This window comes from Leiobunum rupestre, chromosome 4 (assembly GCF_980474605.1).
Source record: "Leiobunum rupestre chromosome 4, qqLeiRupe1.1.hap1, whole genome shotgun sequence".
Classification (NCBI taxonomy): Eukaryota; Metazoa; Arthropoda; class Arachnida; order Opiliones; family Sclerosomatidae; genus Leiobunum; species Leiobunum rupestre.
Genome location: NC_143387.1, coordinates 21,036,382 through 21,108,470, shown reverse-complemented (window position 1 = coordinate 21,108,470; position 72,089 = coordinate 21,036,382). Strand labels below are relative to the sequence as shown.

At 38.5% G+C, this 72,089-nt stretch overlaps 1 protein-coding gene across 1 annotated transcript; it reads right to left on the bottom strand.

Annotated features, from left to right (window-relative positions):
• Nucleotides 1–56,487: 56,487 nt before the first annotated feature.
• LOC149946851 (uncharacterized protein F54H12.2-like) lies at nt 56,488–57,780 on the bottom strand. Its single transcript, XM_090170833.1, has one exon. The coding sequence runs from the start codon at nt 57,778–57,780 to the stop codon at nt 56,488–56,490; it is 1,293 nt and encodes a 430-aa protein (XP_090026959.1).
• Between the last annotated feature and the right edge of the window lie 14,309 nt (nt 57,781–72,089).

Here is a 72,089-nt window from a genome sequence, read left to right as displayed (position 1 = left end):
ACGTGACAACCCACCCAAAAAATAATCTAGAGCTACTTCGAAGCGCTAGATAAAAAAAGGAAGGCTCTGTGAAATTTGGATGGTTACAAAGGTGTTGTGTTTAAAGGGACTTTCACGAGACTCCTCTGGTCAATTTAAAATACGTCATTCGGTCGCTTCTCGTTGTGAAGTCAAAATAACGACCGAATGAGGGTTTTTAAATCGAGTAGGTCTCTCTTCAATGTCCCTTTTAATGAAAACAGAACTTTGTGGGAGACCAACGGTTTTCCAATTTAAATTCTAACAGCCGCAAATGTATTTTAAGACAATATGTTACTTCTAAGGGTGATTTTTGACATTCTTCATTCCAATTTTTCCCCATTTTTCTTCAAAATTTATGATAACTTAGCAATATAAAAAGCCGATTATGTAAATTAGCGTTGAAGCATAAGTAACATAATAACTGTTAAGTAACGATGTCGGCTATTGAAACTGTGTCGCCGGGGGTTTGGGCAATCGGAGAATCCAAAACCGGAAATCCGTTGATAATTTTTTTAATTCATGTCATTATATACGCGCCAAAGCGCGTTTAGTGTTCAAATAGGAACACAATTACCTCCAGAAACAAAAAAAAATAATGATTCAACTAACAAATAGCTGCTAGTTCTTAGGATGTAATGATTTATACGGTCATTGCCGAGACAGACTATCAATAATTAATTTAGCGGTGGGATAATACTGAGGGCCCTACTTACAATGATAGTGGGTGATGTTATAGTATATAAAATTTATTTTATGCCATGCTTAATTAGGATTAATTAAGTTCTTCGTAATTTTGTTTACATTTGATAACCATTTTTTTAAATATTATCAGTTTCATTTAACCATAAGTAACATACGATAGCTAACATGAACGTTATTACGTTAATAGATGTAAGTTTATGATAGTGTGCCGCTGAAAGGGCCACGTCATCGGAGCGTTCAAAAGTGACGTAGCTACGGGGAAGCAGATTCCGCAATGCGGGCGAGCCCATGGGCCTAGGGGACCCATTTGAATTTATGTCCATAGTTTACATATATTTCTAAACGGTAAATGGGTAAGGGTCCATGGAGTCTAGTTGCTGGCGGGCCCGAAATCTGAAGCTACGCCACTGGCATTCAAACCTGAAATTCTTTAAAAAAATATTATATTTATACGAGAACATTTATTGGTCGCATAAATTTGGGTTAATGTTGAACGAAAAAAGTATAGAATGCAGTGGCGTAACTATAGGAATTTGGGCCCGGGGTTAAACTTGAAAAAAAAGGGCCCTCAATCAACACATTTTTCATGAATTTAAAAAATAAATAATCACTTTCAAGAATAGCAGAAAACACGAAGTAAATAAATGTGTGGTGCTTGTGTGGATGAAAATAAACATATGATGAACTGTAGGGCTATGTTAAAACAAAACCTCCCCCCCTTTTATTTTTACTTTTAAATTTTTACTTTTTATAAATTTGATTTGTGAATCTAGATATATATATATATATATATATATATATATATATATATATATATATATATATATATATATATAAATGTATCACCCTTTACACGTTTGCGACAACAGCCTACACCTTGTATTTTACAAGCGTGCATTTTCCAACGCCGATTTTCGCGGGAACATTCTTCAGCCGACTGTGACGATCAGACCAAAGAGTATAAAAACTACGTAGTTTTTATACTCTTTGATCAGACGCTCGTTCCCCTTTACCAACCGGAGTGTTAGCTCAGTCGAGCTTCAGTCGCGTTCACTCCGGGTTGGGTTTTTTCCCCTTCGCTTTTCTTGAAAATATTGCCCCACCTTTTGTAAAGCATCTTTCAAGAGCTAGCTTTTGTTAAATTGGAGGGAAAAAGGCAGAATCACGCTAAAACAGCAACGGACCAACAGCGCCCAAAATTATCTCCCGTGAACTCGGAATGACAACTGCAACTACTATTATTGTTCGTTAATAAAACCAGTCGCGGCGAATATTAATTTGTAGACATCCTTTTGTAACATTTTACTTTTATCTTTTTGTAAATAAAGTTTGTATTAATTGTATCTCACATTCGTCATTACGCGTTGTTACATCAACCGAATTCAGTTAGAGATAGACCTTTAGATTTTTTCAGTTCAAAACATTCCCCTTAGTTATCACAGGCTACGTGTTATGGGATACGAATAAAAGACGATTGTCTTTATGTATTTATATTTAGAAGAAATTACTTTCTAACACTATAGATTTTTGGGTCCCTAATTTTGGGGGGCCCAGGGAAACGTGTCTGCCAAACCCGGTGGTATTTACGCAACTGATAAAGTGTGGCTCGTAAAATGATGGAATTCGAAATGACGTTTTGGCGCGCGAATCTACCGCTACATGTGTAAAGAAAACCGACTTATTTGGATTCGATTTGGGGGGGGGGGGGGGGAGGCGATGGAAACAAAATAAAATGGTACCTAAAACCATCGTTTCATGGAGGGGGACACGGTCGGAGCTTCCTCCGCCGCCTTGGTTACGGCGCTGCTTATTTGCATGATATTTCCTTCACAAAATGTAGCTGTGTTGTCACGCGCGAAATGAAATTGTAAAAGCTGCCATTAGCCTAATTTTGAGATTTACAGGTGGTCTACGTGTGCCTTGAAACTGCATATTCTACGTGGTACTTTGCTTATACGTAAATCGTTAGCCCCTAAGTTATGCTTAAATATTTTAAAATAAACGTTTTTTGTGAAGTGGCGTAGCCAGGGGGCACCATGCCCCCCCCCCCCACGAAACGTAAGGTCGTACGTACAAATATTTTTATTTTTTTACTTTTTTTTCAATGGCGCCCTCCGCCCGAATCAAAATCCTGGTTACGCCACTGAGTTTGTGTAACCATGAAAACGTGAAAAAATGAAAAGACACTAATCTTTATTAAAGAAAATACGCTTCATTAGGCCTTCTCGGCAAAAAATTACTTAAAGGCCGATTACATTATTGGTCAGTGTATTCCGTCTCTTTACTGGAAGTCGGCTGTCTGTAAAGCACGCGTGCCATGCAGGCAGCCAAATTCCCGTGAAAAGACAGAGTAAACCGTAAAAGGACATAGTCGGCCTTCAAAGTGTCACACTGGCCTTTGATTTTATCCTGTATTGGTTATCACGTGGCAATTTCGGGACGAATTCTTCTTGAAGACTATAACGGAAAATGTCACGATTTGAATATAGGAATTAAAACGCTTCATCCAAAACGACGAATAAATCACGCGATTTTTAGGTGTGTGCAAAATTTTTGGTAATACTAAATAATTCGATCGAAATACCAAATCGAATATTCGATTCGTCGACTCGAATAGCGCTTGGAAACGTTCGCGAATATTCGTTTTTCCTGACCAAATAGTCGAATATTCGAATAGCGAAGGAAAAAGTATTTGATATTTTCAAATAGTTTTGCAAACTGGTCGAATAACCGCGGGTCTTTTTCAAATTTGTTGAGTTTCAAGACCATCAAAGGAGAATGTAATGAAAATTTCGTACTACTCTTTATTTCTGACAACTCTTTAGGCCACAGCGGCAAGGATTATGTATAAAGAGTACCTTGCAAGTCCATAGTCTGTGTATTAACACTTCTTGGCGAAAGGAAGAAGCTATTTATTTTAGCACCTATAATTGGTTAGATTATTGGCGTGTTTTTTGTTTTCGAATTTTCTAGAATAACGAAGTAAAACTAAAACGAAACTGGGCGAAAGGTTAAAGTAACTTTGTGATTAAAAATTGCATTTTGTTTAAAATTTTGAACTTATTTGAATGGTAAAGTCAAGAATTTACAGTAGCGTTGCTTCCACGGGGCTAGGCGGATACTTTTTCCTGGGCCCCTCAAGGTAAAGACCCCGAAAATCTATGAACGATAATTAATCTACTGTATAAATTTCACTAAATAAAAATAACATAATTCTACAAATTCGAGGGCGTCAACAACCTTGTAATTTCTCGTTTTTCACCAATTGAAGTAACGATAGATACATATTTTCTATCTACCTGTGTGGATAAAACTAAATACATTGGATTACGTATAATACGTCATTTGGAGGAAAACGAATAAAATTGGGATCAGTTACAGAATCACTTTAGTACACCTAGTATACGTAATCAATTTAGTACAGACGAAGCTCTACTTGTACACTTATTACGGAGAATACTCAGCCCTCTGATTTTAGTTTGAAAAATGTTTGGATGAGGCACCTTTATCAAATTCCACCCTGGTCCTCAATATAGTTACGCTACTGAGCATTTAATAAATAAAATAAGAATTATACTTTTGGTTTAGTATTTTGCTATTTGCTAGTAAAACGTCCTGTGATTTCAATAACTTTTTATTTTTTTTTGACAAATGTGCAAACTATTTGGGTATTTGAAAACCCAATAAGACGAATTATTTGATATTCGAAATATTATTTGGTATTTGATCAGTTAACTGGCCTGGATTTGTGACCTAAAAATATTCGACCAAATCATTTGACGGTTTAAATATTCGATTTGGCATTTGACTGACCTCGGAAAAACATTTTTGATATTCGATTCGATCCCCAAAAAATGGTATTTGCACACCTCTTGCGATTTTATAAAATATTAAAACGGTCTAACATAAACGAGTCGGATAAGGTTTGATGAGAAGTTCGAGGGGGGGGGGGAACAAAGGAACAAACACAAAATACGAGATAAATAAACATCAATAGGCCCGACTGACGAAAAAACGTCTACCCGCGGCGAAAAAATCTCCCAGCCAGGTTGAACGCAGCCGGGAAACAAAAGGAACAGGAAACTCTACAAACGCCCAACTTCTAAATATTTTTCATATAAACCCGCCAGAAAACTTAGCTAAATTGAAAATTTGACGGTTTTCTTGGTTTTGACGGTCATCGCTTTACATCTCTTTCACTCGCTCTATAACGCGTCACCCTCGAACCCAGAATCAAGACTTTGCCCTCTGGTTGTTTCGGGCCGAAGCTTTTGAAGTTTAGATTTCTACCTTTCACCTATATTCGGCTCTCTATTCTACAGACAATGTTACACAATTCATTTTAGCCTACATTGAAATTTCGCCTGCAGTAAATATATTATTTATAGAAATAATTAGTTCGGTAGGTTAAAATATTAACAAGACGTGGCAATCCACCCTAAAGAATAATCTAGAGCTACTTCGAAGCGCTAGATAAAAAAAGGAAGGCTCTGTGAAATTTGGATGGTTACAAAGGTGTTGTGTTTAAAGGGACTTTCACGAGACTCCTCTGGTCAATTTAAAATACGTCATTCGGTCGCTTCTCGTTGTGAAGTCAAAATAACGACCGAATGAGGGTTTTTAAATCGAGTAGGTCTCTCTTCAATGTCCCTTTTAATGAAAACAGAACTTTGTGGGAGACCAACGGTTTTCCAATTTAAATTCTAACAGCCGCAAATGTATTTTAAGACAATATGTTACTTCTAAGGGTGATTTTTGACATTCTTCATTCCAATTTTTCCCCATTTTTCTTCAAAATTTATGATAACTTAGCAATATAAAAAGCCGATTATGTAAATTAGCGTTGAAGCATAAGTAACATAATAACTGTTAAGTAACGATGTCGGCTATTGAAACTGTGTCGCCGGGGGTTTGGGCAATCGGAGAATCCAAAACCGGAAATCCGTTGATAATTTTTTTAATTCATGTCATTATATACGCGCCAAAGCGCGTTTAGTGTTCAAATAGGAACACAATTACCTCCAGAAACAAAAAAAAATAATGATTCAACTAACAAATAGCTGCTAGTTCTTAGGATGTAATGATTTATACGGTCATTGCCGATACAGACTATCAATAATTAATTTAGCGGTGGGATAATACTGAGGGCCCTACTTTCAGTGATAGCACATGTAACATAGTTACTCATAAGTATGCCACAAGCTCTATTTCTTCACTAACGGTTTGTTTCCCAGATATTGCGTCATCCGTACTCTACGTAATATTTGACGTCATATTTGATGTAATATTTGACGTCATCGAATCTCAAATGCCGATAATGCCGTCGTATAATTAGCTCTACGTCTGATAAATCGACGGCCATTACTTTAGTTAACAACCTGTTTGAACAACCAAGGCTTAGGAGCTAAAATGAGATACAATATAGTGTTCGGTGCTGTTAATGCAATGAATTGCAAATTAATGACGTTTTCGGAGACTCACGTTCTAAAATAAATTTGCATTGTCAAATAAAAGAAGCAGGTTTATTGGAAAAAATAGTTGAAATTCAGGTTGAGCTTTTCTGGGGCATCTACAAGGTTGGAGTCTTTGCAGATTCTTTTGAGCCTAGGCTTAATCTTCTAGGCTCGGTATGGGTTTTAAAAACGCTGGTGCAATATCCCACTTCGACTACTTGTTCCATTTTGGAAAGCGATCACTGAACCGTATTGGTCATTTTCCCCACCCTTTTATTTTTCTAAACTACTCATTATTTAGCTTCATCCGCACAAACCGAGCGAGTTTATAAATTTCAATAAAGCTACATTGGGCTGACTAAAATTCCGACGCAAAAAATTCCTTCTCAATTTAGAGGTTTTCCATTGGCTGAAATAAATATGTTAGTAGCCAACAGTGTGACTTCCAAAATTACTAGGATGAATAAAAAGGTTAAAATCTAACGTAGTTCACCTTTTTACTGGTTCATAGTGAAACAAACCGTTAGTGAAGATTTTTGAATGTAATAAAGATACTGTGGCATACTTATGAGTAATTATGTTATATATGGTGATAGTATATAAAATTTATTTTGTGCAATGCTTTATTTGGATTAATTAAGTTCTTCGTAATTTTGTTTACATTTGATAACCATTTTTTTAAATATTAATAGTTTCATTTAACCATAAGAAACATACGATAAGTAACGTGAACGTTATTACGTTAATAGATGTAAGTTTATGATAGTGTGCCGCTGAAGTGGCCACGTCATCGGAGCGTTCAAAAGTGGCGTAGATACGGGGAAGCAGATTCCGCAATGCGGGCGAGCCCATGGGCCTAGGGGACCCATTTGAATTTATGTCCATAGTTTACATAGATTTCTAAACGGTAAATGGGTAAGGGCCCTAGGAGTCTAGTTGCTGGCGGGCCCAAAATCTGAAGCTACGCCACTGGCATTCAAAACTGAAATTCTTTAAAAAATTATTATATTTATACGAGAACATTTATTGGTCGCATAAATTTGGGTTAACGTTGAACGAAAAAAGTATAGAATGCAGTGGCGTAACTATAGGAATTTGGGCCCGGGGTTAAACTTGAAATAAATGGCCCTCAATCAACACCTTTTTAAGCTGAGCCTTTCCATGAATTTAAAAAATAAATAATCACTTTCAAGAATAGCAGAAAACACGAAGTAAATAAATGTGTGGTGCTTGTGTGGATGAAAATAAACATATGATGAACTGTAGGGCTATGTTAAAACAAAACCTCCCCCCCTTTTATTTTTACTATTTTTCTTTTATAAATTTGATTTGTGAATCTAGATATATATATATATATATATATATATATAAATGTATCACCCTTTACACGTTTGCGACAAAAGCCTACACCTTGTAGTTTACAAGCGTGCATTTTCCAACGCCGATTTTCGCGGGCACATTCTTCAGCCCACTGTGACGATCAGACGCTCGTTCCCCTTTACCAACCGGAGTGTTAGCTCAGTCGAGCTTCAGTCGCGCTCACTCCGGCTTGGGTTTTTTCCCCTTCGCTTTTTTGAAAATATTGCCCCACCTTTTGTAAAGCATCTTTCAAGAGCTAACTTTTGTTAAATTGGAGGGAAAAAGGCAGAATCACGCTAAAACAGCAACGGACCAACAGCACCCAAAATTATCTCCCGTGAACTCGGAATGACAACTGCAACTACTATTATTGTTCGTTAATAAAAACAGTCGCGGCGAATTATATTTGTAGACATCCTTTTGTAACATTTTACTTTTCTCTTTTTGTAAATAAAGTTTGTATTAATTGTATCTCACATTCGTCATTACGCGTTGTTACATCAACCGAATTCAGTTAGAGATAGACCTTTAGATTTTTTCAGTTCAAAACATTCCCCTTAGTTATCACAGGCTACGTGTTATGGGATACGAATAAAAGACGATTGTCTTTATGTATTTATATTTCGAAGAAATTACTTTCAAACACTATAGATTTTTGGGTCCCTAATTTTGGGGGGCCCAGGGAAACGTGTCTGCCAAACCCGGTGGTATTTACGCAACTGATAAAGTGTGGCTCGTAAAATGATGGAATTCGAAATGACGTTTTGGCGCGCGAATCTACCGCTACATGTGTAAAGAAAACCGACTTATTTGGATTCGATTTGGGGGGGGAGGCGATGGAAACAAAATAAAATGGTACCTAAAACCATCGTTTTAAAGGCCGATTACATTATTGGTCAGTGTACTCCGTCTCTTTACCGGAAGTCGGCTGTCTGTAAAGCACGCGTGCCATGCAGGCAGCCAAATTCCCGTGAAAAGACAGAGTAAACCGTAAAAGGACATAGTCGGCCTTCAAAGTGTCACACTGGCCTTTGAATTTATCCTGTTTATACTCCAGAACGTGACTGTTCGTATTGGTTATCACGTGGTAATTTCGGGCCGAATTCTTCTTGAAGACTATAACGGAAAAAGTCACTATTTGAAATAATGAATTAAAACGCTTCATCCCAAAACAACGAATAAAATACGCGATTTTATAAAATATTAAAACGGTCTAACATAAACTAGTCGGAAAAGGTTTATGAGAATTTCGAGGGGGGGGACAATGGAACAAACGCAAAATAGGAGATAATTAACATCAATAGGTCCGACTGTCGAAAAAACGTCTACCCGCGGGGGAAAAATCTCCCAGCCAGGTTGAACGCGGCCGGGAAACTACAGGAACAGAAAACTCTACAAACGCCCAACCTCGCTAAATATTTTCCATATAAACACGCCAGAAAACTTAGCTAAATTGAAAATTTTACGGTTTTCTTGGTTGTGACGGTCATCACTTTACATCCCTTTCACTCGCTGTATAACGCGTCACCCTCGAACCCAGAATCAAAACTTTGCCCTTTGGTTGTTTCGGGCCGGAGCTTTTGAAGTGTAGATTTCTACCTATCGCTTATATTCGGCTCTCTGTTCTACAGAAACATTTCCACAATTCATTTTAGCCTACATTGAAATTTCGCCCGCAGTAAATATATTATTTATCGACATAGTTCGGTAGCTTAAAATATGAAAAAGTAACATTCCACTCTAAAAAAAATTTAATTGCGCATCTCTACTAATGCATGTTTTATGGCTATAGCATGTAGTGGTACTTTTACCAAGGATTCTATACTTTCGCGCCGGGAAGAAAACGCGCGACTGCTCAGTAGCTCCTTCCAAATATTACCGACCCAAGGTCAAATATCTCTATTCGTGAAGGCGCCAAAGCCCATTTCGCGTTAGGGGAAATAAAAGCGTTAAAAGTTACGTCACTCTTTTGTAAAACTCCACGCTCTTCCCGCCAGGCCATTTAAACAGGGGAACCTAGTAACTTCCTATCCTTCTAAAATATAGAATCCTTGCTTTTACCCGAAAAAAAGCCGTTAATAGACAGATTCAGCCAACACAAACTTCTGCAACGTTCTAGAGATTGGTCGACGTTCGCGTAAACACCTAGAAATGGGTTTGCAGAATTTGTCTATTATTTTAACTTTTAGATTTTTAGTTTGTACCTTAAAAATTCGTGTGACTTCCAAAGTTACATATTAATTGTACGCGGTACTATAATTGTAAATAAATTAGTGTACATTCGCGAAGGTTTGCTTATTAAGTTAAAATATATTTAAAAATATGTAATAATAGAAACCAGTGGCGCACCCAGAAATATTTTCTGAGGGGTGGGGGGTGGGGGGTGACAACTTCGACGTCCACCCGTTAGTCGGAAATATGCTTTGTAAATTAATTTCTTCTCTCTGAAGGGGGCCCGGGCCCCTTGCACCCCTGGGTGCGAAGATGATATTTTATTGATTTAACTAAATAAATCAATATATTTATGTCAATATCAAAAATGGTGGGCTTTAATACAGGTGGTTAATTTTCAAACCGTAGTTACACTCATACTATTTTGAGTGTATGAAGCAGAGGCGTAGGAACCGGGAGGGGCAGAGGGTGGGCAATGCCCCTACCTAGAAATTTTTTGGGAAATTTTCAAAAGGCTCAAATTATCATTTTAAAAGCATATACAGTTAATAGAACCTCACTGTGTTTAAATTTCAGTCTTTTCCCGCCAATTTAAAAAGTAGTTAACAGTACACATGCATTCGGAGAAGCTACACCCCATTAAAAATTCAAAACCATTATCCAGACCACTTTTCGTTTCTCTTTGCCCCCTCAAACTTCTAGAACGTTCCTACGCCCCTGGTATGAAGACCCCTAAGTTTGAAATTATTGTTATTTTAGCGTTAAGCTAGTCACTGTTCAAACCAACAACACGAAACCACATGGTGGGAAAACTGATCAATCCGTACAAATCCGTTGATGTATGCCACCGGAAACAGCTTCGTAGAGAGGGGGAAGGCACAAAGCGATTGGTTCTTTTTCTTTACCAGGTAGCGTCGATTATAACTTTGATTCCTCACTAACTACACATATGAGGTTCTTAAATTTGATTTTCATATAGTGTGTGTATTAATCTTTAATCGACGTTGTGAGTACCTTTCGAGTGTCTAGAACGAACTATACATATGAGGTTTTAAACTTTGATTTTCTAATCGTGGGTCAAACGACGTTGTGAGTACCTTTTATGTGTCTACAACGAACTATACATATGAGGGCCTAAACTTTGATTTTATAATCGTGTGTCAAACGACGTTGTGAGTACCTTACGAAGGTCTTGAACTAACTACACAAATGAGGTCCTTAACTTTCATTTTCGTATAGTGTGTAATATTGGTCTTTAATCGACGTTGTGAGTACTTTTCGAGTGTCTCGAACTAACTATACATATGAGGTCCTTAATTTCGATTTCATATAGTGTGTGATATTAGTCTTTAATCGACGTTGTGAGTACCTTTCGAGTGTCTCGAACTAACTATAAATATGAGGTCCTTAAGTTCGATTACATATATTGTGTGATATTAGTCTTTAATCGACGTTGTGAGTACCTTTCAAGTGTCTCGAACTAACTATACATATGAGGTCCTTAAGTTCGATTTCATATAGTGTGTGATATTAGTCTTTAATCGACGTTGTGAGTACCTTTCGAGTGTCTAGAAAGAACTATACTTATGAGGTCCTTAACTTTGATTTCCATATAGTGTGTGATATTAGTCTTTAATCGACGTTGTGAGTACCTTACGAGAGTCTCGAACTAACTATAAATATGAGGTCCTTAAGTTCGATTTCATATAGTGTGTGATATTAGTCTTTAATCGACGTTGTGAGTACCTTTCGAGTGTCTCGAACTAATTATACATGTGAGGTCCTTAAGTTCGATTTCATATAGTGTGTGATATTAGTCTGTAATCGACGTTGTGAGTACCTTTCGAGTGTCTAGAAAGAACTATACATATGAGGTCCTTAACTTTGATTTCCATATAGTGTGTGATATTAGTCTTTAATCGACGTTGTGAGTACCTTTCGAGTGTCTCGAACTAATTATACATGTGAGGTCCTTAAGTTCGATTTCATATAGTGTGTGATATTAGTCTTTAATCGACGTTGTGAGTACCTTTCGAGTGTCTAGAAAGAACTATACATATGAGGTCCTTAACTTTGATTTCCATATAGTGTGTGATATTAGTCTTTAATCGACGTTGTGAGTACCTTACGAGTGTCTCGAACTAACTATACATGTGAGGTCCTTAAGTTCGATTTCATATAGTGTGTGATATTAGTCTTTAATCGACGTAGTGAGTACCTTTCGAGTGTCTCGAACTAACTATAAATATGAGGTCCTTAAGTTCGATTTCATATAGTGTGTGATATTAGTCTTTAATCGACGTTGTAAGTACTTTTCGAGTGTCTCGAACTAACTATACATATGAGGTCCTTAATTTCGATTTCATATAGTGTGTGATATAAGTCTTTAATCGACGTTGTGAGTACCTTTCGAGTGTTTCGAACTAATTATACATGTGAGGTCCTTAAGTTCGATTTCATATAGTGTGTGATATTAGTCTTTAATCGACGTTGTGAGTACCTTTCGAGTGTCTAGAAAGAACTATACATATGAGGTCCTTAACTTTGATTTCCATATAGTGTGTGATATTAGTCTTTAATCGACGTTGTGAGTACCTTTCGAGTGTCTCGAACTAACTATAAATATGAGGTCCTTAAGTTCGATTTCATATAGTGTGTGATATTAGTCTTTAATCGACGTTGTGAGTACCTTTCGAGTGTCTCGAACTAACTATACATATGAGGTCCTTAAGTTCGATTTCATATAGTGTGTGATATTAGTCTTTAATCGACGTTGTGAGTACCTTTCGAGTGTCTCGAACTAACTATACATATGAGGTCCTTAAGTTCGATTTCATATAGTGTGTGATATTAGTCTTTAATCGACGTTGTGAGTACCTTTCGAGTGTCTCGAACTAACTATACATATGAGGTCCATAAGTTCGATTTCATATAGTGTGTGATATTAGTCTTTAATCGACGTAGTGAGTACCTTTCGATTGTCTCAAACTAACTACACATATGAGGTCCTTAATTTCGATTTCATATAGTGTGTGATATTAGTCTTTAATCGACGTAGTGAGTACCTTTCGATTGTCTCGAACTAACTACACATATGAGGTCCTTAATTTCGATTTCATATAGTGTGTGATATAAGTCTTTAATCGACGTTGTGAGTACCTTTCGAGTGTCTCGAACTAACTATACATATGAGGTCCTTAATTTCGATTTCATATAGTGTGTGATATTAGTCTTTAATCGACGTTGTGAGTACCTTTCGAGTGTCTCGAACTAACTATAAATATGAGGTCCTTAAGTTTGATTTCATATAGTGTGTGTGATATTAGTCTTTAATCGACGTTGTGAGTACCTTTCAAGTGTCTCGAACTAACTATACATATGAGGTCCTTAATTTCGATTTCATATAGTGTGTGATATTAGTCTTTAATCGACGTTGTGAGTATCTTTCAAGTGTCTCGAACTAACTATACATATGAGATCCTTAATTTCGATTTCATATAGTGTGTGATATTAGTCTTTAATCGACGTTGTGATTACCTTTCGAGTGTCTAGAACGAACTATACATATGAGGTCCTTAAGTTCGATTTCATATAGTGTGTGATATTAGTCTTTAATCGACGTTGTGAGTACCTTACGAGTGTCTCGAACTAACTATACATATGAGGTCCTTAAGTTCGATTTCATATAGTGTGTGATATTAGTCTTTAATCGACGTTGTGAGTACCTTTCGAGTGTCTAGAACGAACTATACATGTGAGGTCCATAAGTTCGATTTCATATAGTGTGTGATATTAGTCTTTAATCGACGTAGTGAGTACCTTTCGATTGTCTCGAACTAACTACACATATGAGGTCCTTAATTTCGATTTCATATAGTGTGTGATATTAGTCTTTAATCGACGTAGTGAGTACCTTTCGATTGTCTCGAACTAACTACACATATGAGGTCCTTAATTTCGATTTCATATAGTGTGTGATATAAGTCTTTAATCGACGTTGTGAGTACCTTTCGAGTGTCTCGAACTAACTATACATATGAGGTCCTTAATTTCGATTTCATATAGTGTGTGATATTAGTCTTTAATCGACGTTGTGAGTACCTTTCGAGTGTCTCGAACTAACTATAAATATGAGGTCCTTAAGTTTGATTCATATAGTGTGTGTGATATTAGTCTTTAATCGACGTTGTGAGTACCTTTCAAGTGTCTCGAACTAACTATACATATGAGGTCCTTAATTTCGATTTCATATAGTGTGTGATATTAGTCTTTAATCGACGTTGTGAGTATCTTTCAAGTGTCTCGAACTAACTATACATATGAGATCCTTAATTTCGATTTCATATAGTGTGTGATATTAGTCTTTAATCGACGTTGTGATTACCTTTCGAGTGTCTAGAACGAACTATACATATGAGGTCCTTAAGTTCGATTTCATATAGTGTGTGATATTAGTCTTTAATCGACGTTGTGAGTACCTTACGAGTGTCTCGAACTAACTATACATATGAGGTCCTTAAGTTCGATTTCATATAGTGTGTGATATTAGTCTTTAATCGACGTTGTGAGTACCTTTCGAGTGTCTAGAACGAACTATACATGTGAGGTCCATAAGTTCGATTTCATATAGTGTGTGATATTAGTCTTTAATCGACGTAGTGAGTACCTTTCGATTGTCTCGAACTAACTACACATATGAGGTCCTTAATTTCGATTTCATATAGTGTGTGATATTAGTCTTTAATCGACGTAGTGAGTACCTTTCGATTGTCTCGAACTAACTACACATATGAGGTCCTTAATTTCGATTTCATATAGTGTGTGATATAAGTCTTTAATCGACGTTGTGAGTACCTTTCGAGTGTCTCGAACTAACTATACATATGAGGTCCTTAATTTCGATTTCATATAGTGTGTGATATTAGTCTTTAATCGACGTTGTGAGTACCTTTCGAGTGTCTCGAACTAACTATAAATATGAGGTCCTTAAGTTTGATTCATATAGTGTGTGTGATATTAGTCTTTAATCGACGTTGTGAGTACCTTTCAAGTGTCTCGAACTAACTATACATATGAGGTCCTTAATTTCGATTTCATATAGTGTGTGATATTAGTCTTTAATCGACGTTGTGAGTATCTTTCAAGTGTCTCGAACTAACTATACATATGAGATCCTTAATTTCGATTTCATATAGTGTGTGATATTAGTCTTTAATCGACGTTGTGATTACCTTTCGAGTGTCTAGAACGAACTATACATATGAGGTCCTTAAGTTCGATTTCATATAGTGTGTGATATTAGTCTTTAATCGACGTTGTGAGTACCTTACGAGTGTCTCGAACTAACTATACATATGAGGTCCTTAAGTTCGATTTCATATAGTGTGTGATATTAGTCTTTAATCGACGTTGTGAGTACCTTTCGAGTGTCTAGAACGAACTATACATGTGAGGTCCTTAAGTTCGATTTCATATAGTGTGTGATATTAGTCTTTAATCGACGTTGTGAGTACCTTTCGAGTGTCTCGAACTAACTATTCATGTGAGGTCCTTAAGTTCGATTTCATATAGTGTGTGATATTAGTCTTTAATCGACGTTGTGAGTACCTTTCGAGTGTCTCGAGCTAACTATACATGTGAGGTCCTAAACTTTGATTCTCTAGTCGTATGTCAAACGACGTTGTGAGTACCTTACGAGGGCCTCGGACATAATTAAAATTAAGGTCGAACATAAAGATTAAGTTACTTTTTAAAAGGTGGCGTTCTCAAAATTAACCAACCGTGTGAGGACCCATTAAAAGCGAACATAATGCTTTCGTCAACTTAATACATGTATGCGGTATTTTCGCAAAGGCATATTTTTTAACATGGAATTAACTTATGGAGAATAATTAACATACAAAAGAATAGTCAATAGCCGTATGTCACATCAATAATATTTATATACGTTGTGAGGACTCATTAAAAGTGTCTTTTACCGGATGTGACGTCATAATATTTATATACCTTGTGAGGACTCATTTAAAGTGTCTTTTACCGGATGTGACGTCAAAGCAATTGAGTTACCTTGTGGGGACCCGATAATAATTAGTGTCTTTAACCGGAAGTGTCTTTTTCAGTTCCAGTAGGCCTCGTTTGGAGCGCCACTTATCGATCATGGTTAATCGAAGTGTGTCTAAAGAATGTTATTGGTGTTTAACTCTAAACACACAAATCTCTTTTTGACGTAGAAATGAGGACATTCGATTTTTATTGATAAATCTATTAAAATCAAATTAATTTTGTTTTTTCTTTTATGGAAAATCTTTGAAAATGAATATTATGTGTTTTGTACGTCAAAAGTTTTCAATTTAATTAAAATATTTAATTTTATAACAATTTATAAGGTTTGAATTGTGGGGACCATCATTTTTGTCCCCATAAGTGACATAAGTCCCAGTGCTGTACGGAAAAATCTGGTCGATGTCCCCACTTGTAATGTAGTGCTTACACACACACACGCACACGCACACACACACCCAAATAGACACGGTGATTGTTAAACCCTTCCTAGGGAACATAGTACAGTCAGAGAGGTAATTACGCTTCTAGCGACCAATTCCTGGTCACGTGGATAAGGTTATATATGGAATCAGTCTTGGACACCATGCTTAAAGTGACCATTTTTATTTTTACTCAAAACGGGATATTGTTAAAAAAAACTACTCAAAACACAACAGGTTACCACTTCGTAACCTAAAAAGACCACAATACGCAAAAATCAGGAAGGAATTGCAAAGAAAAACTATCGCAGATCACATCAGACGGTGCCAGAGTGAATTAGACAGTGACGAGACGCTCGGGTGGCGGGTGAGGTTACGCAAGCGCCAAGGATTACTTCACTTAAACGCGTGATAGTTCGATGTTATCGGAGACTCTTATAACTGAAAACGAGATAATTCTGCGTCGCGAAGCTTTCCCCTGGGACACCGGGACGGAGTACCGAAAAACGGGACGTATGGTCTAGTTAACCATGCTATTGAAAAGAAGGCATTGTAGCGAATTTGTTTAATTTGGTTTTTCAAGAGGACGCGGCTAATATATTCCCGAGGAGGTGACCACTCTCAAAGTGCCTGTATATTGAATACGAGCGAAATCAGCACTGTAGAAGGCAGATACCTTTAAAGGTACGCGTACAGCCAAAAGTACGCCAGTGTAAAACTTTTACACAGAGTGATCAACCTCTCGCTAATTTCCTTCTGGCTTTTTCTTTTCCCAAATTAGTATAGTGTTTTTAGGCGGGCTTCTCTGCTATCTAATATTAATACCAATATAATTTCATACACCTAGAAAAAATTATTTTCGCTAGAAATAGCGATGATATATTTTACAAGTGAAATATGCATCTTAATTAAGCTATAAAAATTAAACTTGTAAACTCCAAAATACAGAATAAAACAGTACTTTGGCCGGTATGATGCAAAATTTTAAAACAAGGTTGCACAATGGTGCAAAATAGCCACAAAACTATGTGATATTTTAGAAATTTTGGAAGTGGCGATCTACCATTAACTTGACTCGCCGGGTTTCAAGTTCGCTTGGTGCAAAATATTAAATAATTGGTGCACAATGGTGCAAATTTTGTACATCAGGATTGACTTTTTCCATTTTGAAAATGCAATGTGGCAAGCTACCAGTAACTTGGCAAGCCAAGTTTTAAATCAATATATATATTTACATTTAGGAAAAAAAACATTTTAAGTTACCATTAACTTGGCCCGCCCATTTTCAGATTATTATATCTTTTAAACCAGTTTGGTGCAAAATTTTAAAATGATGGTGCGTAATGTTGCGAAATTGGTGCAAAGAGATAAACCACTTCAATCTTTGAATTTAAGAAAGTGGCGAGCTGCCATTATCTTAGCCTGCCGAGTTCCAAATTTAAATAACTCGTAAACCGTGATGGTGCAAAATTTTTTAGTGGTGGTGCATAATGTTGCGAAATGGGTGCAATATTATCCGCCATGTTTTCTTTAGTTAGGAAACTATAAGTTAATAGAGCGTAGTTTTTTTTTCGCTTTCCATCTTCAAGAGAACATATTATTTATTTTTCCTTGTCATGCCGAAATGGTAAAAATATATTTTATGAGAAGAAATTATGTTTAATTCAGAGAAAACGGCATGGTATTAGAAGATAAAACTTATTTTATACAAGACGTTTCGAGCCGAGGCTCTTCTTCAGTCGTTCGTTAGTTTTAATTAAAACTAACGAACGACTGAAGAAGAACCTCGGCTCGAAACGTCTTGTATAAAATAAGTTTTATCTTCTAATACCATGCCGTTTTCTCTGAATTAAACATAATTTCTACTAATATTCACCATGGTAAATAATAAGTTTAATATATATATTTTATGAAATTCATAGAAAGGATATAAAGAAAAGTTTACTTATGCACTTTCGTCTCTTTTACATGGTTGAATATAAGAGACAATTCTCAGGCTTCACAATATTGTGTTACGTACGTACACATATATTGCATTCAGATGACGGTCAGAAAAGTTATATTTTTAAATATGCCAGTGATAATTTGTCTCTGACATATTTTGAAGTGGAAAAATATCGTTTGAATAATTGTAAAAATGCGGAGAGATAATTGTTGGTCGTCTGTAGATATCCGAAATATATGAAAGAATGAGAAACTAGTCGACACATTTATTGTTGTCAATCTATATAAAGATTCCTCTCCTGGACAACTTTTTCAGTGTTCAAAGCTGCTAAAGAACTAAGAGGTTGTAAGAAATAATTTACTGCTGGTAAGATCAATTTCTTTATAACATGTAATTCTAGTAGATTTGAATTATAAATGATGTAAGACAATAAAAGTTAACTCTTTAACTACATCAGGAGCTCGTTACGTTAGAAAACGTTTAGTATAAAACCAGACTAACAGTTATTATGAAAAAAAATTTAATTAGGAAATTAAAATAAAATCAGAAATACACGAACCGAAATTATCAACGTCCTATTCCTCTTACATGGGAGGCAAGTTCCCACCCCCCCCCCCTCTATTTAGTAAGGAGGAGAAAACCCCCCTCGAAATTCAGCCTCTCCCAATTTCACCAAGGCTACTTGAGTACGCCACCTGGCTATTGATCTTTCCTCTCGCTAGATGTCGAAGTAATCTACCCGTGATGCACTAGAATTTTTCCTCTCCCGCGGGAAGGCTGAAATCCGTTCGGTTTTTATTTCCTCCCTCTCCTTGTACTATGGGAAAATGCCCCCAATAAAAATTAGGTCGTTGACAATTTCGGTTCATGTATTTCTGATAAAATGTATATTTAGTTAAATCGTAAAGTAGACGAGGTCTGGCTCATTTTATGGGACTTTAGCTATGCGACGAAAGCATTCTTTAGTTTTTTGTTAAAAACCAACGCCGCGTAATGGTTGTTATATAGGTGTTTACGTCATAGTTATTGACTGTCGTAAATTATATAGAAATAGCTCGGAAACCAAATCGATTGTCGCTATCCCATCATCATAATATTATAACGCGAAATCGATTTCCGTTCTGCATTTCAATTATTGATTTTTTGTCACAGTAATAAATACAGGGTGTCCACTAAAAAATGAACCAGGGCGAATATTTCAAAATCTGTTTTAGGAACGATTTTGAAATTTTCAAGTCGTATACAAGATGTAGGGGGAAACCTAATGCGAAAATGTCGATGACCTTGAACCATGTCTTCAAGGTCATCCAAAAACTAACTCGAAAACCGTAAGTGTTAGAAAGTTGGTTTTAATAAGAAAAGTGTTCCACGTGACTTTCTAAGTACAGGTAGGTTTGACCTGATCGGATTTGACCAATAGGAAGCCGAGAAATGCTAGATGAAAAACAAGAAGGTCGTTAAGTTGATAACGTGTTGAAAGAGAGGTTCGGGAGCTGATAACTCTAAACATACTAGTGTTAGAGTACTGAAATTTGCTACACATCCTCATCAAGATTTAGGGTCTTTATTTAAAAAATTTCAATGACCTTGAACCATGTCTTCAAGGTCATCCAAAAACTAACGCGAGAAACGTAAGTGTTAGAAAGTTGGTTCCAATTAGAAAAGTGTTCCACGTCACATTATTGGTCTAATTAGCTTTGATTCGATCAAATTTGACCAATAGGAAGTCGAGGAACTGTTTTTTAAAATCACAAATGTCGGTAAAATGAAAATTGAAAGAAAACGCACATAACTCGAAACCAATTCGTGTTACATCGAAATTTGCTAGACAAACTCATTAAGGTGTTAGTTTTTCAAGTTTGTAAAATTGGATGACCTTGAAGACGTGGTTTAAGCTGATACAGTTTCAAGTTATTTCTCAAGGACATTTTTCATTGTCTTTGAAGACATGGTTCAAAACTACTTTGACGAGAAAGTGGTGATTAGCAAATTTCCTATTGAAACCTAGTTTTTAAACCCAATGGATCGCGAGATAATGTTTTCACACCTTAAACCACGTCTTCAAGGTCATCCAATTTTACAAACTTGAAAAACTCCCACCATAATGAGTTTGTCTAGCAAATTTCGATGTAACACGAATTTCTTTCGAGTTATGTGCGTTTTCTTTCAAGTTTCATTTTAACGACCTTTGTGATTTTTAAAAACAGTTCCTCGACTTCCTATTGGACAAATTCGATAGAATCAAAGCTAATTAATGCTACAATGTGACATGGAACACTTTTCTAATTGAAACCAATTTCTAACACTTACGGTTCTCGCGTTAGTTTTTGGATGACCTTGAAGACATTATTCAAGGTCATTGAAATTTTTAAACTAAAGACCCTCAATCCTGATGAGGATGTGTAGCAAATTTCAGTACTCTAACACGAGTATCTTTAGAGTTATCAGCTCCCGAAACTCTCTTTCAACACGTTATCAACTTAACGACCTTCTTGTTTTTCATCTAGCATTTCTCGGCTTCCCATTGGTCAAATCCGATCAGGTCAAAGCTATTGGTACTTAGAAAGACACGTGGAACACTTTCCTAATTGGAACCAACTTTGTAACACTTACGGTTCTCGAGTTAGTTTTTGGATGACCTTGAAGACATGTTTCAAGGCCATCGAAATTTTCGCAGTAGGTTTCCCCCTACATATTGCATACGACTTAAAAATTTCAAAATCGTACCTAAAACAGATTTTGAGATAATCGCCCTGGTTCATTTTTTAGTGGACACCCTGTATACTAAAATAACTAAAAAAAAATTTATCCGTGTCTTGGTTATTTTAGGGATTCCTATTTTGGATAATATAAAACTACAATTACTATAGAGGTAAGCTAAAGGTTTGAACGACAACATTTCTGTATCAACCACTATATTCTAAGCTCAATAAATAAAATAAATAATAAATTACCACCGTCACTTCTCGCTTTCTTCAGCTGGGTGATACTAAAATCAAAATTTAAAAAATATCTAATAAGAAGCGAAAGAAAGAGGATTCCAACATGATTAAAATGTATATAGAGATAGAAAAGGAATATTCGCGGTATGAATGGTGTTTGGGCCGTTGCGCAAAGGCAAAGCTAAATAGCGACAGATTTGTAGACGGAGGGTTTGTTTTCTTTTCTTGGCGCGACCACTTCGTTTCTATCCCACTTTCTCATGAGTTAAATGTCAGGAAAACGATGGTGGTTTTAGAAGAGTAGTCTGTTCGCTTAATCACTCCTTTTCCTAATTTCGAATGTACTAGTCTCAGTTTACGAGTCCAGTATACTGATGGAACAGGAAAAAATCGCTACAACATATAGATAAATTTGCCGAAATGTTCGTGACTCCTAAGTGCTTTGCTAAAACTATCTAATTTTTAATAGAATTCCACCGAATAAAACCAGTAAAGAAAAATTTATACTACGTACGCTTAACATGAAGGTAAAAATTATTTCATTTGATTATATTAAATTGCACTCAAAGTTAGCAAAAGGAGGTTCAATAAACCCCTTCATTATTTTTAAACAATTTCAGGCAATTTATCAACTAACTTTCTTCTTACTTGATGATCGACGAGGTTGAAGGGAAGATCAGTTGGTCTTGTACCCTGCAATGCGGAATATGGTACAATTGTCGATTCATAGCTTCGAATAAAGGCGATCTTACTAAATGTAAACGCGCACCGGGAAACTGCAACTGTAGGTGCTTCGCTTGGGGAAATTGCTAATAGCATTTCCCAAACCGATTTATTATTGTAAGAAAATATTTATATTCAATAAATTGAAATGGTTTAATGTAGTTTAATCATAGTTACCTTTTGATGTTCTATTATAATTTCATCTCTATGATTTGTGTGTCATATTGAAAATTGAAATAGCCGGTACTATTATTCGGATATCCAGTTCAGTCAACGGACTGATTTCCAACTGGGTTCATGGATAAAAATACAAACAAAAATAAGTAAAAGTTTTAGGGTAATTACAAAATTAAAAATTCCACGTTTAAACTGAAACAATGTTAAGTTTTCTTGAAACAAGCGCGAAGGAAGGGAATTCCACAAATAAATACCCCTGGATCACAGACTTCGTTTGTGGATCGTTGATGGCAGATTTTCCAAATAAAACGAAACTGCGCTTGTGCGAGTTGAATAATTATGAACGTTGGAGACTGATTTAAAATGCACCTTGAACATGAACATTAAGAGGTGAAAAACATAGCGTTGCTTAAGTGTTAACCACTTTACGGTATTACTAGCTAGCATCAAGGACAGTTTTGACGGCTCTGTTTAGAATAATTTTAATAGATCCGAGGCGGTGTTCCGAGGCAGCGTGATAAAATATCTCTCCTTAGCGACCAATTCCTGGTCACGTGGATAAGGTTATATATGGAATCAGTCTTGGACACCATGCTTAAAGTGACCATTTTTATTTTTACTCAAAACGGGATATTGTTAAAAAAACTACTCAAAACACAACAGGTTACCACTTCGTAACCTAAAAAGACCACAATACGCAAAAATCAGGAAGGAATTGCAAAGAAAAACTATCGCAGATCACATCAGACGGTGCCAGAGTGAATTAGACAGTGACGAGACGCTCGGGTGGCGGGTGAGGTTACGCAAGCACCAAGGATTACTTCACTTAAACGCGTGATAGTTCGATGTTATCGGAGACTCTTATAACTGAAAACGAGATAATTCTGCGTCGCGAAGCTTTCCCCTGGGACACCGGGACGGAGTACCGAAAAACGGGACGTATGGTCTAGTTAACCATGCTATTGAAAAGAAGGCATTGTAGCGAATTTGTTTAATTTGGTTTTTCAAGAGGACGCGGCTAATATATTCCCGAGGAGGTGACCACTCTCAAAGTGCCTGTATATTGAATACGAGCGAAATCAGCACTGTAGAAGGCAGATACCTTTAAAGGTACGCGTACAGCCAAAAGTACGCCAGTGTAAAACTTTTACACAGAGTGATCAACAAATAAATACCCCTGGATCACAGACTTCGTTTGTGGATCGTTGATGGCAGATTTTCCAAATAAAACGAAACTGCGCTTGTGCGAGTTGAATAATTATGAACGTTGGAGACTGATTTAAAATGCACCTTGAACATGAACATTAAGAGGTGAAAAACATAGCGTTGCTTAAGTGTTAACCACTTTACGGTATTACTAGCTAGCATCAAGGACAGTTTTGACGGCTCTGTTTAGAATAATTTTAATAGATCCGAGGCGGTGTTCCGAGGCAGCGTGATAAAATATCTCTCCTTAGTCGAATAGCGGTTGTACCAAAGACTTGTACAGAGTGTTAAGCAATGACACATCCAAGGATGGTTTCAAAGTTCGAATACAACATAGGCGCTGGGAAATCTGGTCCGTTTTGGCGCCCGTCAAAAGCAGAGTATGAGATCATGGTCCGATAAACCAAGCAGAATAACGGAACTAAAACAGATCCCGAGTGGATGACTTACATAAATATGGTCAATAAGAGACGCATTGGTCAGAGTGATGCGAGTCACTTGTTTTATGAGATGAGAGAGACCTGAAGTATAGCCATTTTGAGTTGCTTTCCTCTAGCATCAAGAGCACGTAGAAGTTCCGTATTGAAATCTCCCATCAATATTAAATCACCTTCTTTTTTCGATAAAATATGATCTACTAGAGGACCAAGCTCAGTTACGAATTCTGCAAGGGAATCTGGAGGGATATAAACCGAGGGGTCGGACATTTGCCTGTTTTGTGTACGGGATTTTGGATTTTTTATTGTGGATTTGTCATACAAAGTCTATGTGAGCAAAATTCTTGGATTTTGGATTTGTGGATTTTTTTCCATATTTTGTACGGGATTTTTCCAAATGACCGACCCCTCGTTATAAACTGTAGAAATGTATACAGCGTGAGTGCACGTTTGAGAGAGTTCGCAAGTAAAAATCTCAAGATTATTCGTTACATGTTCAATGACAGAGTTCATATGCAAAAAGTCTTTATAATACAAAGCCACACCACCACCTCGTCTTCCGGTTCTATCACGGCGGAGTAGTTCATAACCTGGAATATGTTCTTAAAAATTTGGCACTGTATCATCTAACCACGATTCGGTAATACCGATAATATCAATATCATAATCAAGAAGCACTTGATGGAGAGAAAGTAATTGGGCACGAAGAGAACGTACATTCAAGTGAGCGATTACTAGGCCACGTGGAAGTAATCTTGGTTGAGATGATGAACATAAAGAAAACGATGATGTTAACGAAGGATATTGTGATATGGCAGTTGGCGGCGAGTGGGTAGTTGGAGGCGAACGTTTAGTGGACGGTGAGCAGGTAGTTGGCGGTGAGCGGGTAGTTGGTGGTGAGCAGGTAGTAAGCGGGGAACGCGTAGTTGGCGGTGAGTGGTTGGTTGGTGGTGAGTGGGTAGTTGGTGGTGAGTGGGTAGTTGGTGGTGAGTGGGTAGTTGGTGGTGAGTGGGTAGTTGGTGGTGAGTGGGTAGTTGACGGCGAGCGGGTAGTTGACGGCGAGCGGGTAGTTGACGGCGAGCGGGTAGTTGATGGCGAGCGGGTAGTTGACGGCGAGCGGGTAGTTGATGGCGAGCGGGTAGTTGACGGCGAGCGGGTAGTTGATGGCGAGCGGGTAGTTGACGGCGAGCGGGTAGTTGATGGCGAGCGGGTAGTTGATGGCGAGCGGGTAGTTGATGGCGAGCGGGTAGTTGATGGCGAGCGGGTAGTTGATGGCGAGCGGGTAGTTGATGGCGAGCGGGTAGTTGATGGCGAGCGGGTAGTTGATGGCGAGCGGGTAGTTGATGGCGAGCGGGTAGTTGATGGCGAGCGGGTAGTTGATGGCGAGCGGGTAGTTGATGGCGAGCGGGTAGTTGATGGCGAGCGGGTAGTTGATGGCGAGCGGGTAGTTGATGGCGAGCGGGTAGTTGATGGCGAGCGGGTAGTTGATGGCGAGCGGGTAGTTGAAAATGGTAACAAATTTATTAATTGTGAACTCCGCGAGCCAGTTGTTGACCGAAACGCGGTGCTAAATAGATTTTTGGTTGAAATTGCGAACGGTATAAGGCAATGTCGTAGACAGGTCTACTGGCAAAGTCGACAACGGTCTGTTAATGAATTGCGATGGCATTTGAAAATAATAGCTTGGCGCGGTATAATTAGGTTGCGACAAAGTAGCAGGATTTACACCCATATCCATCTGACCCTAATTTGGAGACTGATCTAAATCACCTCTCATCTTGCGATACTCCTCCAGTTGTTTCGGTGTTTGATCTATTCTGGCCGAGAGGTGGTAGTCCTGATCACGTAGTTCCGGCTCAATATTAATAGTTGTTGACGAGTCTAAGATCCGAGAGTCACTATACCGCGCATTATCAGAGGCTGATGAAACAATGTTTTTGGTTTTATCATTGAACCGATTTGAACGTAGAACCTTTGTACGCTGTACATCCGACGGTAGCGAAGAGCTTGCTTCACTTTGTCGATATCGCAGTTTAGGTAATTCAACCGGATTTTGAGACATCTTTACGCGCGTTCAAAAATATGCTGCACGAATTTAAAGTCTTCAAAGTTGTCACGCGCGCTATAATTACTATTTTAAAAACGTCCGAAACCTTGTAAGGCTTAACCGTTGAAATAATAAAATTAAACTTTCAAATCAATAAATAACCGCTTCAGCGAAGGAAAACTACCATTAAATCTGAAACCCAGCACTAGAATCACCAAACTATATAAAAAATAAAGGCAAAATAGCTAAAAACTCTCTAATTCCCCCTAAAAAGTTGCACCGAAATTTTGTACTAGCTCATGTCAAATTGCTTATTGCTTTTTAACGGATAATTGGCCTATACTTTGTTCGAATGATAACCTCACAATGGTTTTTTACCTCCCCTAGGAGGGGTTATATAATCACCGTGTCTGTCTGTCTGTCGGTCTGCCCTGCGAACGCATTCGCATTTTCCGTGCAAAGGTTAATCATTGCGTACGCAGTTTCTCGAAAGGTTGGCAAAACCACCGTGTGACGGTGAGCGTTAACGGATTCATTTGCGGTTTGGTTTGGATGGTGTTTTTTCGCTCACTGTCGTGACGGTTTGGTGTATTACGTTTTTGTAATGTTTATGCGTAGGTTGTGAATGTTGAGTTCAAGGGCGTATCCAGGATTTTATTTCTGGGGGGGTTTTGAGGAAAGATTTCAAGGGGGGGTGCTGACGGAAGTTTCACTGATTTTTATTAGGTACCTCCCCCCCGGTCATCAGCTTTTCGGGGGGGGGGTTAAATATAGCGCCACCGTGTATAACTATCAATTAAACCGGGTAAAAAATATAATCTCTTCAATTTTTCGAACTTTAGTCAAATCTCGAGGGGTCAAATAAACACGAAATAAAGGTATATAAGGCCGTTGCCGTCAATTTAGAAGATTTAGTCTTTCTTAGTTCTTGGCTGTCAGACGAAATACTACAGGACGGGGTCCTGGTGTCGGTTAAAAGTTATGAGGTAACTTTGCGGTTTTAATTAGTATGTTCGGTCTTCGGTCAAGAAAAGAGTTAAATTGTGTTTCGCGTTTGGAACGTGAGTGAATGGACTTAAGTGTATGAACAGTGCGTGCTTAACACTGAAAGTGTTAAAGTAATTGTGAACTAACTCAAGTCAGCTGTAAGATAAAATTGATTGTTATTTTTTGAATTGGAATAACCTAATTATACCCTTGAAATTGTCAACTCAACCTGTGAGGCTAATTAAGTAGATTGGAAGTAATTAGTATCGAACAGCTCTCAGCTGTTAATTAAGACGGAGTTTATAGTTAGGTAGTTTCAATTTAGTTAAAATGACTCAGTATAATTTATAATATTTTCTTAAGTGTAAGTGTGTTTTGGTTTATGTTTCAATCACGATGAACTAAGACAAATCTAGTCTTAGACACTCGAGTACCAGTTCTGTACAAATACGTAGAAGGTATATATATTGTTGGGCTATTGATGAAAGTTAAATCAAGAACGTTCCATAGACTGTTCTGAATAAAAATAAACATTTATAATTTTGTATAATTCTGGTTGTCATTTTATTTTCTAATCACTAGCCCACAACATTACAGTTCTGGCAATCCCGAATCAAATAAATTTTCAATAAACGGCGACGGGAAATTATTCTCGTAAATTTATCGCGCGGCCTTAGGGAATATTCTTTTAACAAAATTTCGATAAACTATCGTTAAATTAAAATCAGCCCGATTCCGTTAAAATTATAAACCAAAAAGCGAACGGTCGTTATAATACCCTCTGTAGATATTTCTTTCATTAAAATTTGCTTCGTATTATACATGTATTCAACTTATAAACTTGTACTGTAAAAAAGGGTTAAATTCAATTGTGCATTGTTACAGTACGTCTAACTCACTGTTGTAACAAGTAACTTATGATATTCTGAATAAATAAAAATTGGTCGTTTCGTCTCAATTATTTTAATTATAATTAAAATTTTATACCGGGCGGGATAGAACTGGGATAACATTTTTAACAAATAACTAAATTAATATCACTAGGGACTATTCTTCTGAGGAGAGGTATATTTTGGCTTGCCAACTTGTTGTCTGAGCAAACATGACACATACGGAAAGGTTAACTGCGAGTGGTCTTTTCCTGTGGCGTGATTTACGAGGCAAACGCCCCTTTTTAAGGGCTACTTCTATCAAAGGCAAACCTACTTCGTATGCTAGTACCCTATTACATACTCCCATAAGCGAAGTACAGCGCTAGAGGGCAAAGGTCCTTCAATCAAACCGATTCCGCAATTGGGGGATCTTAAAATTCATTTTGCAGTGAAAATACGCCGCCATGTTAGTGTATAAAAGCGGGTAAATAAGTCTGCTGTACCTCACAATGTAAAGGTACGGTCACGTGCAAAAACGTCATTTTGAAATCGGTCAATAGGCGAAACTACAAAGTCGATGGGCAATGAAGAAATGTGACTCACGTGACCAATTGACGTCATTAACTCGTGGATCGGTCTTTTGAAAATTCGGTGATTATATTAGTTTCATCGCGTGCACATTTTTTTTCTTTTAGGGAGATAATGCGAAAATGCTCGAGCTTCTTAATGAGTAGCTATCTATTTTAACAGGTTGGGAAAAACCAAAAGAACTTAATAGTTTCGCCTATTCCCTAGAAAGTGTAAGGTTTTGCAGTAACGAAAAAAAAACTACTTTTTTTTGGCTAAGAGCTTGCCTTCTACGTTTCCATAGAAACCTCATTCAGCCCGATGACTTGCTATCCTTTTTGAGTGACAGTGTGCCAGAATTTAAAGCCACACCACCGGAGGTCTATCATCATAGTGCCCTACGCCACCGTCCACAGCCCGAACAGCTGAAAAATCCAGCATGGGTAGTAGTACCCTACTACTGATGGTCTCACCTTAGACGCAAGCCACTTAACCCAGCAGAAGGTGCAACAATGGGACGACCAACCCCTCACTTCGCACACAGCAGTGGGATTAAGAGCGGGTGCTATAGCAACTCCAGCCGACACCCTACCTAGGTAGAGAATCGTACCCTTCAGAAAGAGTGTCTAAAGGGGAACGACGGGCACACAGCGGTCCGCATAGCCCGGCACAGCTGGCACCGGAGATCCCGGTGGACTCCAAAAGGCCTAGAAACGGGACCACTGCGCCTCATTCGGAGACTCGCTGCCCCACAGCAGGCAACCCAATCCTCCTAAGCGGCCAGTTTGCCAGAACCCTCTCCATTAGCCGGAACCGAAGCTCAGTTTCCAGCCCAAACCTGACCGAAGTCGGAGGTGGAGATAGGACCATTTGATCAAAGCTAAAATCTCCCAGTGCGCCATCGCCCATATGGGTTACAAGAGCCGGACCCCGACCCCCCGGTTAAGCCACCAGTTATTGCACACCCTAACCCATTTAGGGACCCTTTTTGATTGACACCCTAGATTGTCTAATAATGAATGAACCTCGTGTTTTACCACACCGCTAATCTGCTCCTAACTAAAGGACGAAGACACACCACTCGCCTCGTAGTGGCAGGCTCTCAATTTCTACATGTGGACGGATAATTTATTTCAAATGTCACGTAACTTTTTCTATTTTTACTTCTAGCCGCTTTGCCAAAAACAAGGACTGTTTTTCACTAGCGCAAGAATTACGAGCTTTGACTTTTAAAATCTCCTAATTGAGATTTTTGACGTTTTCTTCTTTATTAAAACCAGCCGTAGATGAACAAACGTCACGACCGTGAGCATCGTCGCCAAAACAAATCCCTGTTAGGGCTAACGGATATTTAAAAAAAAACCCTTAAATGAAAAAATTTCCGTTAAGAGACTAGAGAAGGTTTACTGAAGAATAAATCATAGTTATCTTAAATTTTTGATAAGCTTATTAATTCTGGTAACCGACCAACCGTCGGTGAGGTTAGAAGTATGAGCGTGTAAATTCTAATTATGAAAACCAACGCTCGAATATATCATTTTACTGTCTGCATAATAACTGATGTAAATGTTTTTAATAAATCAAATAAAAGAAATTAAATTTTTGTAGTATTGTAATCTTTATTTTTGCGCACTAAAAGTGGAGATACTAACATTGTAAGTTGAACGCGTCAATCAAAATTAAACGATTTATTAGTTACCATGGAAATTTAAGAAATAAATCTTTATAATAATACAGAATGATATAATAACAAGGACTCCTTTGTAGCTTCGAGTTGTATTAAACGGCGCATGATCGCTGTCACGTCTTTTACCTCTTAAATAGTTCAAATTATATTATATTTTCGAGAACTATTTCACTGAAAACGTACTTAATGTCATATTATATCACTTTGGTTAAGTTTAAATATGGTATTTCGTCGTAGAGTGACCTTGGCTTTGATGTTAAACTGCGTCGCAAATCGGCCTATCGTCGTAGCACACGGGTCTCTCTTTTGCGTTGTATTCTTCCGCGGAAAGCATTTCAAATCATTTATTACGAAATAATATGGACTCCATTTAGAACGATATACTCAACTGAAATCAAAACGAGTCATAGAAATCCTGTCTTTATATTTTTCAATGAAATGAGGCAGGGGCATAGGAACCAGGGGGGCAATGCCCCTCCCTAGAATTTTGCTGGGAGGGGCAACTAATGTTATTGCCTTTTCAACTTTTTGGTCAGTTGAAATCTTCAAAAGCTCAAATTCTTAATTTAAAAGCATATAAAGCTTATAGAAGCTCAACTGTGTCTTTTCCCACCAATTTACATAGTGGTCAAACAGTAACAGATGCATTCGGCGAAGCTACTCCTTTAAAAATTCGATAAATAATTACCAAAAAAACACTTGAGAACATTGAAAGGTTTGTAAAAAATCAAATCTACCGCCAAATCTAGTATGAGTAAAAAGTAGAGTGTAGATGGAGCTCTTTTGGCCCTTCGTGGAGCAAATGTGATAAATCAAGGTGTAAATAATATGGAACCAGATGTAACGCGAGAAAGAATGTATAGAGAGAGACCCAATCCTATGGATTTGAGTCATGAAGAATTTTGAGCACATTACCGTTTACCTAAAACGGTATTTATAGAGCATTGGGAAATGCTAAGGCCTGATTTGGATCACCAAACACAGAGAGGTCGTCCAATTGATTGTGCTATTCTTTGCCATTATTACTTAATAACAAAACGAAGAGAAGAGAAAGACCAATCGTTTCGTTTTATATTTAAGTACACATAAAATGTAAAACGAAAAGAAGATCGATTGAACAGTAGTCTTTTCGTTTTGATATATTTCAAAAGTCACTATTGGATCAATTGTATAATGAAATTAACTTATTACAGATCCTCATATGCTTGCATTTGTTTGCGACGGGGAGCATTCAGTGGGTCACGGCGAATGATTATCGACACAGAACTGTCAAGTCGAGTGAGAGCCGCATCATTCGTCGTGTTACAGTGGCTATCAACAGTCGTATGCACCATTACACCAAATTCCCATCAACCCAGGAAGAGATCCTACGTACGAACGAGGTTTAACAATTCTCAATGATGTAGTCAGGGGTCCAGGGTTTGGTGATCTCAAGTCAACTGCCTGCAATTCCGAAAACGTTATGTGCCAAAAATTCTTGTAATTTTCACACGATATATTTTTTCTCATTGTTACATCTGGTTATTCCTTGTATTACACCTTGATTTCTTACATTTGTTCCACTATAATAAAACTTATTTTAATTATTAAAATAAAGTATTTATTTAATATTGTAACTCTGGTTTTTAAGTAATTTGCATTTAAAGAAAAAAGCCCATTTGGCCATATACCAACTATTAAAAAAACATCTTCAAATATATTTAAGATATGTTTATTGAAAAAATTGTTCACTCATGGGTAATAAAATACAGGTAGTAGGTGTTAACCACCTTTGAAAAACTTTAAATCTACCGAAAAACTTATGAAGAGGAAAAAATAGGTAGATGGAGACAGCTCCCTTGAAAAAAAACTTTGGTCAGCTGTTTGACTAGACAAAAGATAAGATAAAACCATATATTTTTGATAAAACAATAACAGTTTTGCTGTTGCGGGACGTTTTTACATCTGAAAGCTAGTGAAAGGGTAACTATTAATATTCATTAATTTAATTTTAAAGGAGTAGACATACTGCTCGTATATGATATTTTTCTTTTCAGCTGGAACATAAACATTATGAATACAAACCAAAATTTTATTTAAATTGTCCAAATGAAGTGAAAAGGAATTAAAAAGTTGGCCATTCTGCTCTCTTTGGGTGACCATTTCTTGTGGTACCTTTTCCAAAAGCCCATTCAAACGTTCCTGATTGTTAACTACAGCATGGGCAGCCGGATCTAATGCATTAGCACTGCTAGTAGTAGGTTCGGAGGGCTCGGGTATTGTACGCAGCCTCTTATGGCCTCTTTTATCACCTTCAATATGTATACAAAATTATAACTTATAATGTAAATTTATATCCATCTGTTTTTCAGGGAATGTACAAAAAGAGCCACGTTAACAATACCGCTATTGAATTTTGCTTCTACTGTTGGCCTAGGTGGGTCTGGAAGTGGGTTTTCAGCCCTTGCAACTATTATATATTGCACTAGTTAGTAATATATCTTAACTGCCCATTTCTAAACATACCAGTCTCATTGAAAATATCTTGCGTGTTTAATTTTTTTTTGCCATTCTGTTGTCATCAATTTGGAAAGCTAAATTGAATTTAAAATAACTAATGATACCTTCTAGCTTCTACTTTTATTTCTTAAGATATTTTACCACTTCTCTTTGATGTTAAATTTCGGGAACACTACCACCCACGCTCGGTGGTGTATTTAATGGAGACACGAAAAAACGCCCGGCATTTGGTGAATAAAAAAAAACACCACTTGTTGTGGCTGGAAGAGTGTGTAACCCACTGGTGCTTACAGAAGGTACGGGTTTTGGTTTCTATCGTTGCAAATGTAATGTATTTATAACAATTAAAATGTTGTATTTTAAGTAAATGAAGTTCAGTTTTATGTACCTGTTTCTACATTGCCATCGTATCAATTCTATTATCACCACCTGTTATTCCGTGAATAGAAGTTTCATCAATAAGCTTCATTACCCAAACCTCAAGTGGCGACAGCTCATCATAACTGACTGGTCCACCCCCCTTTTTCTTTATGGTACTTTTATAGTCGGACCACTTTGCTCGTATTTGACTTCCACTCCTTACACTACCCATTCCCACTGCTGACACTTCTGTCGCAATTTCCTCCCAAGCTTTTGTCACTTCTTCTGCACTTTCATATCTCTTTCCTATGCCCATTTCTCTTTGCACTAGTCCCATTATCGCTTCAATTCCACTAACAATAGCTTCCTTTTCCTTTTCGCAAAATTGTTTTGCCCTGTGCTCAGCTTCGCTGTCTTTTCTATTGGCTATCCCCATTTTTGCAATTTCGCGTTTATAAAAAAATAATGTAAATGTATAAAAACAAATGTAAATATTTAAAAACTTATCTAATTTTATAAATAAAATAAAATAAAATATAATATAAATAATAAAATAACTGATAAGTAGCCGAGATTAGGAAGTCGAAAGTGGAAAGTTGCCGCTTTTTACAAGTAAGATTTACCGCACGACGCAAAAATATCTTTTGAAGTAACTTGCTTCCCACCGATATTTTCCGGCGTTTCTATTGGCTATGGCGGGGGGCGGAATTTATTAAAAAAAAAAGCCAAAGATACGAGAGCGGGAGTTTACGAATTCTTGAAAAGTTGTCTCTGGAACGCGTTTAAGATGCGAGAGTTCGGTTCTCGTAGATTTGCTCTCGTAACTTTTTAACTTACGAGAGTTTTGAAAATGTCTCTGGAACGGACCCTTAAATGGGGCAATATTTTTTTTTAGTTTTTTACTCTCGAGGAGTGTACCCGAGGTGTTAATCACCGATTTTGATGAAACTCGGGGGGTATGTAGACCTTGGTGTAACATGGATTTTCACCAAGGGAAAAGTTACACTGGGCTTCCGTTTGCTATGGCAACCGAAAATGTTTTTGACCATTTAAAATGAAAAAATCTACATTTAAAAAAGCATGGGATTTTCTCGGTTTCACTGTAAAATGTTTTCGAAAAATCAAAAAAATAAAATTTTCAAATCTCAACTAACGAAAAACTCTCGTAAAGTTACGAAAAAGGGGGCGTGTCTAGTAGAAATACGAAACTTTTTCAAAAACGCCTTCCAGAGACGTTTTAACGAGACAAAAAGTCTAGTATCTTCTACGAGAGCTCAGGAGCTATCGGCTACGTTCAGCGGGCTCAGCGATGATTTTTTTCGTTGAGCCCGTTGATCATCGTGACGTCAAAGTTGTTGAACGTTTTTTTTGGTGTGTTGAGAGTTTAAAGAAAATGTCGTCTGTTGCTAACATACGTAAAAGAAAACTGTTTTTTCTATTAAATGAACTATTTGACGTTGATGAATTAGAATTAAATATAAAAGAGATCTAAGAAATCAAAACATATTGTTTCATTGGTTCCTCTTAGCTTTCTGAAACAAAGAGAAAACCCAGTTAGAATTGTTGATTATGTTGAAAAAATTGTGCCATTTTATACAGACAGAGATTTCAAATCTCATTTTAGAATGAGCAGATATGCTATTGAGGTATGTATTTCTAAAATTAATATTTTTTATCAAGTCAGTAATCAAATTTTTCCGTTTAGAATTTGATCCTTCTTTGTGGTGCTGCACTTACACAATTAAAAATTAACATCGTTATTCCTGTTGAGACTCGTGTTTTGGTTTCCATATGACTATTGGCAACCCCAGATTCCTTTAGAAGTGTAGGTGACAGATTTAATCTGACTAAAGGGAATTTATAAAATTAATCAGTAGTAAATGTCAAGAGTATGTAGTTTGGCCAAATGAACGAAGTATGAGACAAACCATGGAGCATTACCAAATTAGTTACGGGTTTCCTGGAGTGGTAGGAGCCGTTGATGGGTGCCATGTGAATGTTACCGAACCAATTGAAGGAAAAATTGCTTATTACAATAGAAAGAAGAGAACGTCCGTTTTGTTGCAAGGTAACATCACATTTATAAAATATATTAAATAGTTTTAACACATAATCAGCTCGGCTAATACCCAAGGCACCACCCTAGGCCTAAGTCATCGAGCGACTTTTAAAGCCTTTAATAGGTGTGTGTAATGAGAACTTGATGTTCATTGACCTCTGGCCAGGGTCAGTACACGATGCTCGTGTATGGAAAAATAGTGTTCTGTGTAAAGATCTATATGTAGAAAAACCAAAACCACTTTTGATAGCCATTTATTAGGGGATTCTGTATATCCTCTTGATTGTTTCCTTATGGTACCTTATAAGGATAATGGCCACTTAACAGCGCGACAAAAGAATTACAATACTGTGCATAGTTCAACGAGACAAATGATTGAGCGGACCTTTGGTCACTTAAAAGGTAGATTCCGAAGATTAAAGGGCCTTGATATGCTTTGTATCGCTGAAGTGTCGGAAGTAATTATGTCATGTTGTGTATTGCATATTTTTTTGTTAATTCATGATGGAGATGAAGATGTAGAAGAGTTTATGGATCTAAATGTTTTTAATGAGGCAAATCCACGGGAAGCCCTAAATATCGCTAAAAATAAACGTGATGGTTTAATGGAACTACTAAGAATGAGGCAAAATAGACTTAGTTAAAAATGTATTTATATCATGGATTAAATCACATTTTTAAAAATGCTTCAGCCATTTTTAATATGTTGCCTTTTTAGCGTCAAGTCTCTTTAAAATTTCACTTTGAAATTCTTTATCTTGCTGCCGACTCTTTTCTTCTGATAGTCTATTTTCTTCGTTCCACTGAATGAACCATTCTGGAGCTGCAAACCTTTTAACTTTCCTCTTTTTGGATTTTTGATCTAAATTATCCTCATCTTTGTCCACATCCAAAGAAGTGGAACTAGTGGCACCAAGAGATATTGTAGAACATCTTCTACTACCATTATTTGAAGAGCTTGCACCACCAAGAGATATTGAAGAACCATTTAAATTATCAATATTTTAAGAGTTTTCATCATCAAGAGATACTGAAGAACCTCTTCGAGTAGTTAAAAGATGCATATCAAAGTTGTCCTCTGGTAAGACTAGAAGATCTGGATATGAAACAATTAGGATATGAACTAATTTTCAATATAAGAAACAAATTGTTGTTGACAAGTTACTTGGAGTTGATTTAGTTGAAAACAACAAATTCACAGGATTGATGGAATGTTCAGAACTAAGAACTTCATCCATGTTGTCAAAATACTCCCAAGCTTGTTGACCTCTTCCCGTCTTGTTGCTCCTATCTTTAATTTTCTTATAGCTTCAATGAAATCAAAATAAATATCATATAAATAAATTTAAACTAGAATAAGGTCATACGTAACTTTAAGGTTTCTCCACTTGTTATCACAATCATCGGCTGAAAATGAATACCCCTTTGCTTTCATTTCATCACTTATCTTCAACCAAATATCTTTTTTACGTCTTGCAGACTCAAACTCCTCTTTAAAAGATTGAAACAACTCTATTAGCAATAAAGTGTTATTCTTTCCCCACTTACAGGAATTCGTAGAAGCAGTTTCATTATCTAATTAAAAACCAATATATATAAAATATTCTAGGTAAATCTTGTTTAAATTTAATTCTTTACCTGAGACAGAGGTACTTTCGTCCAAACGAAATTCGTTATTTTCACTGGTTTCTTTATTATTTTCAGGATGAATTCCTAATTCAATTGCCTTGTTTAAGCATTGTATAGCAAATTCAGGATCTAAAAAATAGTGAACGGAGGTTAATAACCAATTAAGCACATGCGTTACAAAGGCTTTGGGTAAAAATTCAATTTATAAGTTAATTTATAGGGATTTATTAAAATTTAAATTCATACCCGTAATGATTCTATTGTAATCTTCGTTTGCAACGGCAATTTTGTATATTTTTCCTAAATTATCTGCCAAACTAATTTCCAAAACATTTCCGCACATATTTATTGCTGCCATTTTTAGTTAGATGAATGATGTCAAAAAACCGATGCTCAACGAAAAAACCTGCTCCTCCGACCGCTGACTTCGTTGAGCAACATGACGTAGAAACCGGAAGTTAAAAAATGCGTACAGTTAAATCAACGCTCACCGCTGAGGTCAGCGCTGAGTCCGCTGAGTCCCGCTGAACGCAGCCTAAAATGAATGTAATTTGGTTAAACAACCGGAATTTGGGTTAAATAAATAAAGTTGACTAGAATCGTGTTGAATTGATTGTATTAACTAAAATGAACGAAATTGGATAAAAAAAGCAGTATTTACTTAAAATAAATAAGTTTTGACTACAATCATCTTAAATCAATTGAAATTGACTAAAACAAATCTGTCAAACTACTAAAAGGTATGAAGGACCAAAAGTAGATAAACTGAAGAAAACCTACAAAATAAGGTAAAGCTTAAACTAAAAAGTTATCGATTTCGTTGCTATTTCGTAAACACTAATTAATAACGAAAACTAATATAACTTAAAGATTTTTTCGTTAAAAACCACCCTTTCGTTGACATCCAAAATACCCCAATTTTGAAAAAAACATACTTCAACGTTTTCCATAATATTGTTCGTTAATTATACAACTTGCAAGAAAATTGGCATGTGTTTTGTCGAAGCTCCCTCTCTAGCGAGTCAAATGTCTGTATGTCTATAACGCTGTTTCTCCGAAACTACCCAACGTATTGAAATGAAATTTCACACACTTAAAGATCTAGGCGTCTTTGACAAGGGGTCATTTTCATGGATTTTGGCGGTAAAACGCGGATGATTACATTGTATAAAAGATCAACTTTTCTTACATCGAGGATTGTTATTAGATCGATGAAATCATGAATAGAATGATGTAATTACTACTTGAAAATGGTCGCCTTCAGTTAACTGCCAATAACTCCAAAACTATTAACCAAAATTTGTCATAAAGTGGTCATTCTTTTTCGATTTGCCAAATCAACGGTATAATAATAAACTCTCAAAACGAAGATATTGTTAAAAAGTAAAACGCCATTAAGTAAATAAGCTAATTATTTTAGTTTTATATCAAGCATTATAATGGCATTTTCCGCCATTTAGATGGTAAATACTGCTCTTTTAATCGAATTTCGTTTATTTTAGTCAATACAATCAATTCAACACGATTCCAGTCAATTTCATTTATTGAACCCAAATTCCGGGTTTTACCCAATTGTAGCCGATATTAGGTGTTTTAACAAAATTTTACCCAATTTTTGTTATTTGGATTAATTTTGATTATTTTACCCAAATTTTATCATTTTACCCAATTTTAGCCGATATATGTTGGTTTAACACAATTTTATTAATTCTTGGCTGCTTTACTCAATTTTATCATTTTACCCCATTTTAGACGATATTAGTTGGTTTAACACGATTTTATCCAATTTTAAACATTTTCGGAAATTTTACCCAATTTTGGTCGATTTCAAAAAAAATTATTTGACAATACCCTATTTAGGTTAAATTTTGCAAATATTCCTTTATTTATCAAATTCATTAAAATTTTCTCAATTTTACCGAAACTTGAAGAATTTAACCCAAAATAGTTCAAATTTAGCATTTTAGTTGAGATTTGAAAGTTTTATTTTTCTTTTGATGTTCCAAAAATGTTCACGGTAAGTAAGTACCCTGTGAAACCAAGAAAATCCCATGCTTTTTTAAATGTAGATTTTTTCATTTTAAGTTGTCAAAAACATTTTCGGTTGCCATAGCTAAATGGAAGCCCAGCGTAACTTTTCCCTTGGTTAAAATTCATGTTACCCCAAAGTCTACATACCCTCCGAAGTTTCATCTTAATCGGTGATAAACACCTCGGGTACACTCCTCGTCAGTTAATGATAATTCCTTAAACAAAATAGTTTTTACATCAACTCCCCGCCGATGAGTTTCTTAAAACTCATCAAGATTACTTGAAGTATTTACGAAATTTAAGTTCAATTCACTTCTAAAAAATATAGTAGTTGGATTGGTCGTCTTATATATTTAACATTACCAAATACACGACAAGCCCGAACTTTTTTGCCTCTACCTCGGAACACTTCGTCTACGCGAGCGATCTTCCAAAAGGTCTTCGGTATCTTCTCGCTGTGGACTAGCACAAGATCTCCTTCTTTCGTTTCTTTATCTTCTCGAGGGTTACGAAACTGGTGTGCAGTACGAAGCTCTAGGACGTAGTCTTTTCGCCAACGGGAAAGAATTTGTCCAGCAGGGATTGACGATACTTAAGTGTACTGGTTCACTGGAATCGAACGCTCTGGATGGTACTGACATGAGGCGTTCACCGACTAGAAAGTGACTAGCAAGGTGGTGAAGGATCTGCGGCATCGTTGTAGCTGAATGTTATGGGTCTCGAATTAAGGATTGCCTCTGTTTCTGCTAGAATCGTCTGAAATTCTTCAAAGTTGAGTGATGATTTCCCAAGGATCTTGTTAAGTGCGCTTTTGACTGATCTGACTAATCTCTCGTAGAAGCCACCCCACCACGCAGCCTTTTCCACAATATATTTCCAGGTGATTTCGTGACCAGCGAAATTTTCTTTCATCTGCGCTGACTTTAGGTGTGTTCAAATGTCCCGTAAATCTTGGTCCGTTCGCTTGAAACTCTTGGCATTGTCGGAGAACATTACGCTTTGTACGCCTCTCCTAGACACGAATCGCCGAAATGCCATCAAAAACATCTCAGTTGTCATACTTAACACCAGTTCCAAGTTAAGGCCCCTAGTAACTGCGCATCTGAAGATTGTAATATATGCTTTGACTGTTTTATTCTTACTGACGCGAACAAATAAAGGTCCAGAAAAATCGACGCCGGTAATGCTGAATGGCGGTGCTTCGGTAATTCGTTCCTTTGGTAAAGGTGCAACGCTGGTTGATCCAGGCTTTGAGGTAAATCGCTTACAAATAATACAACGATTCAGTAGTGTTTTTGCCACTTGTCTTCCTCGCATTATCCATAACCTTTATCTGACATCGGTCACGGTATCACGTAACCCGGAACGCATCATTCTTTCATGAAAAAACAAAATGATTAGTTCTGATAGTTTATTTTACCCGATAATATGCAAGGAGGTCTTTCGCTGTACGAGAAGTTAGTCTTCCGCAACCGTCCTCCGAGACGAATCAGTCCGTCTTGGTCCAAATTTGGATTCAGAGAGGATATCTGCGAGCTACTTGGTAAACCTTGACGATTGAGCTACCATTACCAGTATATTCTCGGCCTTAATTAGTTCTTCTGTTGTCAGCGTCCCCTTCGTCAGCTCTCGACTCTGAATATACTGAGCGAATCGCCAGGTTAAGGCCATTACTATTTTTGCCTTCGTAAACGGATGATATCTGGACAGTCCTACGATTGGATTAGGCTTTTAATGACAGCGCAGTGGAATTCAGTTGTTTCAATGAACCTAGCTACCTACTATGACATCCGTCTTCTACGTCTTCCTTCCGTGGTTCGCTTATTTTTGTCACGGCCAGTACTTGTCTTCGAGCAGTAACCACTTTGGACCTTCCCACCAGACTTTACTGGAAAAAATGATTTCAACGGTACAGCCTCTGCTTGGGATGTCTGCAGGATTTTCTTTGCCTTTTTACGTGATTCCAGGTACTGGGTTCCGTCAACAATTTCACTTCCGCCAGCCGATTGGCTACGAAGGGTTTCCATTTGATTGCTTTGCCCCTGATCCAATGAAGAGTTATCAACGAATCAGTCCACATCTGGATTCTAGAAATTCCCTGCGGTAGGATTTTCTGAAGGTGATTGACAAGACGAGCTCCAACCACAAGTTGCACCATCAAGTAGACATCGAACTCTTTGATTCCGTCCAATCGCGCCGTAGAGTTTTACCCGTGTGGTTTGCAACAATATGGTTCTTGGAGCTGGAGTTGAAGTTGAAGTTATTGTGGACAGGCTGGATACTTCGTTCGATTTGTATTCTGTCTCCACGTTATTATTGTTGTTGGAACTTTTCTTTGCTTCACTGAGACTTGGATGGTATATTTTGTTACATCGCGTGCTTGCTTCCATCTTGGCCTTCTTCCAACCGTTTCTTGCTGAATGCCTTGGCTTGAGACAAAGGAAGCAGCGTCTCTCTCGTCGGGCAGACTGAAGCTTTTCTTCAATCGATTTATCACAGGAATTAGTAGCGTGACCAGATTCTTGACAGTAGAGACATTTCAATGAAGTGCCAACGTTGAGAAGTGTAGCTGAAGGAAATCTTCATTGACCTTGACTGTTTGAGTTCTGCCATTGTTTCGACTTGCTTCTCTCTCGATTATTCATGGCCTCAGAATATGCGAATTCGAAAGCCAGCTGTCTAGTCTCCACCTCATATCTCGGGTACTCCACAAGATCCAGTACGTCCCAAGCCTGTTGACCTTTCTTCATACGTGAGCATTCCAGCTTTATATCTGGTGGTATTCGTTTCTTCAGAATTGTTCTTAGTAGCTGACCATAGGTGTCAGATCCAATATTCATGGCCCTCAGACTTCGCATTTCAATATCCAACGCGTCGTATAGTCTACGCAGCCCAGCTTCGTCGCTCGAACTTCAAGAAGTTCTCCATATGCTTGGCCACAATTCGGACTTGATTTCCAAAGGTTCTCGTTAGGATGGATATGGCTTCGTCGTACGTGGCGTCACTGATAACAAGTCCTTGGATGGCTCTGGCTGCCATACGATTGTAGGTATGTGAACTTCTCGACGTGGCCAAGTCCTTGGTTTTGGTGTATGGCGACATTGAACTGAGACCAGAACGCTGTACATTGAGTTGGCTCACCAGAAAACTTTGCCATTGTCAGTTTGGGGAACTTCACCGTTTCGTTTGATATTCCCGTCCGTTGAAATACAGGTCTTTTTCGTACGTCACGTATTTTCTGCTCAATGATCGTTTTGCAATTGCTGATCTTGTCCATGTAGTTGTTTGACTCTAAAATATCGTTATCGAAATCGGCTTCTTCCGTTATAAGGTCTTGGATCTCTTCGTCCATCTTCGGCAAGTCCTTTTCTTTTTGAAGGGAACGATTCAACGAGACTTCCAGAACTTTGATGTTGAATGGATCGCTCTGAAAATCACTATCCACCTTCTTTATGTGTTTCGTGATCGACGTCCTGATAGCTCCTCACTTCCTTTTCAATTTGTCCATAATCTAGGTTTTAAAAAACTTGAAGGATTCTAAAAGTCTCTCCTAGCTGGCACTGTTTAAACTAGAATATATCTTCTAAAACGCGCCCTGGTTTCTGCCGGCGTTCCTTCCATTCTGGAGTCACCCGGGCTTTCTCGCAGTGATGGTAAACGCCCCGATGGAATGTCATTGGTCCCGTGGTCAAGTGGTAAAGCCCTTGTTTGGGATTTTACCTGCACTGATCCCCTAGCACCTTCATATTTGGTTTCTTCGTCTTCAGACCCTCTCTGGGCCGCTACCCAGGCTGAAACAAAGAAGAGATTCAAGTATTCGGTTCTCAACAGCAAATTCGTCTTTTATTGAAACCCTTGGTGCCTTCGGACGCGACGCTTTATCTCTTATTCACGCCATAGGCCGTAAGATTCGAGACATTTCTTCCGAGCCGCGCTCCGTAGAGTATCTGGTGCAACGCATCGCGATTGCGGTCCAAAGAGGAAAGACCGCCTCGGTTTTTACTCTTTTGAGCACCTTTCGGCCGGGTGCTTCTTTGGAAGACTGCCTCTTCAATTTGACTTAAATTTTTCGGATTTGTTTTATTTCTTTTTTTTATTTGTAACTTACGAATTAATAAATATCAATACGAATATATACTAAATTAAAAAAATATTTACATAATAAAAAGAGGCGAGGGGAAAAGAAACTATCGTTTTAAATAAGATAAAGGGAAAAAATGGGGCAATAGTTTTTATTTTGTTTTTTACTCAGTTAATGATATTTACTTAAACAAAATAGTTTTCACAAATGGTCCATAATAAAAAAGGATAAAAAAGCTAAAACATAAAACAAATTTGTTAAAGGTTTAGTTTTTTGGTCCCTTTTCATTATTGACTATAAGTGTTTGCAATTAACTGGTAAGAACCTAGAACAACCGAACTTAAGCCGTTGTTGGGCAAGCTCCGCTTTGTGCCATCACCACGGTGATTTATGCATATTTTGACAAACAAGAATTAGGGCTGTGTGATCAGTAGTTTTAGGCAATTGAGTCGGTTATCGAGTATCAATATTATTTCATCGAGTATTCGAGTCGAGTAATATGGAAGTCGAATCGAGTAATCGAATAGTTGATTGAGGGAAACCTTTTTCATATTCGAGTCGAGTAACTAAATAAAACCTCGAGTCGGGTTATCAAGTACTTGATTAGGAGCTGGTTTTATTCCAGTATTTATGAAATTAAATTTAAAAGGTGTATAAAATATTCCTTTAATTTAAATGAACCACAGTTTCCACAACTTTGTAGGTACTGTTTATTGCCCCCCAAAAAGTGGTAAAAATCCATCTTTGAACTTTGAAGCAACGAGGATAGAAACAAGACGTACGACGGTCAGAATACACACAATCCTTCTAATTTGTTAAGTTTGTTTGAGCTATTCACAACAACCTCCAACTCCGGTACCACAACCAATATATATCCACGGTCACACATAATTGTATTTACACTTATTTGTTACTTCTAATCATACTTTGAAAACATCGAAGATTCCTTCGATCAGTGTCACTCTTTCTTTTACTTCTGATCACACGTATTTGTTACTACTAGTCAGCGGTTGAGTGTCACCCTTATTTTTTCTGGTTATACGACAAAGACTAGTACGATCAGTGTCATACTTAATTGTTACTTCTGGTCATACGTTGAAAGCGCGGCGCACTATGAATGGCCTTGAAAAACGCCAGAGGGAAACGGGCGCGTAGACCTCTATAAACACGCGGATTTACAATGTTGGAAATTGCGGGGGTCCGTATATGCTGCCCAAAAAACCTTACTTAGAATTAAAATTAAGGAACGTATTTGCAACTCCAGATTATATGGAAACCACAGCTATTCAAAAATATAACTTTCATGAAAATCGGACTTAAATTAAGGAACTGTATGTAGATTTTTAGGCGAAAATATAAAACCACGAAAATCGGGGTCCCGTAAATTACCCTGAAAACTATACTTAAATTTAATATTTACTGATATAACCGAAGTTGTAGGTTCGCTGAATCCTAACCTATCCAATAATATTTATTTAGTCCTAACCGTTGAAGAGATATGCGGTGGCATCGGCATCGGCATCGGCTACACTGTACGTGAGACTAATACACACAAATCCTTAGGATTGTGTGTAAAAACCAATACTTGACGAGCTTAGGGAGTCACTTATTCGAGTAATCGGATACCCGAATTTGCAATATTTTGGTACTCGGTAATCGACGAGTATTCTCCAATTGCTCGATCTCTAAAAAGGCCGAGTACTCGATGATGTTCGAGTACTCGGCCAGCCCTAACAAAAATGCATTGTTTTATACTATCGGGATAATGACTATGCTGAGACGATCCGTTGACTTCTTGGTCGAACTTTCCCCGGGCACGAAAGACGGGGGGAAAAGGTCACTCAGCTGTGTGCTTCAATAGAGTCCGGTTACGTAAGAAGTAGAGAACCAATGAGATTTGATTGTTCTTTTCGGGGAAAGAGCCTACCTTTCGAGAACGAGAGGGATTGGAACAACTTTAAAAACCGTCTTAACATAAGAAGTATAATTAAGTGCATTCTGGGTTTTGTTGGTTTGCTCATGGGTAACGTTATCTTCCCCCCGGTAAGGTTTCGTGTCACTACTTTTCTTTGCTCCACTTCCAAATGAAAGATGTGAAACTTAATCGTTTTTAAAGTGATTTTCATTTATTTATGGTAACATTTTTGTTTCGTCAGACACGGTAAACTAAATTTTTCTAGAAAGATTCGTTACTGTTAAGTACACTACCTCAAATACACTTTTGGCATTTAATTAGTTGTAGCCCTATTAATAGTTCGACTTTGTGATTTCGATAAATACGTTTCTAAAAAGTACCCTAAATAAATATAATAAAAATATGCCTTGTAATCTATTACAACAAATTAATTATAGAAGAATATACACAATTGTTTTACAATAAAGGAAGTATTAAAATTTGTGATTTACTAATTGTAACTCTATTATAATTAAAAAGTCTTCCAATACCTTTCGTTAATAATTCTCATGACTCTGGTCTCCATATTTTTCGATATGTAAAAGACGATACATGCAGGGAAGAAACTTTCGGTCCCCAAAGGATACTGGTTTTTTATTATTAGGTGCTCGGCATCACTATCTAAATGATCTGAAAATATTTCGAGGAAGCTAACCGCGTAAATCAGATCGCAGATCATGGCAGTTTTAGGTGAGGTGAAGTATGACATTCTTTCCAAATCTCCATTCAGTGATTTCATTTCTTCTTCCGTGCGCGCAGCTTTTTCGCAGACGAGTTTCATTTTGGTCGATTCCTTAATAATTTAAATTTTTACCTAAATTAAAAGATGATTTACTGAATGTCAAATCAAATAACTATAGTAATTTTTATTAAATATTTTGACTTTTGTCTTAATTTATTATTTTATCCACCATTTTCGTAAGTGCCTCGAAAAGCGAATGAATATTATTTCAATCACTTGAACGGTTCGATCACTAAGCACACATCGTAAAATGACTTTCATGGTCCATTAAAAGAAAAAATGTGGTTTTGTTATGACACTTACGAGGAGCGAAAGATAGACCAATATAACAATTGATGATAATTATTTGATTTGAACAGAATATGATTAAAATTGTCTTTGATGCAAATCCTAGTGGAGAGAATAACTTTACACCGTGAACTATTCGTCAAGGTCAGAGTATTGGAGCTACATTTTTTAATCCTGAATAGGAGGTGTAAAGATAGTTAATTTATAAAATTGTCTGCTTATCCAGAATGTTTCTACTAAAATGGTCATAATCAGCCATTTTGGGAAAACGTTTTTACACCGTCTCGAGCTATTCTCCACCAAACAGTCGGAGTAAAATGGCTTTATAAGGTCACTCTTCTTACCCTAGCAAGCGAAATGTATCCACCTAGTGTAAAACTACGAAAATAGTATTTTTCTTGTTTATTTTCATAGTGAATGCTTACTCAGTTTAGTTTTGTTTAAAGTTTTCACACAAAAGTTTGTATTGGCGTACACAGAGAGGTTAACTTTCTGTTGCGTAGCTTTCAGTGATCAAAGTTTTCACTCCCTTTGAAATTTATCATAGGCTGAGCTTGGCCCCGCCCCCGCCGAAGTCTTACCCCCACGAGTGTCAGGATCCGCCGTCACGATGGATCTGGACACTTTGTTATTGGGGGAAAACGACGTCTCTCCCCTCGATAGCGGCGACGAGCACTTTCTAGGCGCTATGGACCACCTTAACCTCACACCCGACGCCTAATTTTTGGGTGGGGTTTGTGTAAAACCCGTATTTGCCCGGACTCAGCCTCTTGGGTTACGGAGTGCGACCTAACCAGTCGAATCTTTTATATTATCTCTTCTAGAGCAATTTATTTAGTAACCATGCCTTGTAACAATTGGTAAATATATATTATTATAAATAAAAGAGTATTTTACAGTTTGACTCTCGTACATGGTTTAAACATAAGCTGACAATTTCCAGGCTTCACAATTTTCATCACATTTAGTTACAGCAAGAATAATTCCGAAATTGAGATATAGCTATCTCACCAATAAAAGGGTAAGGTTTCCCAATCATATTTCAGATATTTTAAATCTGGTCAATATTCAAACACACAAGCAAATCCCTGAATTGAGACTGAAATAATGAGGACATTGATCGGTATGTTAGATACTATGGTGAGTGAGGGTAAGAATGGACATGGCGAAGTTTGGACACTTTTGAAAAATATTTATTTGAAAATTTATTCTTTGATGCCAAAGCGCAAAATTGGTCTCATTTTGAAGCCTTAAACATACCCTAAAACATGCAGTTTATTACTAAATATTTACACCACGACAATTCTTTAAATAAAACAACTAAAATTATCGAAAAAAAGTCTTGAAATTTCATTGGAAATTTCGTTTTGTGGCTTAGGAAATAAGATATAGTATGCAAACATGAAATGGTGAAATAAAAATAAATTGTTTAAGTATTATTTTAAGCAATTTCGTGTTTTTCTAGTACACGAAATTTATAATGTAATGAAGGTTTTGCCTTTTTTATAAGCATTTAAATTAACTAGTGCAAAGTTTAAGATTGGACAGCTTACCTTGTGATCAATCACATGTCGATTGTATTCAATTTTAAACGAGGTAGGATTTAGTTTAAGGTCTTTCCTTGAAAGGAAACTTTAAAAACAAGTTTTCATATTAAAATTTCCCGGGAAAGCAGACGGCTGACTGCGTACGGCTGTGAGGTTGGAGCTTAACGAAACACGTAGCTAGTTCCCTCTATGAGGCTGCCTCGCTTACATTGTTAGTGAAGGAGAGTCGAGAGGTCCGACACTATTTCAAATTTCGTACACGCCAGTAATTTGAAAATTTCCAAATTTCAAATTACTTGTTAAATTTTAGAAAATCTTTTCAAATTTCTCAAATGTTTTGGCAAATTTGAATTTTTATATCGATTCCGACAAATTTCTCAAATTTAATAAATCTTAAGAAATTTGATGGTTTTCCGCAAATGTTTATGAAATCTTGCAAAATTTTGTAAATTTGAATTGAAATTTTAGAAAATCTTGAGAAAATTCATAAATTTCTGCGGGAAATTTAAGAAATCTTAAAAATTTACAAATAAAAAAAAAATCCGAAGGAGAAATTTCCAAAGATACTGTAAACTATTTCTGTGATAACTGCATACCAGAAGTATAATATGTAATATATTAATATTTTTGTATATTAATATTGTAATATTACAATATCTACCCTATTAAAATATTTGTTTCCATATTATTTATTTGCCTTAAATTACTTCTTAAAACCAAATTTACTGTATAATTAGGCTTTATCTTAAAAAAAATCTTTTTTCAAAATTTTCCACTAAGTTATATGTTTTTTTTTAAATGTCCAATGATAGACGAAATTGTCCAAAAATATACCTTCTTGTCCATAGTTTTCCTAATAGTGTCTAAAGTTAGCGAATTGGTGTCTAATTTTAAACCTTATTGTCTTTAGTTAGCACCCCCCCAGTCCAATTCAAAAACTGTTTTGTCCAATGTTTGACTTACTCACTTCATATCTTAAAAAAATTATAGTTTTAAAAATTCACAAATTTAAATACCAAAAACCAGAGTAAATTAAAAATGAACATTCATTATTTGTATTTCAAATCGTTTTAAAATGATCTATTCTAAATTTGTGTTTTTAAATGGAATTTTACAAAAAGTGTCCATTCTTACCCTCACTCACCCTAATTGATAATTTCTGATTTTTGATGTTCGCAAAACCAATCTCAGATGTTAATTGTAAAATAGGTAATCAGACCTGCAATACAGTGAAGATACCTCTTCATTTTGTGTTAATTTTATTTCAGATTAATATCCTCAGACTTCTGTGACCCAATTGGAAGGGCACATTACTAGATTTTATATAAGGTTAGGCTTACCCTGACCAAAAAGACTTTGCATGTATAAGAATAGTTTTTCAAAGAGATTTGATATCCAATTAACATTTTTTTATTAAGTATTCTTCCAAAATATTCAAGAAAGATAGTTCAAATAAAGTGACTACCAAAACTATCCAGACCTAAAATAACTGAAACAACCAGTCATAAATTGCATTTAGGATTGATAATGATTTACGTGTGCAACAGTACAGGGCCTCCTACACCACGTTGCAGGTTTTCGATAGTGTGATAGTTGCTTCAATAAGAAATGCTTCACAAGTTGTTGAAATCATTAGTTTATTTAATATTAATTCACCTAAATTTAATTGGTTTTAGCATTAATTAAATTATAAACCAATATTTTATTTTAATTTGAAATTGAGATATCGAATTTAATGTTTTCAAAATGCCTTTTGTGTTTAGTTTATATTTACATTTGCTAATTTAAGATAATTACTTTGAAAAATATCTCTAAAAAGAAACATTCCTTGGCTGTTTTTAGTTTTGGAGGAAATTCCAGTTATATTTTCTTTCATCATTATTATTAAACCCTATAACCAAGAACGTATATATGTATATACGTTCTTGCTATTTCCATATTTATTTTACTTACCTCGTGAGACAAAGAGAGAAATTCTCCAAAGAAACCTGGTGTAATTAGGAAAGGATGCGCATTTATCTTCGAAAATATTCTGTTGTCGGATGTCATGAAAGGTACTGAAATTCCGATATTAAATTTCTTCATGGCGAATATCTCAGCAGGTACCGGAAACAGGAATATATAGTACCGGAAACAGGAATATATATCTGCATTATTCTTCATAGTGACAAAAAATAAAAATTATATATAAAGCTTGACACGTGCCGTTCGTGGTATTTATTCTTTAACTTCAAACGCGAAACATCCTATTTAACAATATTTTTCTGTATTTGTTGTAATGTACGGTGCCTAGAAATTAAAATATAACATACCTTAACAATACTTCCCAGTTCTCTTCCAACACTACTGTTTTCATTATCTAAAAACTTCATTCTGATTTTTGAATAAGATAAATATTAATACAGCTTTTAGGAACACAGAACAAACTCTTAAGTCTAAAAGAAATCTGATTGCAGTTCTATGTGTGTGTTTCTAAAGAACTTAAAATAAAACTTAAGTTATTTTTCAACGTACTAAAAATCTGATTAAAACCTATGCTTAGCTAGTTGTCTGACCCGTGTCGATCAACCTGATATACATCTTAGCAATTTGTCCATAAGTAAAATGATTCCCCCTTAGCAATAGTTTCGCTTTAAAAAGATAGCTTTTATCGATGGTCGAATTTTATTTCATTCATCTGTTAATCCACCTCGTTCTAATCAGAGTAACGTACGCTACAAGGAAAGTTAATTTACCGTTTTAAAAGTCAAATAGATTCTCCAATAAATGTTCTTCCTGAAAAAGTCGATATCATAATTCATACCTGAGCTTTTTGTTCCCATAAAATATGTGATACAAAATACTCGAAAGAGAATAAATGTCTTGGTAATTGAAAATTTCCTAAACATAAATAAACAAAATTAATTTCGGTGACAAATTCTTAAATATATAGTATTTATCTGATAAAAATTCCAAAATCATTAAATTAATTACTAGGATCTGCTATATTACCATCATTTGACAAATGAGGGGTAAAATCGGGGGTAATATAATACAGTAATTTATTAAAATAATAACAGCTTAACGAAAGTAAAACATGAATTACCTTGGATTAGTGGATACCGTAAAGTTAAAAATTACTCTAGTTATGCGTATGAGAATTTCGCAAGATGGTCCAGCCACGGGGGTTGACCACTTTTCCTTATCGGCCAAAATGATTACGGCAATCGCCTTGTTCTCATTTTATTTAGTGTACATACTTATTTAGGATAATCGTTATAGCTGTAGTATCTCTGCAATCGCTTTCAATTTTCCGTGGCCATTTTAAAACGCTCTGTACTCGTTCTGAAATGACTCTAGTCTTCGAAATTATTCCGAAATCATTTTACAATTGATCTGTAATCACTGTACTGATGTACTCGTTATACCCGCTTATTAACCGTAAGCGCTGTAAATGTGTTACTACTTTTTGGCGCTGAAAAAAATTGTGTGCGCACTTTAATGTTGACAAATTTGTTTTTATTTAAAAACTGAATAAAAGTGCATAGCTAAATTCGGTTCACTTTAATGCTCTCCGAACAGGTATTCTAAAGATACCAGAATATATGACCCTTACAATCTAATATATTTCTAAAAGACTATGTCTGTCTATCACGCTATACTCGTACACTTCCTTCGCCCAAACATATAACACAATGATAAAAACATACTCTAAGCGAATTTCCCTATTTGTATAAATAAATAAATACAGGGTGTTTCAAAAGGTTATTCAAAAAGTTTAAGGAGTTGTAGGGGTTGAGTTAAGTATTATGCCTGTTTTTTCCCATTTTCCTACGATGAGTTAAAAGAGCGCCAGAGAGCTTCAAAGTGTGGCTTACTAGCCCCTGGAAGTAGGCTGCACTATCACGGGGATGTGCTGGTTCGGGTATCTTTCCTGGTAAAGACGTTGAGCAGCCAAAGCATTGCCATCCGCTAGTCCATACACGAAATGAATATCCGCCAGTTCTTCCAAAGTGAACTTCATTGTTGCAGTTTGAAAGTGATGAGAAATGGCGGTCCATCGCGGCTTTAAATACTGTTTAAGTTTACTTTTTTACCTAGTGTTGTTAACAAAGTCCTTTTCAGCTATCACACGAACCCAAACCTTAATTTTCGCATTTCCCTGGTGCTTGGATTAGTCCTTGTTGCTCTCATTTGGATGTCTACTTTGAGGATCCGATGAGTTCGCAGCGATGCGGGGTCGACAACAGTGTTTTTTTTAGGGGGGGGGGGGTAAAAAGGGGCAATAGGGGCCTTTTCCCCCGAAATTTGCGTTCAACAAATTGGACCGTGTTTGGTGTTGTTCCCGATGGTGGTTTTCATGCTGAGTACATAATTCAGGACAAATGCGGTCATAACTCGGAAACGGTTCATCCAACGGACCTGTGTTTGGTCTCATTCGACTCAGCATTAAAACAACTATCGGGAACACCACCAAACAGGTCCAATTCTTTGAAAGTAAACTTCGGGTGCAACTGCCCCTATTGCTCCCTTTGTCACCCCCCCCCCCAAAAAAAACCTATGTTGTCCACCATGCATTGGGGCGGACTCATCGGATCCTCAAAGTAGACACCAAAATGGAAATTTTAGGCCACATTGCAAGTCAGGACGAATTTTTCCGCTGAGCTACCCTCTTTTAGATATTTTGAATAGTATTCTATTAAATGCACTAAAGGTACTCTAAATTAAACACCTTTAGAAAATGAATAATTATTCTAAAGATAATTTTTAAAGTGCTCCATACGATTTCTAAAGATATTCTATAGATATTTATGGAGGAAATAAATTTTTTGCTATAAAGATATTCTAAAGGTTTTCTAAAGAAATACCTTTACAAATTGACCTATTATTATAAAAGTTGTCTATACATATTCTAATTATATTCTATAGAGTTCCTCCAAAGAAATACCAAAGGAAAATCTTTGGAGCATTCTAAGTTTATTTTTTTAAATTTTTTGTACGTATCCTACTCTGAGGTTCTGGGTTCATTCCTGTAAGGTAGGCAACAAGTTTTTCCTTTTAACCAGGTAACTTTTTTGACAAATTAAGGCTCAGAAAAAACACGACGTTCTGTTTCCAGGTAAAACATTTTCATTATTTCCACAAGCACTATATAAACAGTAACTTGCAGGGCCTGGCTCTCGGGTATATTACTTCTTGGCAATTTCCTTGAAGATTTTTATCTAAGCGCCTATTGTGTAGGCGGATTGAGTCGAATATTAGCTTTAAGACTTATAATACTATTTCAACCAGGGGTACGTTCAGTAGCAGTCAACGAAAAAAAACCCGATGGTTTTGATATTTTCCACCGATGAGCTTTTTCGTCATAATGACGTCATAAGTTGCTGAACGCTTTTATTCAGTCATCGGTGTTTTTTAAAATGGCGTAGCTATTATAGTAGTTTTACGTCAGTAATGCCGTCAGTCATCGGAAAAACCGACTCTTCCAGCCGATGACTTCGGTGAGTAACCGATGACCATCGTGACGTCGAAACCGAAAACGCGAAAAAGCGTACAGTAGGAAACCGATAGAGAAATAGGCCTGGCCAAGGATAAGCAAGATTATAGAGCGATTTTATAGATAAGGTCTCACATTTTTTATAGATAAGCAAAATTATAGAGCGATTTTTTATAGAGCCACCGAATTTATAGATCCAAAATTATGGAGCGATTTTTATAGACTCACCGAATTTTTAGATCCAAAATTATGGAGCCCTCTAACTTCAACTCATTTTATGGATACCTCCACTTACCTATCTTTTTTTACCTAAAATGTATTGGAAAAAAATAACGAGACGAATATTATACTAAATCATTTTTTATTACACTTTTCTGTACATGTTTTAATAAAATAGGCTGTAAAATATTATTAAGTAGGGAGATTCTTCTTTTAAAATGGAAATTATTTAATAAGGAATAGTTAGTTCGATCTTCTACATCGAGGAAAAAGAAAGTTACGGGAACGAGGTCAAATTTTACGCGATGTTGAGCATGAATGATTTTAAAAAGACGTTCCCGCAATAATAGTTTTTTGCAAATTTGCAATCGGGAAATAGACTCCCGTGTTCCAGAAAGGCATCGTCTTCCGCACCCCAATCTCCGATCTCACCACCGCAGAAAAAACACTTCACGCAGTCCGTAAAGTTGGTGTAGAAAAAACCTGCGTTGGTGAGTTCCATGTGGCACGGCTTCTCTAGCGGGAAACTGGTGAAAGTCTTCAACCGCTCGTCCGCATACCTCATAGGGCCTAGTTGGGCATCGTAGGTCTCCTGTAGCTTCGCGAACTCGAGCTTGGCGTACTCGCACTCGGGGAACAAGGCGGTGTGGCAATGTAAGGGGTGAGATCCCAGCTCCCAATCCCGCACCAGACCGTCGCACCAGAAGCAGATAGTGATGTCCTTAAAAAATTTAGTCCGACACCTTCGTAAACTAGCGATCGAATGATTCCTACCGAACTAAAATCCCGGGGGAGAAAATCTCTAACTAGGGGAGAGAGAGACCCCGAATGAAGGAATTTCTCAAACCGTGAGAAAGTTAGGGAAAAGAGAGATTCCCACGGCCTCCAAAACCTATTATCCAATTGTGCAAAAATGTTTAGTCTCCAGTCGTTTCCGTTTATCACCCTCTAAAATGTCAACCACCTCTTTTAAAAAACAGTATACTATGGCTTTCTCGGCAGTCGAAGAATAAGGTGGCTGGTTATTTTCTACAATATCCTCGTCAGCTATAAAATGAACTACGTTTCCACATTCTTCCCCTAATAGAAATTTACAATGGGGGAAATATTTCCAATGCTCACCGAAAGGACTATCGCCTTTTTCCCAAGCCATAAGTTCACCCTCACACGCGAAGCATTTAACAGAATCTTTATAATTTAAATAATAAAACCCAGCCCGAGCTAAGGCTCTACCATCTACGATATTAACAGGGAATCCCTTGTTAAACGAGCGAATTCTCTCAAGCTCATGGCGCAAAGGATTTAGCTCCGTCCCATCCGTCTGCTCTTTATCGTCTTTCGGCAGTGTTAGGACGGGAACATTCCCCGTATTCTCGTCATTTACGAATTTACATAATCGATTCTGCTCGATATGTTTCAGCAACGGGACGTCATTAGTCATCCACCCCTTGACGACCCTCTCGCAAGAGAAGCACATGACGTTATCAGTGTGCCCGGTGTAGAAAAAACCAGCTTTCGCTAGCTCCCTCGCGTTTAAAAACTTACATGGAAACCCTCTGAAACTAGCGATTCTATTTTTCTCAAAATGCATCTTTTTAACGGAAGCCGCGTAAAAATGGTGTCTATCACCTTCGTCCGCGACCGATCGAATGATCCTTAGAACCGAGGCGGGGGTAAATCCCTCTTTCCATCTCTCACTAGGGGGTGAACGACCCCCCTAAAAATAGTCTATTACCACGCGGCCCCCCTCGAATTCCTCGGGAGAAATCTATTATTCCCCGGGCATGTCTAGACCTTGTCCTTCATCTAAGACTTCGACTATTTCGTTTAAATAATCGTATATTAATCGTGATTCGGGGTAAGTCGAATAATTCAATTGGTTGTCCTTTTCTACGATATCCTCAGCGGCTATAAAATGCTTTACATTTCCACTTCTTCCCCTTGAAATAAGAAACTTACAATGAGGAAAATTTTCCCAATGTTTCTCGAACGGACTATCTTCCTTATCCCAGTTCATTAGTTCCCCAGAACAGGAAAAGCATTTTACGCAATCTTTGAAATTCGTATAAAAAAACCAGCTTTGGATAAATGCCTAGCTTCCCTTAAAGGATCAATCGGCAAACCTTCCTTATTATTAATATTATTCTTAATATAATTATTATTAAATCCTCTAGTAAAGGAACGAATTCGCGCGATCTCGTATCGCTACGGCTTTGACCCTTCAAGCTCCATCGACACGGCTGGGACATCCCCCGAAAAATCATTTCTTATGAACGGACAAAAGTTACACTCTTTTTCGTGTCTTAGTAACGGGACGTCATCGGCCGTCCAGTCCTTGACGACACGCTGACAGGAGAAACACATTACACTGTCCCGGTGACCGACGTAGAAAAAATCCGCTTTCGCTAGCTCCCTCACGTTTAGAAACTTACAGGGAAAACCCTTGAAACTAGCGATTCTGTTTTTCTCAAAATTCATCTTAAGAAAAAAAGCGTCTACCTCTTACTTCTCCGACTTCGGGAATGACCCAGGGAATGATCCGGTACTAGACGTTTAAAAAAAACCTCGACTTTCTCTTTCCCCCATCCCCCCTTACGAGTTTAAGCGTGTATGTTGAATAAGAAAACATAAATTCGAACGAAACATTTATTAACGCAAAGGAAGATATTACAAAAAATGATAACAGTGAATATAAGAAAAATGATTCGAAATGAAAATACGCGCGCGAATTGAGAAAATTACGTAATGGTTTTTTAAAAACATAAGAGTTCGAAAAATAATTAATTGTTTTTTTATAAAGAAAAGTTTTAAAAGAATCCTTCGTCTTCCTCGAAGAGCGGCGAGGGAGCCGTCTGGTGATGGGTCTCCAACCACTTGGCGAAGCGGCAGGCCTTCTCCCGCGCACAGAGAAGCGTCGGGCTCTCTCGTCGATGAAACCGACACCGATAGTTCTGGCCGATGCTGATGTCCTTGGCCTTGGGGCAACCGATTTCCCCGAGTTCGATCACCTCTTGGGGGATGAGTTTCCTGAGGACGTGACATTTCTCCTCTCCCTTGCAGTAAACGAATTCGGAGTCCTCGGTTAAGGCCTTGAGCCGATGTTGTAGCTCGATGTAAGGGGTATCGCCTTGGTTCCAGAGGTAACCGTTGATATGGGTAAAGACCCATTGATTTTGCCGGGCTACGTGGTGAGAAAGACCGCTACCGTGGTACGGAGGTTTAACGAATAAACTTTTAACTAGGGGAAACTCCCCGACGAACGCGACGGCAACTTCTTTAACGACCGGTTCGTATTTCGCGCCGAGTAAGAATTCAAAATCGACAACTACCAGCGGTCTTTCCATGATGTTTCTGTTGGCTGATACCCCCTCTGACTCAAGGTAAGTTAAATCCGCTTCTTAAATAGGGTCTCCACGCGATTGTCATTACTCCATTGGTTCCTCGTGAACCTATCAGCGAAGGAGGTCAAACTCCGCCCCCTATAGCGATGTTCCAGATAGAGCACGCAGTATTGTCCGCAAACTTTGCTTCCCACGGCCTGTAGACGACGTCTATTGTAGAGTATTTTCGAGGAATTTTTTCTCAGGAACTTTTTTTCGTGGGGAGGGTCACCGGACGACCCGCCGAGTCAAAGTACCCGGCCCTCCTGAAAGCGTCTAGGTAAATAGCTACCCAATGAGTCCCGGGCCCGTCGTGAGGATCGAGGTTAACGACCAGGGAGGCGGGGAAGGAAGGGATATATTCGGGGAGCCTATCGGAAGCAAAGGCACCTTGATACCCGGGTAAATGCCCGAGGATCTCGTTTATTTCTAATGTGTTCATTTTAATAATCAAACACCACGTTGCGGTCTTTATCTATCTGCATTAAACTATGGAATTCCCCGTAAATAACGACCGAAACCGATTCCGTGAGCGGGGTTTCGAATCCCAACTCGATACGTAACTGTCCCCGCCTTACGGGGTTCCAATGAGAGTTGTCACTCGCGGAAAGATCAGGCGTGATATCAAAGGCATATAGAGTATAACCCCTCGGATATTCTGAGTGCGATATATTATTCCCATCATCTTTAAAATGTATATTCGTCCCCGTAAACAAGGTGTAATATTCACGGGCAAATTGATTCTGGGAAAACTTGGGCTGGAGAGGTTTGCTCGGAACCGCGTCCGAATCAACGTAGAGAGATAAGAAATTTAACCCGAATGGTTGAAAGTTATAAGGATTTTTATGAAAATCGCCCGCGCAAGCCGTATGCGAGACTAGCCCGATTATAACGCGTTGAGGGAGCGGTCCCAGCCACACATTGTCGAGACTCGTATTTGAAACGCCGGTGAGCAGTACGTGGCTTTTCACTTCGGTCCTGGTAAAGGGGTACTTCGCTGTGGCGCCTAAGAGAGCGTTTTCGTGAGCCAGAATGATTTGAGGACTTATCTTGCATTTCCGTATTTCCAAAGTAGCGTCCGTTATAGCGATCTTAAAATTTCCCACGTTTAACGAGGGGTCTCCCATAAGGACGAAGGCCGTTTTACTCCTAGAAAGTCGAACTTTAATTTCCACCCCGCTTAGAAGGTATTTCGGAATGTTGAAAAGGTCGGCGTATATTGCCCCTACTAAGGAAATTTCCTTTGAATCCTTAATAGCTGCTTGACGAATCTTGCTCCCCGAGTTGGTAATTAAATCGTCAAACTTTCCGGCAGCGTCTTTGGCGTAGAGACACGATGTCAGGTGAGAAGTTTTAGCATCGCCGGAATAGTTCAAGAGCGATTCTAAATAGGCTCGGTATGAATATCGACTTGCCGAGGGCGTGATTAAATTGTCGTTCAAGTAAATTTCAATTTGATCGAAGAGACTATGCATTAGGTTATTACAAGTTGATAATTTAACGTCGGGGTCTAAATTAGCCCCATTCTCCCGCGTTACTTTACATTTAACGTGAAGGAGACTCATCGCGAGATCCGTATACTCCGGGCTTTTAGGGATACAAAATTCAATTTGGGAATCATCTCGTAGCGTAGAGATCGGTCGATAGAAAGTTGGAGTCGCGCTTTCGACGCTAGTTTGCACGGGGGTGACCGAGAACAGGTCCAATTCCGATTTCAAGGCTTCAACTTTGTACATTTTGGTTCTTTTTAGTTGAGGGAAAAAATGTCACGAACGTGTTTCGTGGACTTCCGACGAGCTACTGTCCCGATTCTGCGTTTAACGGTCCTTTTTCTAGTTTTCCTCCTGCTTCTCGTTTTAGTTCTCCTACGCTTTTTCCGCCCCGAACCGCTTTGTCCGGTTATCCCTTCTAGAGCTTCACCGAAACGTTTCCTCGCCGAAGATTTTATATTTTCCCCCGCAACGGCGTCATTGAGAATTTTACTGCCGACCCCCAACGCTTGTTTTCCTATATACTTCGCCCCTCTAACTAAAAGAGGGGAGGCCCAGCGGAAGAGCCCCGAGAACAGACTTCCGAGACCATGTCCTTTCTGATAAGCCGCTCCTTGATAGAAATTAGACCCCCCGGTTTGGGCTTGGTTAAGATAATAATTTTTATACGGACAGGACCCCCGCGCGTCGAGGACATTCGGCTTAGGCATCTTGTTTCCGTAGATGTAGTTTAACCGTCAGAGACCCGAAGGCAAATGGCGCCGGTTTCCCCTGAGGGTTCATTATATGTACTTGGATCGTGTCGAAATAGCGTTTGGAGACTCGCACGTAATGAGGCACGTCATATATTTTCCCGACGTTATCCCCGAACGAGCCTTCTACGGGGACAATCCTAACGAGAGGAACGAGTGTCACCCACCATTTGATCTTCGACGATATTAGTGTAAACGTAAAGTTGAGGGGGGATTTGAAAGCCTATAAGGGCCGGTCTAACGCCCCGGTAACCCCTTTCCAAAGATTGAATCCCGGGATCGAAGCCCAATGTCATGGCTAGACCAAAATGAAATTGCACTAGTACGTTATGGCGAAAGGGGCTTATTCGAACTCGTCGCGTGATCTCGTTATATTGAAGAGACGTCTTCATATCTTTAATAATTTCGTTTATTATCTTAATTAAATGTTGGATAGAAGAATAGTATCCTATGGGTACCCTATAAACGTGGGAGGTCCCTCTAGGTCTTCTAGGCTGAGCCGCGCATTCGGCGATCTGAGCTTCACCCGTAAGAGTTTCTCCGTTTTTGGCGACATCGAAAATCTGCTCCGTTTTTTTCCCTTTCGGATTTTTTTTCCCCGGCGTGGTAATTTTAAGTGTTATTCCCAAAGTAGGTTGATCGGCTTGAGGCGGCTCTAGGTTTTTTTCGATGCTAGTCTCCGGTTCATTTTGCTTGACTTCGATTGGAGACGGGTTACATTCGACAGGAGGGATTTCGTCGACAACCATGAAAACGATAGTGTTTTGTCCCTCGAGGACGTTGAAGAACGCGCTAGTGTAATTTATCTCCGCACTCCCAAGACCCCCCCAATTCGACAGGTTTCGGTAACGCGGAGGTATAGGAGGCCATCGTATTGTCGGCGTAGACCCGCATGCTAGCGTTTGAAGGTAATGTCAGATACATCTTTTTTCTTGACCCACGAGTTCGCGTTCGACGGATATCCTACAAAACTGACAAAGTATTCGACCTGATTTTTGCGTTTCCGAGACTTGAGAATTTTATTGATCTTGTATAGTCGAGGTTTGGCGACTAATTGCAGTTCTTCCTGATAGTAACGTCCCTTTATTGCCCCCCCCCGTTAAATCTTCGATCGTGTAAAGGGGCGGGTCTAAATTTACGAGGCGGGTGATTTTAAAGACTTCCTTTGACCAAGTACCGGGATAGGCTTTATCAAAGACCCCCCTGTATTTGCTGATACGACAAAAGTCACCGACTTTAAGTTTAGGTTGACGCCGGCTTTTCACGGCGATTTCCTTGTAAATTGTTTTAAATACTTTCAGAATATTATCCGGTTTCACGTCTAGAGGCGTCATTTTTATCGTGGAATGTTTCGTGGTATTGTAGCTATGAATTAAATCAGGGAGGACGTCCAAGTATCGATAGGTGTTATTAGCGGTGAAATATTTATACATTTTAGCCTTTAGCGTACGATTTAGTCGCTCGAAAATACACGCTTTGATTGTATCGTTTTCGCTAGTAAAGAATTTAACTTTTTTTCTTTTAAGGAAATCCTGATATTTTTTCCCCGTGAACTCCCCCCCTTTATCGGTTTGAACTTTAAGAGGCGTGAGATCCTCGAATATTTTCTCGGTCGCGGCGATTACGTCTTCGGCTTTGTTACTTTTTAGAGGGACTGCCCACGCGCGTCGCGAGAATGTATCGATACATACTAGTAGGTAATTAAATCCGGAATTGTGTTCGGAAATGTCTCTCATGTCCGCTAAGTCCATTTGAAACTGGTCGCCAATATTAGTTACAAAAACCTTGCTCCTTTTAAATTTCCGATAGGCGGTCTTATGTAACGTGTACGATTCTTGCTTCTTTAACCATTTTTCTACCGTTTCCCGGGGAATACCTCTGTCTTTCACGGCCTGATAAAGTTTTTCCAATCCGTCGAAACTCGCGGGATGTTTTGGATCGTAATAAATTTTTTTCAAGACTGCCTCGGGGTTAGAAACTCTTCCCATATTGGTTGTTCCGTTTTCCTTTTTTTCGCGCCTCTATTGATAACCCCTTTCGATAAGACCCGGGGTTTAAATTGGAGCGGAGTCCGAACGACTGATGCTTTTCTAGGTTTCGCCGAAAATGTAATTTTTTTCTTCTTCACTCGCGGAATTGTTTTCTTGAATGATACCGTAGGCGTGAACAAGGCGTCGAACTCGTTCCAACCGGTGGGGGGAGGCGTTCGTTTTCTATTTATAGCCCCAACGGCGTAACTTACGAGCGTAGCGATATCTGACCCGGGCACGCGCGTTTGATCTATAAACAACTCGCCTTCACTCGACCACGAAACTTTATCGCCTAAGCTAATCAATCGGTTAATTAAGTCCTTCGCACTCACCCTAAACTGAATCGGTACGAGATTTAAGAAGGCCGTGTCTTGCCCGGTTTCTTTTCTATTTTTTGGCTTCGTCGCTATATCCTTAATGTTTTGATAACGGTGGAACATCTGCTCGAATAATTTAACTTTATCCCTAATGTCAAGATTGGAATTGAGTACGTCGGTCATGCTATTATTTAATTCATCCACGGAGGACCCTAACGGATGTGGAAACGAAAATTGAGGGGTATCTCGAGAGGGGATGAGAACATTTTTATTATTATTATTATTATTATTATTATTTTCCTAACGCGTCGAGGGGGACTAAGGCTAACTTTTGAGCGTACATTTTTTTATTTCCTTAAGAACGACCTAAAATCCCACTGAGGGCTGAAATAACGGTGGGGATGAGAATACTTAGAATCCCGTGACCTTTTTGAACTAAAATTAATTTCTTCTTACGCCAGGCTACTTTTTTAGAGGCTACCTGTCTAATGAATTTCTTTTGTTTAGCTAGTTTTCGTTTCTGACAAGGGTTTAACTTTAAATTCCCTTTCAAAGTATTATCGCAGCATTCAGCAATAGCATCAATTAAGGGTTTTTTAGCGTGATGGAGAATAGCGCGTCGTTGTTTAAAATTTGATCTACCTAGGGCCGAGAGAAAATCTTTGTGTCCGGCAACCAGGGCCGGCATTTTCGAACTAGTTAGGGACTTCTTCCTCTCCGCTGACTTTATACTCCCTACTTTTTTTTCTTAGGGATATAGACCATTTCGGTTTCGTCGGGGAAAATATCCGTTCTTAAACGGAAGTCATCGGGGCATTCCTGCCTATTGTCGATAAGAATATAGCCGTGAGGGCGTTTGGTCGCGTCGAGATAGGCCTCGATAGCGAACCGGTAATTGGCGCCTCTAAGTTGACGGAATAATATAGCGGGTTGAAGTTGATCACGAGGGTTTTTAAACAGAACAATGTAATTCGAGTTCAGCGAACAATCGCGCGCATCCTTTGTTTTTGGGAAAATGTTCTGGGTTATAAATACGAAGCTTATATTACGGTGGTGAACGCCTTTCGTGAAGAAAGCCACGATTTGACCATTGTTCTCGTTTATTAAATCGTCGGCGATGAGGAGAATGTGTTCGCCTTCTTCACCGGGGTAATCATCGAGATTGGGGACTCCTTCTCGGAACACTACGGAGTCTTTTAAAGTGTCATAAAGTGTTTGCCGCTCGCTATAATGCCAAAATATTTTTGTCGGCGGGGGGGAAATCATTTCATCTTTATTTTTTATAATTCGCGCCATCAAAACGGACTTCCCGCTACCGCTCGGCCCGCTCAGAAGAGCGGAGAAAGGACCATACAGTGGTAACATGCTTTTATTAAATGAGGTCTCTAAGTTAAACTACATCGATATTTAAGAAACAAACCGTTCGGGTAAAAATAAAAATATGAGTTTAGCGGTGTTCTTTACTTAATACTGATGCTGCCATTTTAAGTGGGACTTATCGTCTAATATGAGTTACATTATAGGTTAATAGTTTTAAAGCCATAACGACTTATCTTTCGAATATGTTGGATAAAAACAGTTAATACCGAAACTTCGCGTATAAGGGTAATTAATCAATAATTCCTTTTACAGACATTCTATAAACGGGTTATACCCGAATATTAGGATATGTTTTGTTCATTCTGAACTAGTCATTTTTTTTTAAATATTATTCTTTATAGCCGAACGGTAATGTTTCGAAATTATCGATAACGCGTAATTTATTGACAACTGGTCGATATTTTTTAACTTGCTTTACAGTTACCACTGTATGATCATTTAACCGACAAATATGGTGGGGGATTTCGATTTCTTTCTCGAGAGTGGGCACGTCTACGTCGATTCCGAGCATCCCTTTCAACGAGTCCATAGAGATGGAATTTCTAGTGGAATAGTTCTGCCTGAGACCTTTAGCCTTAACGACCTCCTTAATTTCACCGGTATCGCGGTTGAGTACGCGGAAGGCGTAATTTTTCGGGCCGCCCGAGCAAAATTCGGTAATATGACAATTTGGACCAAATTCTGATAATTGGTCCGTCATATCCCCGAGGAAGCTCCCTTCCTGCACTAGCTTATTGCCATCGCGTGATCTATATATTAAACTATCCGTATCGTGGTATAATATACTATTCCCTAGAGCCTCTAGGTGACTATAGAGCCTCATTCGGGCAAAAGCGGTGGTATAACAGGCTAAAACTACGTTTACATGAGCCAGAGCCGGATCGATTTCCTTGAGATGTTCCCATTTGACAAGCAACGTCTTATCGTTTATCGCCAAGACACTTTTCCTTTCGATATTCGGGTCGTTAAATAGTTTAAAGAATTGTGCTCGGTCCTTAATGATCTCAGTTTTTACGAGGTTATTCCGTTGTCCCCACTTACCGTAAAAACTATTTAACATTAACTTCGCGATGGCACGTTTACCGGGGTTTAACGCGATCTTAGCGGGATCGAGTTTAACGCCTTCGTGGTCCTCGAAATCCGAGACGTATTTGTTTTTTTCGTCGGGGGTAGTGATCCCAGCTGGAAACCCCGAAGCCTCGGCCTTCATTTTGTACATGGTCTTGATGTAGTCCGAAAACAAGCCCCCCTCCTGGGTCTCCTTGTTATACTGCGTTGTTTGATAATGCCAAGCTTCGTACATTTCAATCACTTTGTAACCTCTGGAAACGGCTAGTTTCAGTTCGTCGGAAACGAATGTCCCCACGAATGCCCGCTCGGGATCGGAATGAGGACACCGTCCTTGAAATCTTAGACGTGCACATGTACCACATAAGACGAAAAGAAGTCGCGAATTAAAATGCATGGGTAGGATAGGGTGAAAAAGTTTAGGAGGGGCGAGAACGCGGCACTGAATTAACCCGTCCAGCGAATCGAGATCTCGTAAATCATCAGAGTCTAGTAAAACTTTCGGGTGACCGACGGGTATTTTATCTAGAAGGTTGACAGTCGGGTAAAGTGAAAGCATGTCGACGTTAAACGCGCGTTCATCGCCTTTGGTCTTGTAGTAAAGGACTGTCGCGTTAACTCTCCCTCCGAAAAACGCGTCTCGAGGATTCAAGGGTGAAATTAACATGGCCCGTACTTTTTCGAAAAACGCCTTATCCTTCGCTTGACGGCGAAGCTCGTAAAAATCGCGTTCCCAGATCTCTATAACGTTTTTCTTCAGTTTCCGGAGTTGAGCAACGACCCTGACTGTTTGTTGGTACCTGAGGTTGAACGTTTGTGAGGGATCTGACCATAGAGGTCTGTCTCTTCCCACTACTTGACAGCGAACGCACCCATGAAAATAGCAACCCTGGAACATGTAAACGTCATTTCCGTCAAGACCGTCCACTTTAAATTTACCTACCATAGCCTCCCGCCCCCGCATAGCTGAGACTATTCTTATACCCCTGCGTTTTTCTTCCCAGGCGAGCCATTCAAAAGCCGCGGTTGATTGTCGGTCCCTATTTCTCATCCCCCCGGGGGGGAGTATCCCTATCGTGTCAGGAATGAGAAAGCGTTTCCTAAAGACGTAATTGCAGGCGCCAGGGAGCGTGATGGCAGCGCGGAAAGGGTCAGTGTCGCAGATTTCCATGAATTCACGCCTAAACGTTGCGCATCCCAGTCGGAGTATATTGACATCCGCCGTGCAATACGAAATCGCGTCTTTTAGAAAGTCAAAGTGACCGCCCGCGGCTATTTGCTCCCCGTGCCATTTAAGAAGGGCCGCTCTTTACTTTACCCCTAGATAGTTAGCCCCGTACGCTTCGAGGGGAGGAAATTTATCCCCCTTCTCGGTCGAATAATTAGTGGTTATGGGGTCAGCGGGATCGAAATTATTTTCGACAAAATTAAACAAAAGGTGAGGGAATCTACCCTTATCCATGGAAGGCCCTAGTCCAAACGTCTTCCTAAACGCGGCGAGTCCCATGGGAATGAACGAATAGGAATCGAGAAAATTGAAATTAAAACAGTTAAAGAAGAGAATTTTAGTCCCGTTTACTATCACGAAGGGCACAAAGGTCTCGTCGATTGATAGAACGGCTTTGAAAACGAATTGGAGATCATAACATTTCGCGGCGTGGGCGAATAAGTAAATTTTTTTAATATCCGCTAGAGTTCTGATATAATCCACAAACTTCCCCACAACATTTCCTCCGTAAATTTTTTTTGTCGCGAGCTAAAGCGGATGCATACCCCGCAATCGAAGTTCGAGTCTCGCTCGTCGATACACGCGGGGCATACAATTTGAGATATTAGAAGAAACGGCTCATGCTCGAACGCCCCCTTTTTATTTACGTGTTGTTTATTCTGAATCGACTCGATGTCATAAAACACAAAAAGATAAGAAGGGACGCCCCCTAGTGCTAATCTTCGTTTGGTCATGTCAGGCTCGGGGTGGTCTTTAATTCGTTGGACGTGAGGATGCGGCGTGTGCTTTTTACAAATACGGCAGAAAACTTCCGAACAAGAATGGATAGTTTCCCTAGAGCGATAGTCCACGTATTTGTAACAGTCTTTGCACACTTTAACCTGACTACAGAGGGAGGGAACCGATTCGCGATGGCTTTGGAAGCATTCCAGTCCGTGGAAGGAGCGAAAACAATCGGCGCATTTGACGAGCTCGCCGGAGCATTTCTGATGTCTGAAACAGGATTAGCAGAAAATTGCGCATTTGTGGCGTTCCAATTTATCGTATCCGACCAAGCAGATGGAACACGCATAATTAGTGGCGAAGAACGACGTCAATTTCGCGATTACGTCATAATGTTTCTGATTATAAATTAAATAAAGTTTATTTTCGGAGTTCCCGCCTTCCCCTTGGAATAATACTCTAGGTCTGTCGTTATAAACCTCAAAAACGATTATTTGATAATCAGAGAGAATAAATTGGAAATGCACTAAACTCGTGAAAGCCCCGCATTCACGTTTCGAAACGCCCGCCTCGACGCGTAACTCTTCGGCTTTTTCCCTTTGTTTTCGCGAAGAGGCCTTGTACAAAGCCTTATACTCCTGGAAATATTCTTTATTTCCGGGGTTTCGCGTTTTCTTTAAATGAGCGATAGAAATAATTAATGCTCGCGGGAGACACAAGGAGTCTTTGTTTTGGACTGAGATAAAACTTCTTTTATCGCGTATGTAATCGATATGCTTTTTAAGTCCGCGTCGCCTCAGGGATCCTCCGTGAGGTAATCTTACCACGTTTAACGTGAATAAAATTGGCGAGTTCCAGAAATCATCTCGCTCATCCAGATAGTTCTCCCCTTCGAGTAAATCGAAAACATCACCGGGCTGAAGTTGCGATTTCTGACGGAAAGAAATTTCGAGCACCCGCGCCGGGAAAACTTCCGAGGTACACGAAATTTGAACTCGGTCATCATCGAGAAGTTGATCAAAAATAAAGGTAACGAACTGCGTAATCCCGAGTTCTACATCCGCGGTGAAGCGCACTTCAACGTATTTTCCAACGAGATTGAATAGCGGGTATTCTTTCGTTCCATCTTGGATAATTTCAAAATTCGCGGGTAGTTCCAGCTGAAGACCCTGGCCATCTTGTTGAACGGGCGGAGCCTCGATGACTTGAAGCGGGATGACTGGGAGCTGTAGAGGATCCTCTTCTTGAAGAGCAGGAAGGTCTTCAGGCTGGGGTGCTTGAAGAGGCTGAGCGATTTCCGGCTGATTACCTCCAACTTGAATCGGGGGTGGTTGGTCGATCTCTAGTTCATCGAGTTGAAATGGTTGAGGCGGTGGAACATCATCATCGTCCGTGGGGAGAGGCGATAAAAGGGGAGGAATATCTTCGCTCGAATACCAGTTAAATGATGAAATCGAACTTTCGCTATCCCACTTCAAAATTTTATATGATGGCCCCGCTTGATCTAGAAAAGGGTCCGGGTTCTTACGCGGTGAAGGCGAAAACACCGGACATGGAGAATCGCCGCGAGAAAAAGCGTCTCTAATCAATATCGCGTTAGTTCCGGCTCGCGGTAAAAATTTCCCGGGAACCGCTAAATTAAGTGGTGGAAGTTGCGAGGAAGATCTCCTTTTTCTAGAATGAACTAGGTTATTAACGATTGGCCCCTCGTGAAATTCTGGCGTAATATTCAAATCGAGGGGTGGGGTAATAGAAGTTTCTACTTCCGGATTCAGACATCTAATTTTACGAGTAAAGACGCGGGTATGCGAATCGCCGCGAGAAACAGTCTCTCTAAGAAATACCGCGTTAGTTTGAGGAAAAGTCCCGGGTCGGGACGAATCTAGCCCTAAATCCGCTTCAGGAACCGAGTTATTATGGGGTAGAAGTTGTGAAAAAGATCTCCTTTTTCTAGAAGGAAGAAGGTTATTAACGCTTGAACCCTCGTGAAATTCCGACGTAATATTATTCAAGTCGAGAAAAGTATCTACTTTCGGATTTAAAATTTTATTTTCCTCCTTATTAAAATAGTTAGCGCCGTCGACGCCAGATGGCGATAGCGCTCCTATATTTGGCGAGGCAAGGAGCGACTCTCTCCTCTCCTCCTCGCGCGTCGAGGCTTCCGGTGAACCGACAGCTGAAGCTAAGCCACGTGTCGCGGGGCTGTCAGCTGGGAGTTTCGACGTTTCGTTTAAAGGGAATTCCGCTAGCCAATTTTCTTCTTCGGGCGGTACAAATAAGTCGTCATTAAGCGAGTCTAAATTGTTTTCCGGGGCTCCCGTTTCATCATTGTTTTTAAAAATATTCGTTCCTTCAAGCTCAACCCCTATTGTTTCCCTAATAATATCCGCTAGTAGGGAAGTCTTTGAGGGCTTAAGGTCCCGCCTTGAAGGAGATTTATCGGACGCGCTAGGGATAATATTTTCGAGGTCTACCGAATGTCCGCTGGTTTCGGCTTTGCCGTTAATTAGTAATGCTTTTTCAAGCTGAGAAAATTGCGAGAATAGGCTGGAGTGTCCCCATTCTGGGCTTTTTTCCGGGGAAAGTTGAGTAATTTCTAGTGGAGGCGTCGTGGGACTAGACCTGATTAGTAAAGTTTTTTCAAACTGTGAATATTCCGGGGGGAGTGAAAAGTCATCAGTAAATATTTCGGAATTCGTCATCTCTTTTTCGGGCTTATTTAATTCGGGTGATTTTTCCGAAGGGTTAAAACATTTTATGAATTTTATCTCGTCACTCGAAGCGGAAGAGCTGTCGTTATCTGATATCTTTTCAACCGGGGACATCCATAAATTATTTGAGAACGGGAAATCGGCGTCTAGCGAAATGTCATCAACGGGGGTGGGGTTAACCGTTAATTCGCGTGGTTGAGTGACCGCTGGATCGTTTGATTGGCTAGACCAATTGTAATCGAAGTCGTCATATTCCCCGAATTCGTTTAATACGTCGCGTTGTTTCTCGCATTCAGCTAGGAAGGTCGGGGTTTTAATCTCGGATGGGGCATTATCGATTAGCAATTCCAATTCTCTTAAATTATTACAATTTCGCGGGGCTAGAGGTATAAGTTTAAGGTAGTCAATAAGTTCAATAAAAACGCGTATCAATTCCAAATCTTTCAAACATTTAGGTAATTCACGCGGTAATTCGTCAGGCAAAGGGTTAACGAAGTCAAATAGAAAAAAAAACTGGTATAAGAAATCAAGGCTTACCGGGCGTATATCCGATTTAAAATCACGAAGTGCGTTAAGAAAATTTAGTTCCATATTTTTCGGCTAAAAAATTTCGAATGGGACTTTTTAATCGGGTCCCGGGTCTATTTATGGTCTCGGTTTTAAGGCCCCCTACCCATCGGGGGATGGTATTCCAGACATGTAGGGGGGTGGAAAAATGAATCGTGTCTATCCAAGGCGTAATATTATTCAGGTATAATATTTCCCACGGTTTTTTGAAAAACAAGGCCATTACTCACAATTTGAACCGCTCGTATTATCCCCCCTAAATTCATCGACAGCTTTTCTGATTCGTAAAATCTCGCTTTAGAAATAATAATCGTCAGATTTTTTCGTATTGTACAAGAATAGCATTCCTGTCTTTTGTATTTTTTCCCCGTCCGATATAAAAATTCCTCCTTTTATTGAAAGTTAACCTTAAGTCGTAAACTCCCCGGTTGTATTCAATAACTTGGAGGCGATTTTATTTGGTGAGGAAAACTGTCTAGATTTCCTGACAATCTCTAGCGGTAAATTACACGTGGGTCCAATGAAACTCCTTAGAGGGTTAACCCCCCCCCCCTAGAGGTCATCAGGGTTTCGACCCCGCCCCTTAAAATGACCGGTATATCTAGCCTCGCGAATTTACCGATAGTCAGAACAAGTCCAGGAAAAAAATATGGCATCCGGGAATTCCCGAAAACGCTGGTAAGTTTTTTCAAATTTTATTTCACTTGGTTATTTTAATTCTAACTTTTTAAATTTTATCTAGCCGTACACCCTCTTCATCATCATCCTCCGATTCCTCCTCTATGGAAGAGCTGGAGGCTCTTACCTCTATTTCGTGAGTTTTTGGATATTTTATATATTTTCGTTATTGTAATTTATATTTTTTTACCTAGTTATTCCCCTGCAAGCCCCGTTCCGGGCTTTTCTCATTGGAACGATAACATTCTCCTTCCTTCGTCACCTGATGTGGTGATAATTTCTCCCGAGTAGGTTTTTTTTAGAAATCTTTAACCCCTTTTTTAAAAAAATATCCTAAATCATTTTGTTTTTCTAAAGCCCGCTTTCATCATCTTCATCTCCCTCATCACCCCCTATGGCTCTTTCACCACCGGCACTCCTTGCTCTCCCAGCCGTTATTCCGGGCGACCACCGTTATGTGTCATCTTTAATCTCTCTGGCCGCCGTGTTACGTGGTGCCTTTAACGCGACTCGTAACATGGGCGACTCTCTTCGCCTTTTTTCAGTTGATCACCATGATTCGCCTTCACTTCAAGCCACCGCCCTGGACTTTCAGGTGGTTGTCGATCATGCCTGGGTGGCTCAGAACGCCGCGATTGCCCACATCACCTCGGTGGTAACGGGCGATTTCGCGGAAACAGCCTTCGCGGCTGATTTGGGGTAATTGATATTAATTTTCAGATATAAATTAAGGGTTCTAACATTTTTTTTCGAAATCAGTTTAATCGCGCCGCCGCCCATCCCTAATTTTCTGATCGACCCCGAAGTCGCCGTTCCTTCTCCCCCCAATTATACCTTCGTAAGTTCGTTTTTTTAGAAAAAGTATATTTTTTTTAAACTAAATGTTTTTTTACAGCTCTGACCTCCTCAATTCACCGCCTGTTTCGCCTCCCTGGATTTAAAAAAACTTTATTATATATTTACTTGTATATTTTTATATTTTTATCAATAAAAAATGTTTTTTCGAAAAGTGTCTTTAAATAATTCCCAGTAAGCTTATTTTTTGTCATCTATTTTCACCATTTTACTCCTTTCTATGGAAAAAAGTCGGGTATTGTCCCCTCGCCGTTTGGCCCGCGGCAGTTTCTACTTGCAGGTGCGGGTGATTCAACCCCTGCGGACACCCCCCTTCTCTCGACTTGCTCATTGTCATCTTTTTTGACCGCGAGTGCTAGAATTCTCTGACTTCATTTCTAAAAATGTCATCCCAAGACGACCAGCAAGAGTCAATGTAAGCTAAAATTTGGTTAGTGCCGAAGAAGTCCGCTCGCATTCCGCGGGAAATGTCACCCCCCTCCCCCCATTCCGCCAGTAGTGTAAGTTGAAATTGGTCAAATTTCTTTTACAATTCTTTAAAAAATATGAAATATCATAGCCCCGCTGGAGGTCGAGGACGCTTGGAAATTTTACAAAGATTGCTGGCGCGTAGCCTAGCTAATGCCCCCATCGGAGAAGCGTGAGTCGCATTTGGTCTAATTTTTCTACATTTCTTAAAAAATATGATTTTCATTAGTCCAATACCACCCCCGCGAATTCCGGGGTACGGGCGTGCCCGCCCCGTCATACCCGACCCGTAAGTTATTATCCTATAAAATTTCGGTTATTTTTTTTAAATATATACTTATCGTTAGCGGCTGTCAACTCCCCGTTGGGCGGGGGGTATTTCAATATCGTCGTTGCGTAAGAAGAAATTTAACTAATCTAAAATAATAATATTAATAATAATGAAAATAATATTTCCTTAGCCTACCGCGGAGTTACCCGACGTCGTCCTCGACGCGGTCCAGGCCGTATGTCTTACTTTTTAATCGGTGCTCCGGAAATTTTATTAAAACCTATTTCTTTTTTCCAGGTAAAATTTTAAAAAAACAAATACTCGTTCTTATTCCACCTATAATTTTTTTGATACAATCAGTGATGGAAGGGTAAAAAAAGAAGCCCCCTAATATAGTTAGAAACCCCTTTAGTACTTATGTTAGATTATTTTTGAAATTTTGGTTCTATATTTCAGCAGTATATTTCGGAATTTACTTAATAAAAAATCTTGCCCAGACGCGATAATTTTTTTCCCCCGGGGTGTATGAGTCATCCGAGGGATATTAATACCGGGTGGAGCTCCGGGGTTTGCGTCATTTCGTATTCGGGTTTCGAAGCGTTAAGATGTCTTACGATTTGGGTAGCAGAAAACAAGATGCTAACTTTCAGCGGAAAATCAATTTTCGCTGGCGTTTAGGAAAAAATTCGTGTCTATCAATTGACTTAAAAGGTGAGGACCTGGAAATATTCTTTTTCAACGACGTTACTTTCCAATCCTCGATATGCCTCCCGCCTGTAGCTTTTAATAAGATGTATCAAAATTGGTATCTCATTGAATCACACACCAGAGAAGTTGAGAAAAATAAATTTAGTCTCGAGCTTGCCAAAATTGGGGGTCGTACTTTTGAACTTTTAGCTAGTAAAGGGAACGTTACTCTTTTGGCGTATAAAAGTTTCGGGAAAAAAGAGGAATTCCAACTTGGCGAAGCGGGTATCCTAGCTTTAAATTTATGTATCCACGCCGTCGACAAACATTTGACTGAAATTGAGAAGGAGAGGCCCTGTATTGAAGCGATGTTCGAAGTTCTCAAACTTCACGTTCAACGCGTTGCCGGCTACCCTGACAGCGAAGATTTTGAAGAGATCCATTTCGGCCAAGGAGATTCTGATATATTTCCAGACGTAATGCGTAAATTTGGTTGTTATTCGAGTCCATTTACCATTATAAGCGACTATACTAATCTAATTGAGAGGCGTAACCTGACATCTGCTCTTCAAGCGTATAACTTGTTCTTCTTGTGTTTTACTCAGTTACCTAGTCTGGTGTATTATCAAAATTAAAAATAAAAAAATGAAAAAAATATGTCTTGTTATTCAACTAATATTAGGCAATTGAACGGGGGTCGTGAAAGAGACTTATTCCTACGAAAAAAAGCGAGCAACATTCTTGGCTTGCTATTGTCGGAAAAAAAGAGGGGGACCCCTGGGGCGTAGAAGTCAGCGGCTTGAACGGTCATTGTAAGTAT

What these genes read in the sequence shown, in the direction of transcription:
- LOC149946851 (XM_090170833.1), bottom strand. Translation starts at nt 57,780, where the DNA reads ATGTACAAAGTTGAAGCCTTGAAATCGGAATTGGACCTGTTCTCGGTC.